Source organism: Vicia villosa, unplaced genomic scaffold (assembly GCF_029867415.1).
Source record: "Vicia villosa cultivar HV-30 ecotype Madison, WI unplaced genomic scaffold, Vvil1.0 ctg.001941F_1_1, whole genome shotgun sequence".
Classification (NCBI taxonomy): domain Eukaryota; kingdom Viridiplantae; phylum Streptophyta; class Magnoliopsida; order Fabales; family Fabaceae; genus Vicia; species Vicia villosa.
In genome coordinates this window covers 193,697-265,785 of record NW_026705784.1, presented here as the reverse complement: position 1 = coordinate 265,785, position 72,089 = coordinate 193,697, and the positions used below count along the sequence as shown (strand labels likewise).

Here is a 72,089-nt window from a genome sequence, read left to right as displayed (position 1 = left end):
TCAAACATCTTAAGATTTTGTTAGTAGCAACTGCATTGGAAACAGGTCTATCAAGAGAATTTAAACGATTTTTCAAGTGAACGAATCTCTTCTGCATGTTTTCGATGGATTCACCATCTTCCATGTGGAAGAGTTCAAATTCTTGAGTTAACGTATTGATTCTAGCTAGTTTGACATCATCTGTTCCCTCGTGGGCAACTTGCAATGTGTCCCACATAGCTTTAGCGGATCTACAATGGGAAACGCGATAGTATTCATCAACTCCTAGAGCTGAGATTAGAATGTTTCTCGCTTTCCAATCGTATGCATATCTCTTTTCATCTTCAGCATCCCAAGTATTTTCTGGTTTTGGAACAACTGCACCAGCTGCATTTGTCATGGTGATCCGAAAGGGACTATTGACAATAGCTGTCCAGATGTTCCTATCAATTGCATTGATATGGACACACATACAATCCTTCCAATAGCCGTAGTTTTCACCGTTGAAAACTGGAGCTCTATTGTGAGCCCCTTTAGGTCCGGAAGCCATCTTTCCAATAAGTGTTTCACGTAGCACGGAATAAACCAGAGCTCTTGATGCCACTTGTTAGACGCTGGCCTTAGGATCTAGAGGGGGGGTGAATAGATCTTTCACAGTTTTGCGGAATTAATTGAACTTTAAGCGGAAGTGATTCTGAATCGACTCGCGCCTATTCCGAACCACTATTGAAACGATTGTATATGTGTTAAAACCACTAACCAGCTTGAGATAAACGATAAGAGAATACTCTATAGAATCAATACGTCGCTCTATTGAAAATCAATTAACTTCTTATATGATGAACGACGTTTGCAATGCAGTAATAGTGAAAGAAGCAAAAACACAAACACTTGGTGATAATGATCAAATTGATGGTGATTCAATGTGTGATGGATTGTGATGTTTATATAAGTTCTTAATTCACAATCTTAACACTCGAATCGTTGATCAATTTGCTATTATAACCAAATATGAACAGAACGTAAATGAAAAGGTAAAAGCGACAAGAACACGATATTTGTTTAGGCAGTTCGTCGATCGTCCTCGCTACGACTACGTCTGCCCCCAATTCCAAACTGCAATTGGGAAATCTTTCATTAATGTTGAAAGCAGTTTATACAAAGAAGATAACAAAGCGATAAACCATAAACCAATTATGTCAATCCTTTGAATCTTCTTCCCCCTTAATCTTGAGTCAGATCAAGGTGATCCAAGAGCTTCACTTGATCCCTTTTCTGCAGTGTCTTGAATTGCCTTGAACCCTTGTTCTTCAATCTTCACACTCAGATGGATCCTCGATGAAACCTCTTGATAAAAACCCCCAAGAAACACCTATCTTGGAGGACAAAACCCTCGGATTTTATTCACCAAAAACCCCACAAATCTTCACCCACTAGGAATCTTCAATTCCGTTCCATGGACGTTATCGAACTCGATCACTAACCCTCAACGCAAGAATGATTATGTGTAATTGTGTTGGAGATGACGAAGAACGAAGATGAGAAGCCTTTGTGTATCTTTCAGTCTTTGGTGTTGTTTTGCAATAATTGAACCTTCGATAATATATATGAGAGCTTTTCAGTTGATGCAGAGAAAACCAGAAATTTTGACAGTTTTGATCAGATAGGTCGACCTAATTTAGGGCTGGGTCGACCTAACAGAGCTGCATATCCTTTGGATGTCAGTTTTGATCAGATAGGTCGACCTAATTTAGGGCTGGGTCGACCTAACAGAGCTGCATATTCTTTGGATGTCATTTGTTCCCAGTTAGGTCGACCTGTCAAAGAAGTAGGTCGACCAGAATCCACTTCAGATGCGTTTTGGGGATATTTTCTCAGATTAGGTCGACCTAGTTGTTGTGTAGGTCGACCTAGCAGAATGATATGTAAATTTCTTCATTTTAGGTCGACCTGTGTTGGGAGTAGGTCGACCTAACTGCTGATTTTCTGAGTTCCTCTTATTTTGCTTGTGTTGAGTCGACCTGTATGCATAGTAGGTCGACCTGCTCTGTTATGAGTGACCAAAGCTTGCTTTTCTTTGAGTTCTTCTGCTTGTACCTTGTTGCTTGTATGCTTGTTGAGTTTGCCATGAATCAAAAACATCTTTGTGAGTGTGATCTTGTATTCACAAAGGATGATGCGAGAAACCGGTAAAAGGGACCAGGAGACAATACCGAACGGATAGCAAATCCGTAATGAGCTAGCAAGCGTAAGCAGAGAAGTCCGGAATACTTCGCGTAAGCCATCATCAAGCAAAGCAAGTCAGAAAGTGTCGTCGTGAAAATAAATCACGAGCGACATGTGGTACACGTCGAGCATAACCACACGAGCAACCTGCAAGAGAAACAATCCAGACAATACAAGAGTATACATCTCAATGAATGAGAGATCAGGTGAATGGCATCGAAAATAGGTTCGTGTCCCACAAATAAAGTGGAACACGATGCAAATCAAGTCGTAAGACTAATCGTACTGGAAGCGAATTCGTGTCCCACAAATAAAGTGGAACACGAAGCAAGTTGAATCACAATTGAAGGATCTCTCGAAGTATCTCGCACATCCCAGCAAACAAATCAGTAGTAACAAGGAAGCACGCTATAGAAAATACCCGCAATTAAGTTCTAATTAAATCCTAAACAAAAATTTAACAAAATTAAATTGTTTTTTATGACATTTCTATCTAAAAGTAATAGAACAAAACTATGTACAAAACAATTATATTCTAACAAGCAAGAGATATTACATATTCTTATTCCTTTTTTATCAAGCAAAAATCTAATCAAACATAATATTTTTCATGGCATTTTCTATCTAAAAACTAACAAAAATAAGAGATCACATGTTTTTGTATTATCTTTTTATCAACCAAAAATTAACAAAACTCAATGATTCTATATTCTATTATCATGTCAAAATCTAACAAAAATGTCAATGGTTTATCATACTAAAAGAGATAGAAAATAAAATAGTAAAAAAAACTAATCTAAAATAGAAAAATTATGTGCACAGGGGGGTTTCAAGTTGAAAATATGGTGCAGGAAGCAAATTTGGGCGCAGGGTCACTGGAATTAGGCCCAACAGAGTTTTTGTTCAAAATGTTGTATTGCAAAAAAAATGAAGATGGGCTCACTTGGTTATTATGAGAAATGAGAACAATGAATCACGACCATTAAATTTTGATTTTATTGATTTTAATGGACATGATTGGTTTCTCTTTCTATATTGATTTAAAATAAATATTAAGGATCATAGAAAGAGAAACCAATCGTGTCCATTAAAATCAACAAAATTAAAATTTAATGGTCGTGATTCATTGTTCTCATTTCTCATAATAACCAAGTGTTCTCACTTGAGTCGTCCCCATATATATATATATATATATATATATATATATATATATATATATATATATATATATATATATATATATATATATATATATATATATAATGCCCTTTTAGTCTTTTTTTTTAATTTTTAATTCTATATAAAAAAATTCATTTTTTTTGTCCTTCATTTATATTTTCTAATTTTTTTTTGTCCCCTCATATTTTGTGTAGCCAACACCTCAAACTATGACGTGACCCTGAGAATGTGGGTCAATTAAAAAAATTTGAAAAATCACTTTTTTATTTTAAATTATTATATTAATAAATAATAAATTATTTTATATTATTGTTATTAAGATATTTATTTATGATATAATTCTCTGTGTGAAATTAAAAAAAAAAACAAACATAGTTTCCTTTGCTAAAACCTAATTTCAAAATTCATAAAATCATTGTCCTCTTTGTTCAGCAATTATTGTTCACCATCAAATTATCTTCATTCAACCAACGATGTTCATCATCGTTCTAGTTTGTTTGCCTAATCATTGTTTACAACCATCATTGTACTTCGTTCATATAATCATTTATTACGAAATTGACCATCGAATAAAGCACGAAGTTCATTTGCGATGAATAACCTTCCTGCATTATGGAAAAGCAATGAAGAAATAAAGTTTGAAGTTGCATGTCTCTGTCACATTAAGGGTTATGGTTTTGTTTTTTGTCTTTTAAGCTTTTGTGTTTTAGTTTTATGTCATTGAATCTCGTCATCAATTGTGTATTTCTGGATTGAATTTTAGATCTGTATTTTCAGCATGCATAAATCAAATGGTTTGATTATAGTGTAAGTAACATGCTTTAAGTCATTTATCAAGTTCTTGGATCAAGAATTATATTTGAGATGGGTTCAAGTCATAATATTGGTAGAAGCTCAAAATCTCTTTAAATTTGGAAAAAATTGAGATTCTAGGACTATGATTCGAATCACACATCCAATGACTCAAATCAAATGCGACAGAGACTTTCAGAAAATGTATAAGCTGTCATGACTCCAATCACAGCTTGTACTTGATTCGAATCTTAGACCCCTTAATTCGAATTACAACTTGCACTCGATTCGAATCATGCAAAACTACATTTTTATGGTTTGCCACCGTCTCATTTGATATGAATCACATGTTTCATGACTTGAATCATGTGACTCGAATCACACACATGGTTTTCTCATATATTTTAGATCTTGAATCAAATCACTTTTTCATTTGACTCAAATAATAATCATTTTCTCGAATCAAACATCTTTTTTCACTCATTTTTGGGCTAGATCTCCAACACCTATAAAAATCATTTTCTCTCAAAATCTTCACAATGTTAGAAAACATACACTTCCAATATTGATTGGAAAACTCACAAACCACTTGTTCTCTCATATTTTCAAAAGAGTTTTGAATCTTTCTTGAACACTTGCAAACGATTTCTTTCATATTCTACCTCATGCTTTCTCCATTGTTACATTGATGTGAATCTCATCTTTGGTGAGTGGTGTTATGAATAGTTTTGACAATTCCATTAGAAAAGAAGGAAGTTCTTATTCCTAGGTTCATCTTGGTAGTGTAGTGTGGAAGCCTACAGACAAGTGGGAGTTCTTCTCAATCTTCGGAAAGACCAACGCTAAAGATGTCAGTAGGATTGAGTAAAGATCGGTACAGAATAGAGACTTTGAAGTAGGTTGTTGGGGATGAAACATTCAAGGTGATTTTGCGTGAAAATTTTGCAAAGGGTTCAGTTCATAGAGTATGTACAAGTCAATGATCCAGATTGAAGATCTTTAAATTTTTCAGCATTAATTTGGATATTATGATTATACTAAACTCGTGTAATTTTGTCACAAATAATATTGAAAGACATAAATTTTCATTGGGAACCCATTGGAGAGTGGATTAAACTTAGCGAGGATGATAGTTGAAGCACTATAAATCCCGATATACACTCTCTCTCTCTCTCTCTCCCTCTCCTTTATAGTTTTTTTTGTAAACATTGCATGTTAGGTTGTTCTTTATTTTTTTTCTAGAATTGCATGCCATTAAGATTTATTTTGTTAGCAATTTAATTGTAAAAGCGTAGGTTTTGTTAGAATTGAAACTTTTATTTTGTCTTATTGAAGATTAAACTGAAAGTTGTGATTGTAGAAACCACGTAGTGTTGGTGCTGTAAAATCACACTTATCGTGTAATTTTGTCAATTATTCAATGCAACTCGTTAGTTTGTATGTTTGGTTAAATTTGTGTTTCAATCTTGATTATATTGTGAAATGTCTAAGTCATTACGTACCAATTCTAATTTATAAACATAATCGCTTTGTTCGCTAAAAGTTGTTTTCGCCGTACAAAATCATTGTTCATTTAATAACTCTGATAAAAGTTTTTCAAATTATTGTCAACGGAAGTTTTAATTGGGAGATCTATTCAACCCCCTCTAGAAATGCGCAAACTTAAGGGCTAATCAATTTTGAAGGTGCCTTGATTCTATGCAACGGCTAGATATCTTAACCTTCCTTTTTTTAGAACTTACAAACAATTATTTAAACCATTTAATCGGTTAGATAAAAGCTCTAATTGGTTAGATTGCCTTAAAATGCATAAAGTTGAACTTTCTTTTTGAGCCAACCTCAGACCTATAAATAGAGGTTCAGGTTCTCATTCTAAACCATCTAGAATCATATTTTTACACTTTTATCTCTCTGACTGTCTCTCTCTCTCTCTCTCTCTCTTTCTCTCTCTCTCTCTCTCTCTCTCTCTCTGTCAATTGTGTTTAACTTTCTCTAACTAATGTTTTAGCCTAAGTGCTTTTGTGAGTGAGGATACACTTGTCATTCTAAAAAGAGTAGAATTGTAAATTCACCAAGAGAATCTTTTGTATACACCTTGGTTGAATATTATTCATTTAGGGGTTTATTTAGGTTAGAAGTTAAAGCCGTAAAAAAAGCTTTGGTTTGAGATTATGTGACTCAGTTTTAGGTTAGGTTGGAGATCAACCCATAATAAAATCTACTAGGTTCTTCATTAGTCCGATATTAAAACCAAGATAGGTTGAAGCTCAACCCGGTATTAAAAGATTCATAGGTTCGAGATTAGCCTGTGTTAAAGTCTCCTAGGTTCTTGGCCATCCTGGTATTAAAACCAAGATAGGATGAAGCTCAGCCTAATATTAAAATTTTTACAGGTTTGAGATCAGCCCGGTGTTAAAATCTCACAGGTTATTGGTTTCCCATGTAAAACCAGGGATTTAAGCTCAAGGTGCGTGTTTGTAGAGAGAAGACTAACCACTTTAATCCACCAATAGGAAGGAAGATTGAACACTTATACTAGGTTTATTCTGAAAAAAGACCCAAACACCTATATTTACTATCTTGTATTATTTGGTTGGAGATCATCCATCATTTCCTTGTATAAGGGGGTAAGTATTCCTTACTAAAATCTCTCAACGTATATTGGAAACTCTCAAGATCAATTCTTGTGGATAAGACTAAGTCGTTTTTTAATGCTCATGTATAAATCATGGTCTTCTTCTTCTTCCCTTAACTCCTTTAGTTTCTACAATTTATTTTCTGCATTTTAATTTTTGCTGCTAAGTTTGTCACAAATATTATTAGAAGACCAACAAATTTTTAATGGGTAACCATTGGAAACTAGATTAGACGCAAAGCAAGGACGAACGTGCCGAACAAGTATAAATCTTAGCATACTCTCTCTCTCTCTCTCTCTCTCTCTCTCTCTCTTTTAATTTTCGTAGTTAATTGCATGATTAGGTTGAGCTTTATTGCTTTCTAGAAATTGCATGCGATTATGATTTCTCTTAGTAGAAATTTATTAGAAATGTGTAGGTTTTGTTAGAAATGGAAGGGGTGTAAGCGGATCAAAAAAATCCAATTAAACTGACAATCCAAACCAAACCAAATCGAAATTAAATCGATTACTATTGATTTGGTTCAAAAACCGAACAAAACCAATAAAAACTGATGTGGTTTGGTTTGATTCTCGGTTTTAGTTTTTAGGAACCGCCAATCCGATGAACCGAACCAATGGAAATAATGACGCTCTAAATATTTTATTCTACCCATCATTAAACTAAATTTTTTTATCGGTCCAACCATTATCCATCTTTGTTTACACTTCATTCCTTTAAGCAAAACACGCATCTAGAACCAAACTCTAAAGCATAGAAAGTAGAAACCATAAGTCACAAAAAATATGCTTTCAGAGAACTGCTGCTCTTGCTGCTCATAACTATTGTTCCTTTCACTACCGTCATTATGATATGTTGTGAAAAATGATGTCAAGAACAAAGTATAATACAAGGGAAGAATAAAGGACAAGGAAGAAGAGGAACACAAAATTGGTTATAACTGCTATTCTTTTACTTTCTCTTAAAACAAGATTACAAGTTTACAAGAATAACAAATAACCTCTCTCACCCTAAATTAGGATTTGCAGCTTAGCAATGATGAGAGACTAGTATGCTAATTATAATAAAACCTAACATACTAACTAATGGGCTTTTTCAGCAAGGCCCATTACACAAGCCTACTTAATAAACAAGCTAACTTAACAAATTAAAGTTTAAACACAAAAACCTAATTTAACATGCTAACAACCCTAGCATCTTCGACATCTGCATGCTAGACCCATCTTCGACTACAGCATGCACACTTCGACACCAGCATGTGAACAATCCTTCGACTTCATGCTTAACTCTGTCGAACTGTCGAACCAAGAAGCTACCCTTCGACAATACTAGAGTTCGATCCAATATCTCACAAATCTCCACCTTGGACCTAACTCTACAACGTCAAGGAACAAACTAGCTTTCTTCATGCAGCTTTATCAACTGCATACAGTGGAAAAACTTGCAACTCGGCAATGTCTTGGTGATCATATCAGCAACATTGTCTTCAGTCGAAACCTTCAGCACTTGGACTTCTCCACGCTCGATTACTCCTCTGACAAAATGCAGCCTCACATCAATGTGCTAAGTTCGCTCATGATAGGCTGAATTCTTCGACAGGTGTATTGCACTTTGACTATCACATTTAACAGTGATACCTCGACCTTGAAGTTTCAGCTCCTTCGCAAAACCTTCAAGACACAATGCTTCTTTCACAGCTTCAGTTAGGGAAATATACTCCGCTTCAGTGGTTGATAGAGCAACAACCTTCTGAAGTGTTGCTTTCCAACTAATTGCAGTGTCAAACATAGTGAAAACATATCCAGAAATAGATTTTCTGGAATCCATACAACCTGCATAATCAGAGTCGACATATCCTCCTATTACTGCTTTACTATCTTCACCCAAGGCTCCATCATAAATTAGGACTCTATTCAGAGACCCATTTATGTACCTTAAAATCCACTTCAATGCTTGCCAGTGAGCCTTTCCAGGGTTCGCCATGTACCTGCTTACAAGACTTACTGCATATGCTATGTCGGGTCTAGTACAAACCATAGCATACATCAAAGAACCAACTATATTAGCATATGGGATGCTATTCATATAGGCTCTTTCGACACCAGTACTGGGACACTGATCAATACTCAGCTTGAATTGAGGGTTTGTTGGAGTCACAACTAGCTTCGAATTAGACATACCAAAATTTTCAAGAATCTTCCGTAGATATGCCTCTTGAGATAGGCATAACTTCGACTTCTTTCTATCTCTTCAAATGTCAATTCCAAGAATCCTGGAAGCAGCTCCCAGATCCTTCATATCAAACTCCTTATTGAGTTCAGCCTTCACCCTCATCACATCTTCGACACTGTTGCTTGCTATGAGAATATCATCCACATAAAGCAACAAAATAATAAATGAATTACCAGGTCGAAATCTGAAGTAAACACAGTGGTCGAACTGACTTCTAATGAAACTTATGTGTGCCATGAACTTGTCGAATCTCCTATTCCACTGTCGAGGAGATTGTTTCAGCCCGTATAAAGATCTTTTTAGCTTGCACACATAATCTTCCTTCCCCTTTTCGACATACCCTTCAGTTTGCCTCATCAGAATCGTTTCATCTAGATCACCATACAAGAACGCAGTCTTCACATCCATCTGTTCCAGTTCAAGATCGAACTGTGCCACCATGGCAAGCCACATTCGAATGGACCTATGCTTCACAACAGGAGAAAACACATCATTGAAGTCGACACCTTCTTTCTGAGTGAAACCCCTTGCAACTAACCTTGCCTTGTATCTTTTCGACGTCACTCCTTCGATTCCTTCCTTAACTTTGAAAATCCATTTACAGCTGACTAACCTTGCCCCAGCACGTTTCTTGATCAGTTCCCAAGTGTGATTATCATGAAGAGATTTCATCTCATCATCCATGGCCTTCATCCATTCAGTCTTATTTTGACTCCTCATAACTTCCTTGTAATCTCTAGGTTCTTCGTCTAGAACCTCACTTGCAGAGATTAAGGCATAAGCTATAAGATCTGCATACCCAAGTCTCTGAGGTGCCTTGATGACTCTTCTCGACCTATCTCTCGACAATAGGTAGTCATCGACAGTTTCCTCATCCTCCTCAGCATCTTCTGCTTCTTCTACGACTTCATCAGGGATATGCAATTCAACATCAACATGCTCCACCTCAACAGGAATCTCTACCTGTTCCAGCTCTTCGTCAGATGTTTCTGTACTTCGACCAACATTATCAGTTTTCTTAAAAGCCATTTCAGCTTCATTGAAAACTATATCTCGACTAGTGATACACCTCCTGTGACCTGGCTCTAGGCACCATAGCCTATAAGCTTTGACTCCTTCAGGGTATCCCATGAACATGCATTTCAGAGCTCTAGGTTCGACCTTGTCTTGCCTAATGTGAGCATAGGGTACGCAGCCAAATACTCTCAGTTTGTCGAGATCTGGTGGATGTCCCGACCAAACTTCTTCAGGTGTCTTCATATCTAACGCTGTCGAAGGACATCTGTTTATTAGATATGTTGCTTTCGAAACAGCCTCAGCCCAGAACACCTTCTTTAACCTAGCACTAGTCAACATACATCTGACTCTCTCCAAAATAGTTCGATTAAACCTTTCAGCCAAACCATTTTGTTGTGGAGTACCTGCACTAGTTCTATGCCTTGCAATACCAGAGGCAACACAAAAACTGTCGAATGCCTCATTGCAAAATTCAAGGCCATTGTCGGTTCTCAACCTCTTGACCTTTCTGCCAGTCTGATTTTCAACCAGAGTCTTCCAACTTTTGAAATTCTCAAAAGTTTCATCCTTAGTCTTCTGGATGAATACCCATAATTTTATGGAATAATCATCTACTATGGATAGAAAATACCTTGCTCCTGAATGTGATGCACACCTTGCAGGCCCCCAAAGATCAGCATGGATATAATCAAGGGATCCATGTGTTCTTTGTTTGCATTTGTTGAACTTCACTCTGCAAGATTTTCCAAGTACACAGGGTTCACAAAACTTCAGCTTTTCGACTTTGTCTCCACCAAGCAGATTTTGTTTCCCTAATTCGACCAGACCCCTTTCACTGACATGGCCCAATCTCATGTGCCAGATTTCTGTCTTCGACAAAGGTTTTGTGGATACAACATTTGTCGAATCACTTACAACTTCAGCCTCAAGGGTATACAAGCCTTGTTTCTTCACGCCTCTCAAGACTTCCTTCGACCCCTTCATGACTCTTAGGATATTTTTCTCTCCTTGGAAAACATATCCTTTCTTGTCGAATTCACCAAGAGAAAGCAGATTTCTCTTCAAATCAGGAACATACCTGACTTCAGTCAACAACCTTATTGACTCATCATGGAGCTTGAATCTAACAGATCCAATACCTGTAATCTTGCAAGCCTTGTTGTTTCCCAGCAATACTGATCCACCATCTTGATCACATAATTCCTCGAACAAGTCTTTGTTTGGAGTCATGTGCCAAGTGCAACCTGAATCCATAATCCACTCTCTTCTCGAGTCACTGCTTGAAACCATAAGAACATCAGATGATTCAAAATCATCTTAAACAATGGCTGCATTGCCATTATCCTTACCTCCATGATCTTTCAGGCGTTCAGGGCACACCTTTCTTGTGTGACCCTCCTTCTTACAATGATAGCATCGAATGCCAGATGCTTCGCCATTGTAAGACTTCGACTGGCTTTTGCCCTTCTTGTCGAACTTACCATTCTTTCGCAAGAATTTTCCTTTAACGGCCAAACCTTCACCAACAGTCGAAGGTTTATGCTCCTTTCGTTCATTCAAGTCCTTAGAATACAAGGCTGGTTGAACTTCTTCAAACGTCAGGGACTCCCTTCCATACAAGAGAGTTTCTTTGAAGTGAGCATGTGATCGAGGCAAAGCGCACAATACTAACAGCGCTTGATCTTCATCATCGATCTTCACATCAATATTTTCAAGATCAAGAATCAGCTTGTTGAATATATCCAATTGCTCAGCTAACACTTTGTCTTCAACCATCTTGAATGAATACAAAGCTTGCTTCAGGTAGAGTCGATTTACCAGCGATTTGGTCATATACAAACTTTCAAGTTTCACCCATAACCCTGATGCCGTCGTCTCCTTTGATACCTGTCTGAGAACCTTATCACCAAGGCTCAACAAAATTGCGTTGTGTGCTTTCTCGATCATATTCGTCTTCTCTGCTGCCGTCAATTCTGCATTCATGGCTGCCTCTCCCTTCAACGCTTCCAAACAACCCTGCTGAACCAGTAGGGATTTCATCTTCAAGCGCCACAGACCGAAATCATTCACTCCAGTGAACTTTTCAATCTCATACTTTGTTGAAGGCATCTTCGCCACGCTCACCGCACCAATTTGTTGTGAAAAACGATGTCAAGAACAAAGTATAATACAAGGGAAGAATAAAGGACAAGGAAGAAGAGGAACACAAAATTGGTTATAACTGCTATTCTTTTACTTTCTCTTAAAACAAGATTACAAGTTTACAAGAATAACAAATAACCTCTCTCACCCTAAATTAGGATTTGCAGCTTAGCAATGATGAGAGACTAGTATGCTAATTATAATAAAACCTAACATACTAACTAATGGGCTTTTTCAGCAAGGCCCATTACACAAGCCAACTTAATAAACAAGCTAACTTAACAAATTAAGGTTTAAACACAAAAACCTAATTTAACATGCTAACAACCCTAGCATCTTCGACATCTGCATGCTATACCCATCTTCGACTACAGCATGCACACTTCGACACCAGCATGTGAACAATCCTTCGACTTCATGCTTAACTCTGTCGAACTGTCGAACCAAGAAGCTACCCTTCGACAATACTAGAGTTCGATCCAATATCTCACATGATATGTTATGGTCATCTTCTTCATGTTCAAGTTCTCTTTGTTAATTTTTATATATTTTTGTACCTTTTTTTTCTTCTTTTTCTTCATCAAAATTCATTCAAGTCTTGTTACAAAATAGTTTTGATGCGTGTTTGAGGTGTGAAACATGTTAATGAATGTGCGTTTTGTTATATTCTATATGTTAAGCTTTGAAATCATTTTCTAACTTTCTGATGCTAAGTGTTAACTTTTATATTTGATATTGAACTTATTTCATGATGCAATGGAAATCATGTCACTATTTCGTATGCAATAAGAGCAACTTGTAATTTGTTTGAACAAATATAGCATGAAATAAATAACATGAAATGTATTATTTTAAAAAATAATAGTATAAAATACACCAAAAAATACGATAATGGAGAATATAGTGATGAATATAATGTTTTAATAAATAATAGTATAAAATACATCAAAAAACACGATAATGGAGAATATACGGATGAATATAATGTTTTAAAAAATAAACATGGTAAACCGATCAACCAAACCAAACCAAACCGAATCAAACCGGTTAGTTTGGTTCGGTTTCATTTTTGAAAAATGTTGAAGACCGAACCAAACCAAACCAATGGAAATATCATTGGTTCGGACCTTTTTTAAACCAAAAACCGGTCCAAACCGATCCGATTACACCCCTAAAAAATGGTACTTCAATTTGGTCTTGTTATAGATAAAACTGAAAATTGTGGTTGTAGAATCCATTTAGTGTTATTTTCGTTAAATCACACTTTTTGTGCAATTTGACATTTTTTCAATACAATTACTAGTTTGGACATTTTGGTTGAATTTGTGTGTAAATCTTAATTGTGTTGTGAATTGCTTAAGTCATTACTTACCAATTCTAATCAATAAGCATAATCTCTTTTACGGTAAAACTTGTTCTCGCCATGCAGAATCATTTTTGTTTTAAAAACTCTGATACTAGCTTTTAAAAACCAAGATGGACACATTTAATGCCTTTTGGATCTAGATGATTTCTTTGAAAATCTAACACATGCGCATATGTAAGACATCCAAACACTCTGAGATGATGGATTGAGGGCTTCACATTACTCCAAGTTACTTTTAGAGTGATGTCCTTGACATGCGGATTTAGACTCATATACAACACATATGTATCCTATAGAATTTCTTCAGACCAAAATATTTCAAGTACATTTCTTGTTGCTAACATGATTTTTACCATATAAAGAAATGTTCTATTTTTTCTTTCCGACACTCTATTTTGTTGATGAGTATATAATCCAGTCAGTTGTCTATCGATTCCTTGCATGTTACAAAAAAATAGTAGTGAACTATCCACGTCTGTATGTTATAAGACATTAAAATAAACAACTTGCCTCTTTCTTAACTAATTAATGGCTTGTATCTTTTGAACACATCAACAACACTTGATTTTTATTGCAATGCATATGTCTAGGTTTTCCTACTATAGTCATATGTGAAAGTAATTAAATACATGTTACATCTGTTGGATGCTAGATTGATTGGTCCACAAATATTAGTGTTAGACGCTTGACTTACGTATCTAGAGGGGGGTGAATAGATACTTCAGAATTTATTCGGATATTATTAAAAAAATTGGCGAAAGCATTTAGGGATCGACTCGCGTCTATTCTGAACCGCTACGGGAAGGATCAGATATGTTTTTAAACCACAAACTGATTATGATATGAAGATGAAAACTATTAGAGAATCAACAAGTTATGCTACGATAAATCGTTTAAGTCGTTTAACTTGGATAAGCTTGTTTCTAATGACTTTGATTAATGAAAGAAGCAATATATCAAACACGTGGTGTATAATACTCAAATTGAGTTGTGGATCAATGTGTGGTGACTTGTGATGTGTTTGCAAAATTCTATCACACAAGTTTAACACTTTGATTCGTTAATCAATTTGCGATTATAACCAGAAATAAGCACAACGTAATAAAAAGATAAAAGTGATAAAGAACACGATATTTGTTCAGGCAGTTCGTCGATCGTCCTCGCTACGATTACATATGCCCCCAATTCCAAACGGGAATTGGGATGTCTTTCATTATGATTGAAAAGAGTTTATATAAAGAAGATAACAAAGCAATAACAATAAACCGAATATGTTGATTCTTTGTATCTTTTTCCCCTTGATCTTGAGCCAGATCAAGTATCTTCCAAGAGCTTGTCGTTGATTCCCTTTCTACAGTGTTTTGAATTGATGGAACCCTTGTTCTTCAACTTCTACACTCAGCTGAATTGTTGATGAAGCCTCTTGACAAAAACCCCCAAAATTCATCAATCTTGGAGGACAAAATCTGCAGATTTTATTCACCAATAACCCCACAAATCTTCACCCACTGGGAACCTTCAATTCCTTTCCATGGACGTTATCAATCTTGATCACAAACCCTCACCACAAGAATTGTTGTGTGTAATTGTGGTGGATTTGAGAAGAAGATAGAAGATGAGAAGACTTTGTGTATCTTTCAGTTGTTGGTGTTTTTTTGAATAATTAGTTGAAAATGATATATATAGGTGCTAGCAGAGTTGGATGAAGGCAAACACATTATTTGATATATTTTGGGTTGATAGGTCAACCTACTCCATTGCTTGGGTCGACCTAAATGGAACAGATTCAGCAGTTTGATATTTGGCTTCAGTTGAGTCGACCTGTTGGGACTCTGGGTCGACCTAAAAGCAGCTGAGTTTGGTTCTTGTGACTTTTCTTCATTTTAGGTTGACTTAGGCAGTTGGTTGAGTCGACCTAAAGTGAGCAGAAGTGAAACCTTTTTGCTCTCTTCAGTTTGCGTCGACCTAGGGGTAGAATGGGTCGACCTAACTGGACAAATTTCTTCCACAAGATGGATGATGCATTCTAGGTCGACCTAGGCTTATGTTGAGTCGACCTAAGATGTCCAAGAGTGCCAAAATCTTGCTTTTCCTTATAACATTCACTTGTAGCTTGATATTTGTTCAATGAAGATGTTTGCCATGAATCAAAAACTATTGATGAGTATATGCTTGCACTTACATACTCCCCCTTTTTGATGATGGCAAACATTGGTTGAATGATGTAATTTTATATAAGCTCCCCCGTACTTTAATGCGTAAGCTCCCCCGTACTCTCATACCTTCATACTCCCCCTCTGACAACATCAAAAGTGAAACAAGAAAGGTAATAGGAGAAAGCACACAGAGTAATAATAAACAAGATAACAAGAACATACTAAGATAACAGAATAATAATAATGGTCAAAGTTAAAATAGGTCACAATTACAAAACACTGAAAAAGTAGGTCGACGTAACTGTCAATAATTTTCTCCTTTTTGAAAACAGCTTCAGTAGGTCGACGTAAGGCCAGTTTGGGTCGACTCAAAATGGTCCAAATGCATGGATTACAACAAATGGTCATGAAATAGAATATGCATGCTTAATCTACCACATGTAATGTGATTATTGTGATTCTTAAACTTGACTCATTATGCTTCATGATGAACAATCTATATGTGAATGAGAAATATTGAGATGTGAATGAGAAATATTGAGAAGCACATAGGATGTCACTATAATCACGTTAATTGATTGCATATTACATAATGAATAATATTTTTGGAAGTGAACAACAAACATGTCACCGCTTTCTCGATTTTCATATATCTTGTCATCATGATATGAGAGATAGTATGTTCCTTTGATCCATGTAGCACGATCCTTGACCGGTTGTGTACTACATTCACACTAAAGAAGAATGTTAGCATAAACATAAATAATAGATAGACGAGAAAATAATTAGATAGTCATAACCACATTTAGCTCAAATTAGAGATATCCAATATCCCTAATTCTCTGCGAATGTTGAAGAAAGGCTCGGTTGCAAGAGGTTTAGTAAAGATGTCCGCTAATTGTTTCTTGCTCTCAACATGTTCAAACACAACTTCCCCATTTTCTACATGATCTCTTAAGAAGTGGTGCCTTATTTCTATATGCTTGGTTCGTGAATGTAGAACAGGATTTTTGCTTAAGTTGATGGCGCTTGTGTTGTCACACATGATAGGTATTCGTTCAAGCTTGATGCCAAAATCAATAAGTTGCTGTTTGAGCCACAATATCTGTGCACAGCAACTTCCGGCAGCTACATATTCTACTTCAGCTGTAGATAACGCGACTGATACTTGTTTCTTGCTGTGCCAACTTATCAATGAATTTGAGAATAAATGACATGTGCCACTGGTACTTTTTCGGTCAGATTTGCATCCAGCAAAGTCGGAGTCGGAGAATCCCACCAAGTAGCATTCATTTCCCTTAGGATACCATAGACCATATGTGGTAGTTCCACGGAGGTATCGTAGAATTCTTTTTACAGCCTTTAGATGTGATTCCTTTGGACACGATTGGTATCTTGCACACATGCATACGCTAAACATAATATCCGTTCATGAGGCCGTGAGATACAATAGAGAGCCTATCATGCCTCGGTATAATTTTACATCAACCTCTTTACCGTTTTCATCCTTGTCTAGGTTACCGTTTGTGGCCATAGGTGTGTCAATCTCCTTTGCTTCACTCATCCCAAATCTCTTTAGCAATTCTATGCAATATTTAGTTTGGCTAACGAAAGTTCCATAACTTAACTGCTTGATTTGTATACCAAGGAAGAAGTTCAATTCCCCCATGAGGCTCATCTCAAATTCACTCTTCCTCTTGATTGTAGCCTTGAGCTACCAACCTAGCTTTTTTTCTAGTAATAACTCCGTTTTCATCAAGTTTGTTACGAAAAACCCACCTAGTGCCAATTACTTGATGTTCTCCCGGATGAGGGACAAGGTCCCATACATCATTCCTTTTTAATTGGTTTAATTCTTCTTGCATGGCCATTAGCCAATGCTCATCAAGTAATGCGTCTTTTGCGTTTTTTGGCTCAACTTGTGAAACAAAAGCAAAATGATGACAAAAGTTACTTATCTTGGAGCGTGTTGTAACGCCCTTTGAGATGTCACCTAATATGTTGTCAATTGGATGATCTTTTACGTTTGTCCAGGCCTTTGGAAGTTCTTCGTTGCTTGAGATATTTTCTTTTTCAACGCTATCATGAGATTCATAGTTCTCTTCCTTAGCATCTTTATCTTTGATAATCTCACTTTCTTCTTCCTTTTCTTTGACAATATCTTCAGTAGATGGGCCTGCACTATCAAAACAAATACCTTTCTCGACACATTTTGAGTAAGATTCATCAAAGGACACATGAACTGACTCTTCAACAATAAGTAGTCTTTTGTTGTAAATCCTATATGCTTTACTAGATTGAGAGTAACCAAGAAATATGCCTTTGTCCGCTTTAGCATCAAATTTACCAAGGTTATCTTTACTGTTGTTTAACACAAAACATTTGCAACCGAATACGTGGAGGTGTGACACATTTGGTTTTCTACCCTTTAATAGTTCATATGGCGTTTTGTTTAGTATAGGACAAATTAGTATCCTATTCAAAACATAACATGTGGTGCTAATAGCATCCGCCCATAAATATTTAGGTAGATTTCCTTCATTGAGCATTGTTCTTGCCAACTCTTCTAGAACATGATTTAACGTTCGACCACACCATTTTGTTGTGGTGTTCTAGGAGCTGAAAAGTTATGTTCAATTCCATGTTTATCACAGTATTTTTCAAAATGATAATTTTCAAATTCTCCACCGTGATCACTACGGATTGCAACTATCTTAGTGTTTATTTTGTTTTGACATAACCTTGCAAATTGAGTAAATGCTGGAAATGTTTGATCCTTACTAGGTAGGAAGATTAACCAACAAAATCTAGAGTAATCATCGACAATGACAAAACCATAGATGTTTACACCTATGCTTTTGGTCCTTGAAGGGCCAAAGAGATCCATGTGAAGAAGTTAAAGGGGTCGTGATGTTAAAACCACATTTTTTGATTTAAAAGAAACTTTTGTTTGTTTCCCCTTTTGACATGCATCACATAGATGATCTTTTGAAAACTTTATTTTTGGTAAGCCGATTACTAAATCCTTTGTGACAACCTTATTTAGTAAGTCAAAGTTTATGTGAGCAAGGCGTCTATGCCAAATCCATGAGTCTTCTCCTAAAGCAATAAGACACTTGGCATTTGACTTAGACACTTCATCCGAGTTTAGCATATAAATGTTGTTTACTCTTGTGCCATTAAACATAATGTCTCTTTTCTTAATATGTTCAATTGTGCAACCAGAATTTGTGAAAGTTACTTTGAAATCTTTGTCGTACAATTGACTAATACTTAAGAGATTATGTTTAAGACCTTCTACTAGTAAAACATCAAATATGGTTGTGGTAGATGGGTTACCTACACTTCCTTTACCAAGTATAGCTCCTCGATTGTTGTCTCAATAAGTGACATACCCCTTTTTCTTTGCATGAAACTCAACAAAAAGTGATATGTCTCCCGTCATGTGTCTTGAACATCCGCTATCAAGGAACCATAACCTTTCGGCAATATCAAATCACTTTTCCTGCAAAATTAATTTAGAGTGGAAGGTCCCCAATTTTCATTGGGTCCTTGGTAGTGAGTACATAAATTGTTGCACTTAGGAAACCATTGAAATACTCCTTTAGGAACTAGAATTGTAACGCCCCAAATTTAATTAATTAGTTAATTAAATTATTGAAGGATTTAATTATTGGATTTAGAAGAAGTTTGAGAATGTATCGAAGTAGTTGAATTTGTCAGTGTGATTTTAAGAGGCACATTTGGATTATTAAGTTAAATTCAGATTTTAGTCAGTTAGTCGGAGAAATAATATTAAGAATAATATTATTATGGATTTTTTAATTAAGTTGGATTTTGAGGTTGTGTGTTAAATAGTAAATTAGAGGTGTGAAGTTTAAGCTCATTAGATATAATAATATTATTATTGTTATTATTGGATTAAGGGAATAAATAAAAAGAATGATGAATTAGGTTTTTGTGGCTGTACGTGAAAAGAGAAAACAAAACAAGGGTTTGGAAGCTCAGTGGTTGAAAAAGAGATACGAGAGTTAGGCCGCGAAGAGAAAAACGGAAGAATTACGCGAAGCAGGAAAGCTTGGATTTGACCGGAATTGTAGAGCGGACTCCAAATACTAGGTAAGGATGGGGTTCTTGCTATATAAACGGGGATATGATGGACCGTGTGTGGGGTTTAAGGAATTTTAATATCTCTTTATGTGCGATTAATTGTTTTGTGAAATTGCTAAATTTATGTCTTTGAGTTTGATACGTTTATAGATATTTAGTGTAGCGTTTGATCCATATATATGTATTGGTTTATTATTATATATATATAATTGGTGTAGCGTTTCATTATTAGTATGTGATCGGTACTGTAGCAGCCTATGTTTTCTTAGACATGACAATTGGATAGATAACAATTAATATATATGGCAATTTGGTAAAACACTGTAGCGTCACTTTTTATTATCAGGTATTCACTTTAGCAGCATAGGTCTTTGATAGCTATAAGAATTTGTTAGATCACAATTGATAGAGAACACAATGTAAAACGTACTGTAGCGGAACTATGCTTGAGACTAACAACCATGTTTATAATAATAATAATAATAATAATAATAATAATAATAATTTAATATTATTAGTGTAATATTTTTAGGAGTTTTGAGTTAGAGATGAATATTTGTATTATTTGATTAATTTAAATTATCTTCAATAGTGTTGTTAGAGTTGTCAACAGGGTTGTCAGAGTTGCTTTCAAATTGTTTAGAGTAAAATCTGATAAACTATAGATTAAAATTGAAAGTATTTGACCGTTTAGAGTCGTTTTATTATTACTTGAGTCAGACTATTAGCCAATTTGATGCATAAGAGTTACCCTTATATGTAATAAGAATTGTCAGTATGGTATGTTTGGGCACTTTAGAGTTGTATGAATTATTGTAGAGTTGTTTAGAGTCCCTTCGAAACTCTGTCGAATTATAATTATATATTATTATAATTTTTGTGAGTTAATAATATAGAAAGAATTAGTTAATGAAAATAACAGTAGCACTTTGTTGCCCATCAGTGTAGTGACGAATTTCGTAACAGAGGCATTATATAAGTAGCAGAGGAATATAATAATAGATGGAAAAATATATAGCAAGTTGAATAATATTAGGAGTGTTCGGGAATAATCCGATAACCGTTGTGCTTGCGGTGTTTTTGGTAATAATGCGACGTGACATATTTTTGTGAGTTTTGTGAAGTATGGCGATAATTGCGTGAATTATCTGTGATGAATTATTGTTGTTGATTTGTCGTGTGATATATTGCGATGTTGCGATGAGTTTTTATGAATTATTGCGAAGTGCAGGATTTAAGATGACGATTTTTTATCAATAACTATTGATATATTTTGGCGATGTAGGCGAATGCCTTTGTGACGATGTTTGGTGACGTGTTTGTGATATAGGCGTATGTCTCGCGACGTTGTTCTGTGATGTTTGTGGTTTGTTGCATTTCATTAGTGTCTCATGATTTGCATGTTTTAGCGACGGCCTGGATTGGCAAACAGCGACGAAGGCTTATGCCTGTTTTGATGCCTCTATTATCTGGCAATTAGCGATGGGGGCTGAAGCCCTGGGTACCACATGCATGTGCATTTGATAGAGTCGCATTTCATTTGTGTGATTATGATGTTATGTATTTTGATGTGTGAATTTATGTGACTTGTTGTGAACTTTGAATATGATCTTATGTGAGATATTGTGACTTGTGTTGTTGATTGAAACAGTGAAGTAAACTAGACGGTAACGATTATACCGCAAAGCGATAATTATTATAACTTGAACCTGAAAATACTGTTTATCATCACCCTGTTTATATTGTTTGATATCTCACCCATTTCTTTTGTTTCGCCGTTACCTTTATACTGGTAACGTGCAGGTGATAGCTTAATGGAGATTTAGACGCTGTGAGTTGAGTTGGTGGTCGCTCTGATACGTAGCACTCAGGGGGATAAACAATTGTTTTACTTATTGTTTCTTTTGCTGAATTTTATATGGTTTTGGTTTAAATTATAACTTAAAGTTACCGTGCAAAGATGCTACGATATTATTTGAATAATTATGAAGTTTGTTGATTCCGCTGCGAGTTAATTGTTTTAATTTGAAACAAAGTGATTTTTAGTAATGATTTATTTGTCGTTTTAAATTCTTGTTCTATGTATCTATATGAAGGCAAGTAAGCCGTAAATGTTTTTGAGATGACGAATATGTGAAACCTCAAATGAACTTATTTGAAATTTATACTCTGATTTTCTGTATAATTTATCGGGTAGATTTGGGGTGTTACAAGAATCCTCCTATATTTGCATTTTTCAATGGTGTGTCCCTTTTAGCAACAATAGTAACAAGTAATATGATGAGAATATGTTCATTTGCTAGTTGATATTTTTGGTACAAAAGTGTATTTGCTATATAAAGGAGTATATGATCTTTTGAACTTATTAGGATCAACCGCAAAAGTCACTTTTGGTTGTAGAGCCTTATCTAATTTGGCCTTAAGATCTCTTACTTCTTTTTGCCAAATGTGACATGTCTCACAACCAAACCATGATGGAGGATCTTCCTCAACTTTATTCTTTTGAATATCTAAAATAGATTGTTTTAAGGCTTCCATGTTTTTTTCGGTCTTCTCAACTTTTGATTCAAGATATGAAAAAAATTTCTTATTTGAGGCCAAAAGTTTGAAAGCCTCAATTGCATCTCTATGTAGTTCTTCAAAAGCTAATTTTAATTGAGCATGAGATACCTTATCTACAAGTTCAGGTTTGAGATGACTTACACGTTTCTTTTTCTTGTGTTGGTGAGCCATAAGACATAAGTTTTCAGATTATTCTTCATCACTTGATGAGTATTCACTTGAGGAATCACTTTCCCATGCTATATAAGCTCTTCTAGGTTTGTTGTGAGTTTTGCTTTGATTCTTGTCTTTCTCGTCCTTGAGATATGGGCAGTCCGGTTTGTAATGACCAACTTTGCCGCAATTGAAACAAGGACCTTTAGATTTTCCTTTATTGTTATCATCTTATTTGGACTTGTTGAATTGCTTCCTATAGTTAATCAAACTTTTGCCTGAGTGTTTTGCTCCATTTTTCCTTATGTATTTGTTGTATCTTCGTAGAAACAGTCCCATTTCCTCATCATCCGAGTCTTCCTCATCACTTGTATCACTATCCTCTTGCTCTTTCTTTGAGGCTTTGGAGCTTCTCTACATCTTTCTCCATGTTCTTATCCTTCTTTACCTTTTTCTCATGCATATCAAGGCATTTAAGATGTTGCTCATGTTCTTCAAGTTTACCAAAGAGAGTGGTGATGTCTAAGGTATTTAGATCATTTGCTTCTTTTATAGTTGTAACCTTGGGTTGCCATTCTCTATTCAAACATCTTAAGACTTTGTTGGTAGCATTTGCATTGGAAACAGGTCTATCAAGAGAATTTAAACGATTTATAAGATGTATGAATCTCTTTTGCATATTTTCAATGGATTCACCACTTTCCATATGAAAGAGTTCAAACTCTTGAGTTAACGTATTGATTCTAGCTAGTTTGACATCATCCGTGCCCTCATGTGCAACTTTCAATGTGTCCCACATAGCCTTAGCATTTTTACAATGGGAAACACGATAGTATTCATCAACTCCTAGAGCTGAGATCAGAATATTTCTCGCTTTTCAATCGTATCCATACTTCTTTTCATCATCAGCATTCCAACTAGTTTCTGGTTTAGGAATGACAACACCAGCCGCATTGGTCATAGTAATTTCAAAAGGATCATTAACGATGGCTATCCAAATGTTCCTATCAATGGAGTTGATATGAACACACATACAATCCTTCCAATAGCCATAGTTTTCACCGTTGAAAACTGAATCTCTATTGTGAGCCCCTTTAGGTCCGGAAGCCATTTGTCCGATAAGTGTTTCTCGAAGCAAGAAATAAACCAGAGCTCTTGATGCCACTTTTTAGACGCTTGGCTTACGTATCTAGAGGGTGGTGAATAAATACTTCAGAATTTATTCGGATTTTATTAAAAAATTTAGCGAAAGCGTTTAGGGATCGACTCACGTCTATTCTGAACCGCTACGGGAAGGATCAGATATGTTTTTAAACCACAAATTGATTATGATGCAAAGATGAAAACAATTAGAGAATCAACAAGTTATGCTACGATAAATCGTTTAAGTCGTTTAACTTGGATAAGCTTGTTTCCAATGACTTTGATTAATGAAAGAAGCAATATATCAAACACGTGGTGTATAATACTCAAATTGAGTTGTGGATCAATGTGTGGTGACTTGTGATGTGTTTGCAGAATTCTATCACACAAGTATAACACTTTGATTCGTTAATCAATTTGCGATTATAACCATAAATAAGAACAACGTAATCAAAAGATAAAAGCGATAAAGAACACGATATTTGTTCAGGCAGTTTGTCGATCGTCCTCGCTACGACTACATCTGCCCCCAATTCCAAATGGGAATTGGGATGTCTTTCATTATGATTGAAAAGAGTTTATACAAAGAAGATAACAAAGCAATAACGATAAACCGAATATGTTGATTCTTTGTATCTTCTTCCCCTTGATCTTGAGCCAGATCAAGTATCTTCCAAGAGCTTGTCGTTGATTCCCTTTCTGTAGTGTTGTGAATTGATCGAACCCTTGTTCTTCAACTTCTACACTCAGCTGAATCGTTGATGAAGCCTCTTGACAAAAACCCCCAAAATTCACCAATCTTGGAGGACAAAATCCGCAGATTTTATTCACCAATAACCCCACAAATCTTCACCCACTGGGAACCTTCAATTCTTTTCCATGGACGTTATCAATCTTGATCACAAACCCTCACCACAAGATTTGTTGTGTGTAATTGTGTTGGAGTTGAGAAGAAGATAAAAGATGAGAAGACTTTGTGTATCTTTCAGTTGTTGGTGTTTTTTGAATAATTAGATGAAAATGATATATATAGGTGCTAGCAGAGTTGGCTGAAGGCAAACACATTATTTGATAAATTTTGGGCTGATAGGTCGACCTACTCCATTGCTTGGGTCGACCTAAATGGAACAGATTCAGCAGTTTGATATTTGGCTTCAGTTGAGTCAACCTCTTGGGACCCTGGGTCGACCTAAAAGCAGCCGAGTTTGGTTCTTGTGACTTTTCTTCATTTTAGGTCGACCTAGGCAGTTGGTTGAGTCGACCTAAAGTGAGCAGAAGTGAAACCTTTTTGCTCTCTTCAGTTTGCGTCGACCTAGGGGTAGAATGGGTCGACCTAACTGGACAAATTTCTTCCACAAGATGGATGAAGCATTCTAGGTCGACCTAGGCTTGTGTTGAGTCGACCTAAGATGTCCAAGAGTGCCAAAATCTTGCTTTTCCTTATAACATTCACTTGTAGCTTGATATTTGTTCAATGAAGATGTTTGCCATGAATCAAAAACTATTGATGAGTATATGCTTGCACTTACAATTAGAGTGTACGAGTTCCATCTTGATATTGGCTCTTCATGAGGCATGTTTAGGGATGATGTCACTATATTGTTTTCCAATCGCATAGTATGAGCACATGTCATTTGATTCTTTTAGAGTAAGCAAGCCTTTCACCATTTATTTATTCGCAAGAGTGTTGAGGCCCTTGAAATTGAGATGAATATATCTTCAATGTCTAATGCAACTATTGTATTTGGTCATTTGTAAGCACACAGGCATCACCACAGGTGTAAATATGATAAACATTTTATTTTAGGACATTTGTGTGGACAAGATCAAACCTTTCTCCTCATGAAACACCTTGCAAGTGTTGTTGTGAAATACAATGATCAACTTCTTCTACAATAGGTGGCCCATGCTTAGAAAATTTGCTATGAGCCACACTTTCACTTGTTCTTATGTAAAAAAGATAAAAAAAAACTGACCATTCATTTATCATTTATAAATATAACAAAAAAAATAATGGAGTGGATAAATATAATAAAATATGTAAAACATATATTTATTATTGACAAAATATAGAGAGAGAAAAAAATAATTTTTTTCTCTTATATATATATAAATATATAAAAAGACTATTTTTCTCATTCATTCTATTTATCTCTTTTAATCTTAATCTCTCTTTTAGGAGATAAAGGGAGAGGAGAAGAATGAAGAGAGAAATGAAAGGAGAGGATTTAAGACAAAAAAAGAAACATCATATATGTTACCTATAAATATGGAAAATAGGTGATTTTGTTCACTTTTACAACGAAAATGGCTTCTGACAAAACACAAGATGAACGATCATGGCTTTTGGAGAATGGTAATCCAAAGGTCTTGAGCAAGGAATCAAGACACGGAAATGGCCGTAGTCGAAGAGCGCATAACATTTCTTCTGCTTCATTGCGAAAGAAATCTCAATTTACTCTCGTCTCCCACATTCCATGGCATTCGCTTAGGTTTGTTTTGGCTAACATCCAAGAGGTTATTCTTGGTACAAAGCTTTCCATTCTCTTCTTTGCCGTTCCTGGTGCGATGGTAGCTCATGATCTTGCCTTAGGAAGAGTTAGTCCGTTCATTCATTCTCTTAATTTGTAAACATTTTTTTGTATGATAATGAATGGAACACAGACACCGGAAATATAACGCCGATCTGACAGTTAACACTGATAATAATTTTAAAAATGAATAAATTAAATGTAATGAAAAGTATCTGTTTCTGACACAGGCACCGACACGAACACACTTCTTTTTAGAGGTGACGATGCTTAACGATGATGATTATAACTTGGTTTTTTGAATTTTTGTGAACAGTCATGGGTTTTCATATTGAGTTTACTTGGGCTTACTCCACTTGCTGAACGCGTGAGCTTTCTTACAGAGTAAGGAATCTAATGAATCATACAAAGTAAATATATTGTTTTCAATTCATTGTTTGTTTCTGAATTGATTGTTGATTCTTGTTTAAATTTCTATGTTTTGGTGGATGCTTCTTCAAATATTGCAGACAAATTGCTTTCTTCACCGGTCCTACAGGTATTATAAACTTTTGAGCTCAAACTCTAACACGGACACCTGGACACAAACACTCTGACATGACAACAATTATTTCAAAAACATTAGACACAAAAACCAAATTTAACATTTATGTATTCATCTATTATTTAAAAATTTAAGAATATTATAGTCTAAATTGATGTCTTTTAGTTATGCATTGATAACATTGTTGTCATACATGTTAACCTTTTTAGATATTTAAGAGATTTGTCCATAAAAATGTAGAAGGTGTGTTGAAGCAAAGAAAAAAACAATTTTTTTGAAACACTTGTCTGAATTGTTCCACACGTGTTGTGTGAGTATCTTACGGGTGTCGGACATTGATTCAAAGAGTGTGGAAACAAGAAAACAATCATTTTTTATGGGGATGTTTGTTTGACTTTTCCGACACTTGTAAGACTTTTTCGACACTTGTCATACATGCGTCATACAAGTATCGGACACCAACGCGTGTAAGACACCGCGATACACCTATTCTTAGAGGTGTCGGTGCTTCATAGATATAAAATTGTCCATTAGTATTAATTAATTAGTGTTCAATTTGGAATTTAATTGATTATGGTGTGTTTGTTGGAACTAGTTAAAGAGTTTATATATTGTCCAATGTTACACAGTTGGAGGGCTTCTTAATGCAACGTGTGGAAATGCTACTGAACTCATAATTGCAATATTTGCTCTTAGCACCAATAAAATTGCCGTTGTCAAGTATTCTCTTTTGGGTTCCATTCTTTCAAATCTTCTGCTCGTTCTTGGAACTTCTCTACTTTGTGGTGGCATTGCCAATCTTAGGTTGGAGCAAAAATATGACAGAGTAAGATCCTAAAATTCCATTTTGGGATTTCTTTGTTTTAATTCATGGTCTTTAACAAATTGTTTGAACACAAGTTCCTAGTGAGCTTTAGTTAATGATGAATCGCATGTGATAAACTGAATCTGATTTTTGGTTAGAACTAATGCTAATGTTAAGTGTTGAATTTTGCAGAGACAAGCAGATGTGAACTCACTTATGCTACTATTGGCATTGTTATGCATGTCGCTTCCAATGCTATTCACATACAGTGCTGCATTACCGGAACTCACAGTAGAGCCTACACTCTACTTGTCAAGAGCTGCTAGCATTGTCATGTTGGCTGCTTATTTTATTTACTTGATCTTTCAACTATGGACACATAGGCAATTATTTGAAGCTGAAGACGTATGTTTTCTTAACTGAACCATATATGAAAATGTTGAATTGTTGATTGTTGCAATTATAGTTTATTAAAAGGATTTATAACATGATACATTGTTGAGCAGGAAGGCGAAGGTGATAACAATGAAACAGAAGTGGCTGTGATTGGATTTTGGAGTGGATTTGCTTGGTTGGCGGGAATGACTGTGTTCATTGCTATATTGTCTGAATATGTGGTTGATACAATTGAGGTAACTCAACCAAATTATTAAGATATAAAGCTCAATTAATCACTTGTTGAATAAGTGTTTATCATATAAGCAGCTATGTATGTATAATATATGAAATGAATCTGTTCGGATTGACTTATTTAAATTTATAGCTACTAATTTAAGCACTCTTAAGACTGTTTGATAGAGCTTATAATAATCTCCATTAGCTCTTTTCAACTTATTTTCATAAACTCTTCAGAATAGCTTATAATAACAGCTTATAAATGTGTCATAAACTATTGTTAACAGGATGCATCAGATTCATGGGGTTTATCTGTGAGTTTCCTCAGCATAATCTTGCTTCCAATAGTTGGCAATGCAGCTGAACATGCAGGAGCAATCATTTTCGCTTTCAAGAACAAGCTGGTAAGAATTTATATTATAGTGTTATAATCAATTCCATACTTATTTTCCAAGGTATTTTATTCTAGTGAAGCTAAATTGATTTCATGACTGCAGGACATTTCCTTAGGTGTTGCTTTGGGCTCTGCTACTCAAATTTCCATGTTTGTGGTAAATAAACATACTCTCAACTTTTATATTGATCAAGAATGCGGTCGCAACTGCATCTGTAATACCGTTGCAGAGACCTTCAAATCTTTTACATTGCAGCTATAATTATTGTTGCGGGCCACATTTTAAAACTATTTTAATAGAATTTCATTTATTTTAATTATAACGAAACATATATAATATTAAAATTCAGGTTCCCCTCTGTGTTACTGTTGCTTGGGGAATGGGTGTGAATATGGACCTAAACTTCAACCTCCTTGAGACAGGTTCTCTAGCTGTGGCAATTATAGTCACAAGCTTCACTTTACAGGTATGTAAATTTCACATTCAATAGAAGAAAACACCAAATTTAGTTTTTTCATCAATCTCTTAATGAAATGTTATATAATATTGACCATAACATATATCATATTTGCAGGATGGTACTTCTCACTACATGAAAGGCGTTATTCTCCTACTCTGCTACTTTGTTATTGGTGCTTGCTTCTTTGTACAAAGATTTCCAAGTGGTAAGTAAAATATATATAATTATCAAAACTTAGACTATTCTTAATTATATAATTTCTAAATTGTAAATTCATATGTCTAAAGCTTTTTATCTCATTTTCTCCACAGGCCCAAGTAAAATTCAAAACGCCACTCTTAAATCAGTGATTGGTCCAGTTACATGCGCCAATTAGGTATGTTTATATTTTAATCACATATATCAGTGTCTGACACTGATATGTGCCAATATCTGACAAACTTTTGTTTCGAAATGTCAGTGTTACATATCTATGTTATATGTTATGTGATAATGCATCTATAATTATTTAATATTGTGCAAATTAATTATATGATCTAACTAGCTATGTGAATCTGGATTAATTTCAGGGTTTGACCTATTTTAGTTTGTTCCATTTATGAAGGATGGTAGCATATATCCAAACTCAAATTCAGATTCAGTATATTGGTTATTGGTTCATTTTAATCATTTTGTCACATCGAGATAGGAGGGAGGAAAAATGTTTGCAGTGGGAAATTTCATTGCAAGCTAAGTGAATAAGGCCTCTAAGTTTATAAGCCATATATTTTGTTTTTTATTTGTATAGAGTTGATCATCTAAAAAAATAAGAATAAAAATTTTTTCTGAACGTTGTTTGAGTGAGTGAAGCACTCAACAACTAAGATATTTATACATATTGTATAATTAATTACATGTTGTATAAGGAGAAATAAATACTAGTTCAATTACTTAAATTTATGAATTTAAACATACATGAATCTAAACTTTTTAATGGGAAAATATAAAAAAGAATTTAATTATTTCCAACACTCTTCCTTAAGCCGATGAATAAGTATTGTTTATTTTCAGCTTAGATATAATTCGTCCAATTTAAGCTTTCAGTCCTTTAGTGAGAATATCTACAAGTTGGCATTTTGAGAAGACATATGGTGCAAATCAGTCCACTAGTCAAGACAACAGGGTGGGGTGGGTTTAAGTATTACCATTCCCGCCCCACCCCAGCCCCACTCCCAACCTAATTATGGATAACAATTGACCACCCACTTCGCCACCAACAGAGAATGGGTTTTCCTGTTTCGCATCTGTCAACAAAAGTTATAATTTTTTTTAATAAAATATATTTTTATAGCAACAAAAATTAATAGTTAAACTAAATACTTGGTCATTTTTATTTAATTGGTATTTTTAAAAAATTAAATATTAATTATAATAAACTTTCTATATTAAGATTAAAAAGGATAAAAATGGGTAAACAATGTATTAAAAATAAGAGAAATCAAGTAAATTTAATATACGGTGGTGGGGGTAGGGCGGGTATATTAGCATACCCCCCAGTACTTAAAAATCAAGTTTTCCCTGCCTTTGCCTCCACACCCACTTAAATCGGTTTTTCTTTGTTATATATATTTGGGGCAGGCGCGACCGGGTTTAGATTTTTTTTGCCATGCCTATAGTCCACTACCAAGCTTTTCCTTAATAAAGTATTTATTAACTACAATATGCTTAGTTCAATCACGTTGAATTCGATTATGAACTATATTGATAGCTAACTTATTATCATAGTAGAGCTGCATAGGTCCTTCCCATTTGATTTTCAAATCTTCTAAAATAATTTTGAGCCAAAGTAATTCACAAATGTCGTGTCTCATGGCTCAAAATTCTGCTTCAGCAATAAAACGTGCTACTACAATGACTCAAGATTTTCCAAGAGTTTTTATTTCAAATTCCTTAGCCAAACAATGACTCAAGATTTGTTGCTCCTTTCAATCATCAACAGTCATGATAATGTCATCCACATATACTAACAAAGATGTTACTCCTCCTAGTCGCAAGTGTTTAATGAACAATGTATGATCCCCTTGACTTTGCATGTACTTCAAAGATGTCATGATTTTAGTGAATCTTCCAAATCATGCTCTAGGTGATTGTTTTAGGCCATATAACGTCTTTTTCAACATGCAAAATGTATTGTCTGGCATATTTTTTCATACCCCGGTGATACTTGCATATAAATATCCTCCTCGATTCTCCGCAACTACGATCGGGATGAGGCTGAAGCCACTTGATTTCAGAACTGACCCCGAACCGGACTAAACCGGTGGTGCTAAAAAAAATGGTGGTAAAATTGAAATTTATGAAAATTGTTAAAATACGGAGAGTATAAAAAATGGAAATTTCTTTCTCTACCTCCCTCTTTTCTTGGTCACCTTTGGTGAAAAACCCAAAATACCCTCACTTCGGAAATGCATTTCCGAAACGCTTTTTTTTTCAAAATTTGTCTTATTTCGGAAATGCACTTCCGAAAATACGAAAAAAAGGTGTTTTCGGAGATGCATTTCCGAAAACACCCCTTTTTTGGGTTTTCGGAGATGCATTTCCGAAAACACCTTTTTTTTTGGGAAGGGGTGTCTTCGGAGATGCATATCCGAAATATTCCAAGACCAATTTGGTCTTGGAATGTTTCGGATATACACTTCCGAAAGAATTCAATAATTATTAAAAAATTAAAATTAAGGTGAATCAATACTATTAATAGGTATAAAATCAAGGTGAATCAATAAAATGAAGGTGAATCAATAAAATAAAGGTGAATCAAAATTTCCTAAACAATTTTAAAGTTCAAAATTATTTTTAACTTATATAAATCAAAAATATTTTAATTCCATAAGTAAATTTTGCATTATATAGAATTAAATGTAAAATTTATTCATTAAATAAAATTAAGACAAAATCTTTTTTTAATTTTTTTAAACTAAATAAAAAATTATAACTCATTTTTAATTATGAATCAGAATAGAAATATATAAATATATAATATATAAATATATAATAATTAATATATAAATATATAAATATATAATAATTATTATAAATTAAAACACTAATTTTTTTAATTTTTATAATTATTATATAAATATATAAATATATTTATAATTAATATATAATAATTATTATATAAATACATAAATATATAATAATTTTTATAAATATATAATAATTATTATAATTATTATATAAATATATAAATTAAAACACTCATTTTTTTAATTTTTTTTGTAAATACATAATAATTATTATAAATATATAAATATATAAATAAAAAATTATAACTCATTTTCTTAGTGAAATTATTTTAGTCTTTTTAATTAAAATTATTTTAAATTTTAAAATATGAATCAGAATAGAAATATATAATAATTATTATTCCTAACTCATAAATTATATCAAAATATATAATTATTATTATTCATTACTCATAAATTATATCAAATTTATGATATATGAATTAATTAATATCCTAAAATTAATTTTTGGCATTTTTAGATTTTTTTTTTGTTTTTTCGGAGATGCATCTTTGAATTAATCAAAATCTTAATTTTTGGGATTTTTTCGGAAATGCACTTCCAAAGTCTGGAAAAATTTAGAAAAAAAAATATTTCGGAAATGCATTTCCGAAGCAGGGGTAAAGTGGGGTTTTCGCTGGGGGTTACCCCATAGGGAGGTGGGTAAAGAAAAAACCTAAAAAAAATTTTCATGTACTAAATTTTTTTTTTTTTAAGAATCAAATGAAACACATGACAATTTAAAAATAAAGAGAGACATTTAAATTAGATTGTAATCTCTATATGAATTAATTAAACTAAGTTAGCACGCCGACCTAAAAAACCTAAAAGGCAATAACGACAATAACAATATATATTAAAAAAATTACTAAACAAGTTTATTATTTGATCGATCCAAACCAATTAGAAGAAAAAGGCTATCCAAATCAATTACTAAAAAATATAATCAATCCAAAACCAATCAAAATTGGCCACATCTAGTATTTTAAAGTTGTAAATTCCACTTTTTTAAAAATAACTCTTTCTCTAATCTTGGTTTAGATCTTCTTTTGTATCCCCTCCTTTTTATTAATAAAGACCCTCACCACTTAAAGATACAAATTGTGTAAGTTTAATTCAACACTTAAAAATATGCTAATTAAATGAATAAGTCAAATTACCAAAAAAAGCAGGTAATCCTTATTCCAATTGTAGTCACTCCCCACCTAAATTTAAATCTAGGGGCTAGTGGATCTCATTTGTCACCCACTAAGTCCTACTCATTCTCCACACTTTATATTAAATGTAAACCAACTTTTTTGTTAGACAAGTAATATGCTAACTAACATAGTTTATCCGGTTTAGCCTTGAGTTTCCAATTAAAAACTAGTAGACTATTAACTTTTAACACTTTACTTGAATAACATACAACTAATGTAAATGTAAGTTTGTTGGTAAGGAAATGATAAAGATTTTGTTAAAAAAAAAATATAAAATAGATATTTTATATGCACAATTGCAAAATTTAATTTATTGAATCGGTGATCACATTTAACATTATTGTATGTTTAATAATAGTGTTCGCGATGCAATTTAAATCGGTTTTAAATATTCTCTATATGCAACCGCAAAATTATATATCTTAAAATTGAAATTCAATTTCATTTATCTTAATAGTCTAGCTTCTTCTATTAATTCGAATGTACATGCTAATTCAAATATAAATTAAATAGAAAATTTAAAATATTTTACTTTTGTCTTATGTTTGGTAGATGCATACATTATGATTGAGATAAAATATGATAAGAAGTTGATAAAAATAGAATATAATAGTGATATGGTAAACACTTATTTTATCACGTGTTTAGCGCACACTCTCGATACAATTTTATAGTAGGGGCTTTATCTTTAATTACTCCCATTAGTACTCTTTTCCTTCCAATAGTGAGAAAACGTTGATAGATTCATGCCTGTATCAATATATAATAATCATTAAATAACGAATAAAATATTTTTAACAACTAATTAAATAATTATATGAAAATATTACATGAAGTAGTGGCATATATTCGGTTATATGTTCCATCCTGGACTTTGTCATAACATTTAACTCCATATTCAAGTAAGTTACACATTAGTTCTCCACGAATAGTCATCAATTATATCCATATACCTAAAACTCTCTAAATACACCACATAAGTGTATGCGGCAATCTTGTTTGTCAAAATGGTCGAACCTGCCTATGCAGATGTCTCTCAATCTTGTTATCGACACCACTAGCGCCCCTTGCACATGCAATCTCTCAAACTCAATTTTAAGGAAGTTGAATCGTGCATGACCCCCCCCTGTGTTGGATAAAATAGAGTGTAGAATGGTCTAAAAGGGAGGGGTGAATAGACCTTTCCTCATAAAAACCAATTTCAAAGCCTTTGATCTCACTTAAGAAACCAAAAACTCCAACTTCATATGTAGCAACCTTCACTCAGCCCTACCAAATTTTTCCTTGGAGAAGAAAACCCTTCTTTTTTCCTTTTGCTAGATTTTCAATCTCAACCACATAGTCACAACTTGATTCTTGATATGAAATTCGAACTTCACAAAACATTAGCACATAATGACCCCATCTCACCAGATATCACACCTCGCCCCTCTGAGTTGAGAAGCACACGTACACAAGAATGTTGATTTGCTAGAGGTTAAAGATGAACGATTTCAATTGCAATTTCACACAACAATGCTCAAGAACTCACGAAATCAAAGCAATAATTTTTTTTTTCAAGTTTGATTTGATAAAGAGAGATTTTGTATGATTAACAAAACTTGACAATGGTTTTTCAAAAGTTGAGAATGAATGTTTTCTATGAAAACTTGTTTCAAAGTTGTTAAGTTAGAGAGAGTTTTTTTATTATATGTGTGTTGAAATTAATGCACTAAAATGAGTAAAATGACCCTTATGATTCGAGTCAAGAGCAAATATTATGATTCGAGTCAAATGAGAGAATGATTTGAATCAAGAATACAAAACCTAGATCATGCACCTTTGATTCGAGTTATGTGATTCAAATAAAATAAATCCATGATTCTAATCACACAACTAGAGATGGAGTCCAAATTTTGAAATCCAGTCATGATTTGAATAATTTTTCATGTGATTAGAATCAAGCTCACACCTAATTCTAATCACACTTCCAGAAGCAAATATTAATGTACACATTCATGTCATGATTTGAATCACACATAACTTTGATTTGAATCGCACTTCCAACATTGGGATTTTGAAAAAAGTGAAGTGTTCATAATTGAATCGAGAATTATACTGATTGGAATTATGCATTCATGAGTTTCTCAATTCAAGTTTTTAACTTATTGGCTCGAACCATTTTGCATCTATTTTAGACATAAGGTTTTGATTTATTCATGAAAAATATGATTTAGCAAAAACACTTAATACTAAGAGATAAACAATGATCTAATTGAGATGAAACTCAATTACTAAAACGATAAAGTAAATGATAACCAATAAGACAAGCAACAAAATCCTAAGCATCAAACCCTAAGAGAGCATGGCAACTTCTCCTTGGTTTTTTCAACATCCCCACAATGTTCTCAAGCTCAACCATCAGATCCATTGTTTCAACTTTAGTTAATGTGGTGTGGTCACGTGAACATTCATAGATGGGCAAGTCCATAAGACACGACATGTCATTTAGTGTTACTATCATTTTTCCAACCAAAAGATGAAAGTTACTCAAATCTTTGTGACACCTCTCTAAAAATGTTGTTAGTAGGTATAGTCACTTCTAGAGGCAAGTTCAGCTAGCCCATTGTCTCGACTGACATCCATGAACCAACATTCATCTAGATTAGTTAAATTAATATTCTTCTTGCCATTATAGATACATTTAAGTGGCACTTCGCAGAATTGGAAAAAAGTCGAAACAGTATAAAACAAAAATGAAAAATAAGTTGTAAGAAATGGGTTAATAGAATGACATACCTTACCTCTCCATCCCAGGTATTTCTACCTACATGATCTTCGTAAAATGTCAATATCTATGTATCAAACAAGCCTCTAAAATATACCTCAACCTGAGGTTGATGCTTTGCCTTAGTAAATCTAGCTCTATTTGCTCGCATCTAACGGCAAAACTTTAGTTTAGCAAAGGCAACATTTAAGTTTTTGTTCCCTTTAGCACAACTTCTCAGCATATTGTTCCAATCAATTACTGCAAATTGATAGAAACATAAATGAACCAGTAAATTAGACCACAAGAAATCTAAAAAATCAATATATCAACATGTTGTCAGCTAAAATTTAAATTAGAGACTCCAAATGCATATCATGATGCATATTCAAATTTTAGAATTCGAACAAATACATTACAGTGCATTCTCAAATTCTATAATTTGAACGATACTAGTAATTGAAGAATAAAATACATGCAATGAATTAAATAATCAAACAAATATATATTGTCCTGTTAAATAATTGAATACATGATAATTTAAACAAAATTAAATAAATACAAAAATTTCAAATTTGATGATTTAAGGATGAAAAGAGAAAATCTAAAGGATATGTTTCATGGATTAAACAATTTGTTCCAATTTTAGAATTCAAAAATTTAAAAAATATGTTTTGAATTTTAAAATCCAAAAGCTACATTCATAGAATCTAAAAGACATTTTTTGATTTTAAAAAATATTCTCAAAGCTTTCAGGGGTGAAAAATGAAAAAAAAAAAAAAAAAAGCTTATGAATTAATACCTATACATGTAACACATATAATTTGCACTACCCTCCTTAACATAAATATATATATATATATATATATATATATATATATATATATATATATATATATATATATATATATATATATATATATATATATATATATATATATATATATATATATGTCAATGTAAATTTTATATCATATAAAAAGTATGTTTATTTTTCACATTGGCAAAATTTTAAATATTTTACATAGATATATCTGCATTTGAGCAAAGAGTTATTCAAACGCACCCTCCTTTTTTTCTTCTTCAGCGCCTTATCTCCTCTCCAACCCATCTTCAAATGACAATTTCCATTTCCACCAAAGAGGAAACACCTCTAATCTCATGGCACAAACTCCCCCTCATCAAACACGACGTCGTTTCACCCAACTCCCACTCCCCTCTCCGCCAAAACCCCACACTCACCTTCTCCGCCGCCGCGTCCACCAAATTCGCCTCTGTCTCCGTCGCGGAAGCCAAACTGCATAACCATTTCGCGCCAACGCCTTCTCAGCTCCTCAAGCACCCCCTTGCCGCCTTGGCGTTTATTCCCCGAGATGCCGCTCTCTTCTCCGCCGGAGCCTTCGCTGGCGCCGCTGCTAAAACGTTCACTGCTCCGCTCGACCGTATCAAGCTCCTCATGCAGGTGCGCAATTTTTTTTTTAAACTGAATTGCGAAAACTATAGATGAAACGCGGCGTTTAACAATGTATTTGCAGACTCATGGTGTGCGGGTTGGGCAAGACAGTGCTAAGATAGCAATAGGTTTCTTTCAGGTCATCTTTGAGCCTTTTCGGTTTTTTCCGTCCTAGCTTTAATTGTTGACTGGCTTTGTGAACCTAAAATTATTTGATCACATGAACCTAAAATACAGGCCATAGCAGTTATAGGGAAGGAAGAAGGGATTAGAGGTTACTGGAAGGGAAATCTCCCTCAGGTCAGTAAAATTAGGAAAAGATGTATTGGTATTTCTGTATTCATGTTTTCTTATAAACATTGACTAGTCTTTTCATTTTAGGTCTTCATTTTTTAATGTTACAGGTGATTCGGGTTATACCGTATAGCGCTGTCCAGCTTTTTGCTTATGAAACTTATAAGGTCGCCTCTAGTTACCTTTTTAAAAGTTCTAACAGCAAATATTGCTTGTTCATGTTTGAAGTTGTATTTTTGGATTTATAGAAATTGTTCAAGGGACAGAATGGTGAGCTCTCTGTTGTGGCAAGACTTACAGCTGGTGCTTTTGCCGGCATGACAGCCACTTTTGTAAGTAAATAGTTAAAGGGGACTTGCTTTTATTGTGTAGGTATTTTAATAATTTTACATAATACAGTTAATACTAGCAATTTCTTTTATGTAAAATAATCATTTATGTCCTTTACATTTTGCTTTGCCGTATGATTTTCCTAATGTTTTTATGTCCTTGTAGATAACTTACCCATTAGATGTTCTGAGATTACGATTAGCTGTTGAGCCTGGTTATCGAACCATGTCAGAGGTATGATTGAACTGATTTAGCATTTAAGCAAAGATCTTTGTTTGTGAAGATGTACGTGATTCGAGGCTCAGAACCATTTTGTGGTTATTCTTTCCAGGTTGCCTTGTGCATGCTAAGGGATGAAGGATTTGCATCTTTCTACAAAGGCCTTGGGCCTTCTCTTATTGCCATAGCTCCTTATATTGCAGTGAATTTTTGTGTTTTTGACTTGTAAGTTCATTAACAAACTTGAATTTTTTTAGTAGTTGTGAGACAATGGACTTAGATATTGAAATTGAAAAATCCTAACCTTCTATGGGTGATATATAGATTAAAGAAGTCGTTGCCTGAGAAATATCAAAAGAGAACCGAAGCATCTATACTCACTGCTGTGCTTTCGGCATCTCTGGCCACACTTACATGCTATCCTTTGGACACTGTACGAAGACAAATGCAATTGAGGGATACACCTTATATGACAATATTAGATGCTTTTTCAGGTGAGGGTTGCTCCTGTTTACTCTTTAGCGCCAGAAATTTATGTCACCACATATTCATTTTGCGTGCTTTTATTTATTTGACATCAGAAATATATAAAACAAATGTTTGAAGAACCTAATTTGGGTGTTGTATTATCATTTATAAAGTCATGCTCTTATTCTTTGGCCCAAGGTATCGTGTTTATAACTGCAGTAGTTATGTTGCCTTATTGTGGTGCCTTGGATTTAGTATTCCCTAAAGTAGACATGTAGGATAACAAGAGATTCAGAATCTTCCAGTTCTTAACTCAATTCTTGGTGTGTATTCGTCTGATAGTTAGCTCAATATTTATAATTATAGTTGTAATATAATGATATATCATTGTACATTTAGATATACTGGGAGGGTACACTTGATGTTAATTAAGCTATTTGAATTCTGGTATTGTAAGGGAATTTTGTTCATAATAGTACTCATGTTGATGCAGGAATTGTGGCACGAGATGGAATTGCTGGTTTGTATAGGGGATTTGTGCCTAATGCTCTGAAAACCCTACCAAACAGCAGGTTCATATTTTCTCCTATTGTTTATGAAAATAAGATTATGATATATTGATTGTGCTACCTTTTAGCTACATTCTTATGCTCTCTTGGCCTTAGTTTCATTACTCACCCTTGTTTCTCTCCGCAGCATCAAGCTTACCTCATATGACATTGTCAAGCGCATAATTGCAGCTAGTGAGAAAGAATTTCAAAAAATCACTGAGGAAAATCGCAACAAACAAAACAACAACATCAACAATCAATGAAACAGAACTTTGAATTCATCTTATTTTAGCCATTTTGCTCCTGAATATATATATATATATATATATATATATATATATATATATATATATATATATATATATATATATATATATATATATATATATATATATATATATATATATATATATATATATTTCGAATCAATACTCTGTATAGAGCTATTTATTTATTTGTGGGGATGGAGTTAGCTTAATGACCAGCTGACAATCATCCAACTGCCAATGTTTCCGTAGGCGCTGGCCAAGAATTTTGTAGAATATATATTTTTGCTATGCATTCTGTAAGTCTTATTTTCTTTTGATGAATTTGTCATTAGCTGTAATTTTTCAGAGATGTTGTAGTTATCAAACTTGGTGAAAGATTATGAAAAATTGTATTCTATTAATAACCTTTCCCTTGCAAACCATTATTTATTTTACATTTTTACCTATAGTGGTATCAGAATGATTGTTATTTCACTCTCTCCGATCTACAGAAGCGTTTATTTACAGATGCAAATAAAGAAAAGGAAATAGCAGGCAAGAATTCTTGATCACCAAACATTAGAAGATGAACAAATTTGAGTACACTTTGTCAATAATTCTTGGCTTCATGCTTTTCTCATTATTATTTCTCGTATATATAAAGGTTACAAGGCTATATCGGTAATTACACTAAATAAATACATTTAAACTAATTCCTATTCACATCCCCCCTCAAATTGATGCTGCTTGTCAATGAGCATCAATTTGCTAACAAGAAACTGATGACGTGGACGCGGAACAGCCTTGGTAAGAATATCTGCAATCTGCAACTGAGTACTGACATGAGGAAGTGATATTATTCTGTCATCATAAGCGTCACGGATTGAGTGACAATCAACTTCAATATGTTTGGTGCGTTCATGAAAAACAGGATTCGCAACAATTTGGATGGCACTTGTATTGTCAGCATAAAGTGAAGTTGGCTCTATTTGAGGAAATCCAAGTTCAGCCAAAAGACCACGAAGCCAAATTATTTCAGAACAAGCAGCAGACATGGCACGATACTCAGATTCAGTAGAAGATTTAGAGACTCTCGCTTGTTTCTTACTTTTCCATGAGATCAATGAAGAGCCAAGAAACATGCACCAACCAGTGACAGATCGTCGAGTATCAGGGCACCCTGCCCAATCGGCATCACTATAAGCACTCAATTTAAGAGGAACGCCAGTAGGAAAGAATAAACCACGATGAGAGCTTCCCTTCAAGTAACGAATTATACGTCGAACTGCTGCCAGGTGTAGGTGGCGAGGAGAGTGCATGAATTGACTTACTTGTTGAACAGCAAATGATATGTCAGGGCGAGTAATAGTCAAGTAATTAAGGCTACCCACGAGTTGACGATACAATAAGGGATCATGCAACAGATCACCATCATCACGATGATATTTAACATTAACCTCAAGAGGAGTATCTACTGGATTAGCCGATTGCAGACCAGCCATAGAAATTAAATCTGTGGCATACTTGTGTTGATGGAGGAATATGCCCTTGGATGTAGAATGAACCTCAAGACCAAGAAAATAATGCAAATTACCAAGATCTTTCATATGAAACGCTGCTTGTAACTGCTGTTTAAGGCTTTGAATGGAAGCATGATCAGAACCAGTAATAATCATATCATCAACATACAGAAGAAGTAGGACAATTCCAGTAGATGTTCTATGAATAAATAGAGAAGAATCGTACTGACTCTGAGTAAAGGAAAACCCAAGTAGAGTGGAGCGAAATTTTTCATACCATGCTCTAGGCGCTTGTTTCAAACCGTATAAGGAGCGTTTGAGCTTGCACACACCCTTAGATGACGGAAATAAACCTTGAGGAGGAGTCATATAAATATCTTCCGCCAGGTCACCATGAAGAAAAGCATTTTTCACATCTAATTGATGAAGAGTCCACCCGTTAGAAGCAGCTATAGAGAGTACCGTACGGACAGATGTCATTTTGGCAACCGGTGCAAATGTCTCATCATAATCAATTCCATATTCCTGCTTGTTTCCTAAGGCAACCAAGCGAGCCTTGAAACGGTTAAGGGACCCATCAGAATTCAATTTCACAGAATACACCCATTTGCAGCCAATGGGTTTAACATCAGGAGGACAGGAGACAATATCCCATGTGAAATTCTCTTGAAGAGCTTGAAGTTCCTCATTCATTGCTTTTATCCAACGTACATCTTTAACAGCCTGTGAATAGCAAGTAGGAATAGATATGCTAGAGAGTGTGGTAGTCAGAGAAGTATGTGAGGAATCATACCTGTCTGGTGAATATCTATCTGGTGCTCGAGATATTCGACCAGAACGTCGTGGTTCAACCATTACCGGATCAGGTGGCGGTTCAGCGTCGGGAAGGGGTGTGGGAACCTGCTGTTTGTGTTTTCTGACATATACATGACCTGGTTTATAGCGTTCTATAGATTGATGCATAATAGAAAACTTAGGAAGAGTAACAATATCATTCATGACAGGAGAAACACATGGAAACATAAACTGATTATCAAAAAATGTCACATTCCTAGAAATACGAAAACGATTGTTAGTGACATCATAACACACAAATCCCTTATGAGAGTGACTATACCCCATAAACACACATTGAACAGACTGCGCTCCAAGCTTATGCCTTTCAAATGGAGGTAAGTGAACAAAACAAACACATCCAAAGGTATGTAAATCATTATAATTAGGCTGAATTTTAAAAAGACGAAAAAAAGGAGAATCGAGATCAATAACCGTAGAAGGAAGACGATTGATCAAGAAGACAGCTGTGGAAAGAGCCTCCACCCAAAATCGGGGTGGTACAGAAGCTTGAAGAAGTAAAGTGCGGGTCACATCAAGCAAATGACGATTCTTGCGTTCTGCCATCCCATTTTGTTGGGGGGTATTGGGACAAGATCGTTGAGACAAAATACCTTTTTGTTGAAGAAATTCTTGAAACTCACGAGACATGTACTCACCACCAGAATCAGAGCGAAAAATTTTAACACTTTCATGAAATTGAGTTTCAACATATGTCAGAAATTTCTTAAACATAGAAAACACTTCAGATTTAGACCGAAGAAAATATATCCAAGTAAAACGACTATAATCATCAATAAATGTGACAAAATATTTATAGCGAGCATGAGAAACTACAGGAGACATACCCCATACATCACTATGAATCAGTTCAAAACAAGAGGAAGCCCGATAAGCACCAGATGGAAAAGGAAGTGTTTTACTTTTAGCTAATTTGCAAACAGAACATGAAAGAGAGGCATTAGAAACAACACTTTTATTTCCCAATAAACCATTTTTAAATAAATGAGATAAAACAGCAGAGTTAGGATGACCCAATTTTCTATGCCAATCCTCATAAGAATTCAAGACATTTTTACAAACAAGAGATAAATGACTAGAAATAAACTGAAGTGGAAACAGTCTTCCCACTTTAGGCCCCTTCGCAACCACCTTCCCCGACACCTGTTCCTGCACAAGGCAACCATCACGAGAAAAATTTACATTACAATTATTATCAACCAATTGACCAACAGATAATAAATTGGAAGTAAGTCCAGGTGCTACAAACACATCCCGAAAATCAGAGTTGAGGTCACCAACATTCGTGATAGAGAGAGCATTACCATCCGCAATTTGAATTTTCTGATTACCATGGTAAGAATGTAAATTGTGCAAGTATTCAGAAGAGGCGGTCATGTGATTGGATGCACCAGAATCAAGAAACCACGGGCGGGAAACATTCGAAGACTTACCCTGAATTCCCAAGGTTGATAGAGCGGAAAGTACCATCTGTTGGATTATTTCAGGTTGGAGAGCACCACCATTAGATGGATTGGTGATGGAAGGACCAACTGCAGAGCTTGTACTAGCAGAAAATGCTTGCACCGAACGTTGTGTTGATCGTGGAGGACGGGTGGGACAATCAGAGATAATATGGCCCCGCTTCTTGCAATAATTACAAAACTTCTTACTGCAACTCTGAGCAAAATGTCCAAATTGTTTGCAAGAGAAACATTGGACATGTCGAATATCACGACCTTTACCTCTACTATGAGGAGCATATGCAAACATAGCAGACTCAGAAATGACAACATCACGAGACATGGATCCTTGAGTAGCAAGACGCTGTTCCTCTCTGAGAAGTTCACCGACACATGTATCTAAAGAAGGAACGGGATTCCTATTCAACAAGGCACCTCTGACAACCTCAAATTCTGCACGAAGCTTCATGAGAAATTGATCTCGCCTACTAGTATTGTAGACCTCTTGGACATCCGCGAGAGAACTTTTGGGAACATCAACATGTATAATTGCAGAGTGTTCTGTCCACAAATTCAAAAAACCAGAATAATATTCTTGAACAGACAGATTGCCTTGTTTGTAATTGGCAATGTCTAGCTCCAACTGAAAACGTTTGGCCGCATTGTCTAGGTTATAGATACGCTTCAAGTAGTTCCACATTTCTTGGGCAGTGGAAAAAGATCGCAAATTATTAATCATGTGAGGATCAATAGTACCGAGAATCCAAGTGATAATCTGAGCATCTTCTATTTCCCATGCATCTAAGTCAGTTGTCTCTAACGGTGCCAAAGAGACATCGTCCAAGTGACTCCATAATCCTTTCCCTTTGACATACATCCGAAACTGAAATTCCCAAACAAGATAATTCTTTCCGGTAAAACGAACACAAATATGATCTATCTCTTCTTCGGAAGCCATAATATCAGAGATGACTTAAGAACAATTTTGTTAACGTAACAATTTTGTTAACGTGAAACAAGAAACACCAACGGAACACTGAAGAAAATACTTGCCAACACCAAATCAACACCCAAATTCAGGATACTCGCCGACACCAAGTCAAAACCCTAATTCAGAATAATTGCCGACACAGAGTCAAAACCCTAATTCAGAATAATTGCCGACACAGAGTCAAAACCCTAATTCAGAATATTTGCCGACACCGATACGATAACACGATCAAAGCAAACACGATTTGTAAGCACCCGAGATTAGAATCGCAATCTTGGAAGAGATTACCGAGAACCGAGATGATTTCAAGTACCGAGAAACGAGATCTACCGAGACGATTTCAAGAGCGACCCAGTGGGGTGTCGCTGAATAAAGCCAAGATTAACTTAAAACTCACAGGTTTGATCGAAAACCTACTGATACCATGTCAATAATTCTTGGCTTCATGCTTTTCTCATTATTATTTCTCGTATATATAAAGGTTACAAGGCTATATCGGTAATTACACTAAATAAATACATTTAAACTAATTCCTATTCACACACTTCTACTTTTATTTCTTGGTCGTCATAGCAAACTTCACATTAAGACAATGCTGCGTAAGTACTATTTAGAAACACTATTACATGTTTATATTTAGATATACTTCTATTGTAGAATTCAGATATCATAAAACTGGAGAGTGATCTCTCTGTTTGCAAAAAATAGCATCTTCTCTCAGAGGTGCAGAAGACATCTGAGTGACTTCCCGGCAATCAAAAGATCAAAGGCTTTGTTTATCTCCTCAAATGGAAGCTCATGAGTGATGAAATTATCCAGCTTTATCACCTAACAAGTTAATGAAAGACATAACAACCAGGTATTAGACCATGCATGGCAAGTTTTGCAAAGTTGAGTAATAATAGAAGAGTATTATTAATTCCACACTAAAACTATTTGAAGAAATTGCAAGTAGTGATGATCATTACTCCTTGCATGCATTCTGTGGCAAGATTAGGCAACTGGCTTTTGCCTTTGAAACCTCCAAACACCGATCCTTCAATTCTGCGACCGTCAAAGAGCTCCATTGGATGGATGGGAAGCAACTTTGGTGATGCATGAATTCCCAATAGTACAGTCAATCCCCAACCCTGCATTACAAAAATTGACATGAAATTTAATAGTGCACAATTTTAAACTAGAAAACTGTTTCTGTCATCAGTTTCAAAATGGATCCTTGCTTTCAAATATACCTCATGAACAGACAAGAAAGCGTCTCTTAGAACATTCAAGTTTCCTGTACATTCAAAACTGTAGTCTGCTCCTCCTCCAGTAATTTCTCTGATTCTCTGCACATGAATCATTCTTCCGGTGAAAACGAATGTGTGGATTATATTTCCTATGTGAAAGGAGAGGAGAGAAAACACCAACCTCATATATCGGCCTGTCTTCATCGGTTGGATTTAAGAAGTCTGTGATTCCCATATCTCGGGCTTTGAGCACAGAAAAAATAGACAAATTACAAAGTCATTACATCGTTGGAGGAGAAAGTTCGAGTAAAATTGTCATATAAAGTAAGTTACCTGTGATGAACTTGTCTGAGTTGATATCCACACCTATTATTTTGGAAGCACCTCTGGCTCGTGCCCCTTCTGCAACCTGGCCAATGTGCAATATAAATGAAAACACCATATGATTATGATAACATATTAAAGATATTATAATTTAAACTTAGTATAGAGAAAATGAGAAAACTTACGGCTAGACCAACTGCACCTAAACCAAAGACTGCTACAGATGAACCAGCATGAACATTGGCAGTATTCCAAGCAGCTCCAATTCCTACGTTTATTTCAGTTTCAGCAATTCACAATCATAACTATGTAAATTATTTTTGACAATAATTAAAATAATCATTTTTCCCTATAAAATATGTAACACTAATACTAGTAATCTTTTTTAAAAAAAATTTAAAACTCATATAACCAACAAGTTTTACCAAAAATAAAACTCACGTGTTATTATTTATTAAGTTTGTTGAAGGAAACCTACATAGTTGATGTACAAATGTATTTCACAATTTTTTACACTAATTATCCTTTTGTAAAATCTTTAATTTATTTTTCTTTCTTTTATATATTAGCATGATTCTTCTTGGAGCTTCTCAAAAATAAATAAATGTATATACAGTTAGAATTTGAATGTGGTGTAAACTCTATTAGGTTAAACAGATGGGAGATTATGAATTTTAATTAAGGTAAAAGTAAAAGTGAGATTTTAAAAATTTGTTTGCTCGGTTTCACAAAGCAAAGAGCGAAAGTTTGATGACGAGATATTAAAGCACATCTAAGTCGAAATAGGAAGAAAAAAAAAGTATATTATAATACTAAATTTTAATCTTACAATTTTTCCTACAAAATGGTTTAAAATAGCTACATAATGTCAACATTTTTTATAAATAATAGTTATAAATTAATTATAAACAACGTTTTTTAAAAAATTAATCCTAAATAATAGTAATATTGTCAAATAAATAGATTGCAAGCTATTAGAAATCTATGGTGACAAACGGGCATGTCCGTCCCATTTATATCTGCCCCGTAAATGCTCGAGAAAAATAGAGCAGAGCGGATATAAATAAAGGTGCAGGCGTAAAACCTTATCGTATTAGAAAAATGTCTGCGAGCTTTGCATCTTTTAGATTTAAAAATATAAATTCTCCGTAAATGTTCATGCCCGCAAAAGTTCGAAAAGAACAGAACAAATATGTTATAGCTTGCGAACTTAAAATTTTAATCTGTCTCGCAGAATAGTGCAGACAAAACGAACATGTCAACATACCGAATCCGTTTTACCGCCCATAATCAAATGTGAAACCAAACGGTTCCTATAGCAAAGTATAGTCTCACCAAAAAAAACATGAAAATAGTCTCACATTTAACAACTATTTTAGGATGACCAAAGCTAAGGAGCAACTATTTTACGATGATAGAGATAGTTTCACTTTACTTAAAGAATGGATGTTAAGGATTTATATATAACACTCAATGGATGCTAAGGATTTATATAAAGACTCATATATCTCAATTTAATAATACGCAAAAGGGACAATACTTCGTACTCATAACAAGGCGCAAATCAGACAATATTTTGTATTCGTATTCATAATAATGCGGATTTGACATTGATCAGAACATATAGTTGTCCATAATCAAAATTAAGGGACGCAATGAGAATTTCAAAATTTTATAGATGACAGAATCAGAGGCGGACCTACATTGTGGCAAGGTGTGGCTATAGCCACACTAGTTTTCAATATTTTTTTATATTATATACATACACTTAGTTAATTAAATTAAAGAAACCTGCATACAAAGCTTAATACTAACTTAGTGAAACAATTTACTTTATTATTGAATATATATTTTTTGTATTGTATAATTTATATTATTTTATTTAGAATAAAAAAATTTACAATCTAAAAGACTAGAACTCTTGACCTCCTTTTTAAAAACTAACCAATATATTCAATAACTATATTATGTAATTGATAATTTATTATAATATATATTAATAATATTTAAAAAATATATAATACATAAGTTTGTGAGTTCTTGTCAAAATCAATTTCAAATAGATTTAAAATATAAGTATAGTAGTATAAATTAAAAAAAATTATAATAAAGACATCATAAATTACAACTCTTATGCACTATGTTGTTAAAATAAGTTTTTGTTTTTTTATTAAGTGTAAATAACAACTTATAATAATTGACATAAATTCAAAAATATTTTATTAATTAAATTAATAAACCATGTAGACGACCATCATAATCTTTAAAAAATTCTTCAAAATAAAACTGTTAGGAAACTAAAGTTCTCAAATAAAACTTAGACACCTCTAAAATTTCAAACAATTTTAAATTTAAAAAATATAACTATATATATATATATATATATATATATATATATATATATATATATATATATATATATATATATATATATATATATATATATATATATATATATATATATTGAATTGAGTAAAATATAACTTATAATTAATGTATTAATATATTTCAAATCTCTGAAAAAAATTATATATGATTATAAATTTTTGACTAATTATAATATTTGCTGCTCACTCTAATATTTTTTACAAGACCCGTCATTAGTAAATGTAATTCATTAAACTATATTATTTTTTATTTGAATATAATATAATTTATATTTTCTTTTATGTTTAGCCACTACCAATATATATTGTCGGATTCGCCCCTGGACAGAATATTTTAGTCCGTCACTGCGATTACTATGTATTATCCAATTTAAATCAATTTAAATATGAGAATTGTTCCTTTACAAGCTATTGTTGATTTCGGTATTGAATACTTTGAAGTGTATCGATGGTATATAATAAATTGCCATTTGCCTTTTATTCTAAACAATGTAGACTATCTTGTTCAGCTAATATAAGCTTTGACTAAAAATATTGCACTATATAATAATTGTAAATCAATAATAATAGATATCATTGTCGTTCGTCTCTTAAAATAATATACGCTGACTGACACGCTGAAAAAATACATTCAAATACAAACATTGACCATCAAATAGAATATTCAAATAAACACAAATAGACTTTTCATACGAAGGAAAAAAATAAAAATAAAAACAATGTTACGTGAAGTTGCAGGCTGCAAACAAAATGACAAAATTTCATTTTTCTCATTCTTTTATTTCCCCTATTATCTGGACATTCTAGATGTTATAATTTTCTTTTGTAAAGACCAAAGATCCTGCTCCACCAAATTTTCAGAAACTGACATGTTGCTATTGCTAATACACATGACTGGTATAAATATTTTCAAGTTGTAAAATTCAAGTCTTTAAATCAGCTATCACATGCCATTGAAAATTAATTTTTTTTTTCTCTCTTATTAGTATGTTTGAAATTTTCTTTTGCTTCTAGAAGAAATAATATAAAAATGTAAATTGAACACATTGAAAAAAAGGAATAATAAATATTTAAAACTACAATAGAAAATAATATAAATAATTTATTAAGATTACTTAAGAATGAATTTTAAATAAATGAATTAATGATGTATTGAAATATTAAAAAAAGATATAATTAATTATATATTTAGAAAAAATATAAATAAAAAAGTCTGTCTTGAATAAATAAAAAATATAATTAATTATATATTTATAATAAATTTAATAAACTATTTGTAAGATAATTTTTTTTATTTAGTTCTTAACATATCCCCTAAGACACATGTTTGCATTATAAAAAAAAATTGGATGCAAATTTCATTTAAAAAAAATCTTATTTTGGGAGAGGCTTTTTTATTTGAAATGAAAGATAGCAATATCTAACAACTCGAAAGTGAATTAATATTTAAAGACAATTTTATGTTAAATAGATGGAAACATGAGACTTTATTTTTGAAGATCAGTGATAAAATTAAATTTGTCTCGTTAATTTAGATTATTTAGTAGTAAAAACTTTCAATTGTATTTAATGTGAGTTAAAATCTGCAATATCTCATTTACTTATTTTTTAAGAAAATGGTTATCAAACAATTAAACAAAAAAAAAAATTTAAAAATTGTGATGATTAATTATTTGAAAAAAAAAAAAAATCCAGAATCTTCAAAATAGAAATCTGAATCCGTGAGCAATAGATAAGGAAAGGTGTGTGGGACACAACATTAAATTTTTGAAAATTGAAAATCAACTCCCATCCCCTGCAAGCAAGTTAAGAGGCCCACGCATTAAAAACTATGTTAGTCAAAAACTCATAATAATGTTAAAATAATACTCTTATGATCCTATCCTTTTATTTTATTTTTGACAATTTCTTATACATTTGAATATTTGACCATATCCTTTAGTTTAATTTAATTTTTGACAAATTCTTTTATTTATATATATATATATATATATATATACAGGGGCGGAGGCAGCGTACTACCAGGGGGTTCATATGCACCCCCTCAAATTTTGGGATATACACTAAATATTGTAGACTTTATCTATCTTGCACCCCTGAAATATATATCTTGCACCACCTCTCTCCACTTACAATTGTAAAAACAGATGCATTTTAAATAGTATTCAATGCATCACAAATTTAAGGACACATATTCCAATACTACTAATAATACTAGACAGTATCTAATCTAATAACTAAATGAAATGAAAAGTTAAATTCCATAACATATACTATCATAATTCTATTATTTAAAATAATTTACACTATTATTATATTAGTTGAGTCAAAGAGAATGCTAGATTTAAATAACATGGCAAATCAATTTTTTTATTTCTGTGCATCTCAAATGGACTTACATCAAAATCAAAGAAACTATCGGAAACAAAAATAATAATAATAATAACATCTCAAATACACTTGCCTCATAACATATATAAATTATTTAATAATTTGGTTTAATTAATGAGAAATATCTATTTTTATTTTTAATAAATGTAAATTACAACTAAATATTTATTAAATATTACTATAGTATTATTTTTATATAAATTAAGTATCCTCAAATTAAATTTAACATGCATATATCTTAAATTATAAAATATTCATTTAAATTTCATCAAAAAATGCGCATATATATATATATATATATATATATATATATATATATATTATATTCCAGCAAAATAATAAATAAAGATCTTGCACCCCCTGATCCAAGGTCCTGGCTCCGCCACTGTATATATATATATATATATATATATATATATATATATATATATATATATATATATATATATATATATATATATATATATATATATATATATATATATATATATATATATATATATATATATATTTCATTCTCATATAAAAATGTCATTCTCATATGATACGTCTTTTATATATATATATATATATATATATATATATATATATATATATATATATATATATATATAGAGAGAGAGAGAGAGAGAGGAGAGATCAAATTACACCCGAAGAGTTACACCACGAGTTACACTCGTTCAGTAACTACATCTCGAATTAATATTTTTTAAATTCAACCGTTGGATTGAAACATAATATCATATAGATCATACCTATAAAGTTTGAGCTTAATCTATAATGATTTACTATATCATTGAATCACATCAAAATTAACGTTATATGAAAGCTCATTTTAACGTTAATCTTTGGATATTCCAACGGTTGAATTTAAAAAATATTAATTCGAGATGTAGTTTTTGAACGAGTGTAACTCGTGGTGTAACTCTTCGGGTGTAATTTGATCCCTCCTCATATATATATATATATATATATATATATATATATATATATATATAGGGGACGACTCAAGTGAGAACATTTGGTTATTATGAGAAATGAGAACAATGAATCACGACCATTAAATTTGATTTTAATGGACTGGATTGGTTTCTCTTTCTAAGATCCAGTCCATTAAATATTAAGGATCTTAGAAAGAGAAACCAATCCAGTCCATTAAAATCAAATTTAATGGTCGTGATTCATTGTTCTCATTTCTCATAATAACCAAGTGTTCTCCCTTGAGTCGTCCCCTATATATATATATATATATATATATATATATATATATATATATATATATATATATATATATATATATATATATATATATATATATATATATATATATATATATATATATATATATATATATATATGATGATATCCATTTTTATATAATAATCAATATGCTTTACTATATGCATTAAATAACTCACACATATTAAGAAAACTAGGTAAATAAATTTTAGTCAAATAATATAGTAAAACTAAAAGGATGTTTTTTTTAATAAATTATAAATAGTGGTATTTTATTAATAAACTTTATAAAATAAATTGAAAGAAGAAATATAGTAAAAACTAAATTAACTAGGTACATCTTTTCTATAAAAGGTATTATGACATGACATTCTTTGAAGACGTTTCTGAAAAATATATATAAAGAATTATAAATATATATAAAAATGAGTACAACAATTTGCACTCAAATCTTAAATAGCAACAAGGGCATTAATAATAGAAAATGACCTCAAATAAATAACAACAGACATTTATATAAGTAGTGGCAAAGTCCAGATAGACCAAGGTCCACTTTTCTATTCCCTATCTATTCTCTATTTAATATTTATGTATGCCACAGTTAAACATAAAATTATAACTAACTTTTGTTAATGAAATATATGTAAATAATTTATTAATAGGTTTTTGTAATTTATCTCTTTCTTATATCTAATCTACCTCTTTTATAAAAATATGAATGAAATTAAATATATATATATTTAGAATTTGTGATAACAATTTACATAACTTAGATTTTTATATATCCAAAACATTAATAATAAATCATTTCCATTTTTTCTTAAATGGAAAACATTTTGACCTTCATTTCTGTATGTGTGTATGGCATGTTAAAACGGTTCTCTCTTTTAGGCATAACATGTGGAGGTTGTGTTTGTTACCTTAATATTTTCTATTAATTTTTTTTATCAACTGAAATTTTTTATTTATTTATTTATTTAGTCAACCAGTTTCGATCCATATAATTAATCGACTAATCTGATTTTGTGGTTCAGAGGAACGACTCCATATCTTTTAAATGTTAACAAATAAGATGTCGCAGAATTGAATCTGCGCCATACATCAAATGTTCATGCACAACTAAGCTGATTTAACCGAAAATATGAAAAAAGATGGCCTAATGACTTACCTGTTGAAACTCCACAACTAAGCAAGGTGAGATTCTTGAGACTCAGTCTATATTCCGGATTGATCTTAACAACACAAGCTGAATCCACCACAGTATACTCCGTGAAAGTTGAAGTGTTCATAAAATGGAAAATAGCTTTACCATCTTTCGTACTAAACCTACTTGTTCCATCACACATTTCCTTCTTCATTGGATTCACCCCAAATCTCTCACACATGTTGGTTTTCTCACACGTGCAGTACACACACTCACCACATTCTCCATTGAATATCACCACTACATGGTCCTTTTCTTTCATGTCACTCACTCCTTCCCCTACACTCTCCACAATCCTACAAAAAAAAATTTGTCCATCTCATAATTTTGAGTATTTCATTAACAATTTTTTTTATTATGGTAGAAATTTGCATTTGCATACCCGGAGGCTTCATGGCCGAAAATTCGAGGGAAAGCGCGTTGTGGTTCGGACTTTAGTAGACAAAAACACAAGAATGTATAAGCTATCAAAAGAAGAAGCTGATATACATAGATACACGTAAAAATATATAAATATATGTGTTTACCTCGCCTTGCCAACCGCTGAGATCGGTGTGGCAAATGGAGGTATAGAGAATTTTGATTCGAACTTCCATTTTTTGAGGAGGATGTACATGAATTTCTTCTACTACTAAGGGTTCTCCTGGACCATATGCCACAGCAGCTAATACAAACATAACATCAAAATTAATTAATATTTATTCATTCATTAAGATTATTCAGTAAGTTCAAGAATATGTGAAAGTTGTGAGTTAGTTACCTTTGCAAGTAATGGTTTTTCCTTTGGTTTCATTTGAGTGGTTTGATCCATTTGCAGCATCTGTAGATGTTGGTGCCATCTTCTGATTTTGAGGAACCAAGTTGAATATATGGTGCAGAACTGAAACTACAAAGACACTTGAATGAATTGGGATATAAGAGAATTCATGTATTATATAAGTTTAAAAGAGAGAGAGAGAGAAAACATAAGATATGGTAACTTAAGGAAATAAAAGTCAATAATGTAAGAGGATATACTTTGTAAACTTACCCTAGATAAATTATAGAACTAGACAAATGAAATATTATGTGGGGTTACGTGTGAATTACGGCACTTTACATTTAGAGAAAATATAGTTTTATACTCTATAGTATATAAAATAATATACTTTTTTTTATGACACAAATAATTGACTTTTGAATGAGTATTTGTATATAAAAAATGAGTCAAAAGAAACAAGAGCTGGTGTATGTAAAATGTATTTATCTAATAATTTATAGATATCTCTAACTATACTCTATAGTCTGGCCATGGGGGTCACTGTCAGCATATGGACCCTTTGGTTATTGTGACAATTAATGGGCGGCTTATTTTAAAATGGAAATATGTACATTTGCTTTGTAAGTATTTCTTTCATCATTAATTACTCCCTCTTCTCTATACCCTACTAGTATTGTATCAAAAGAGAAGGTTTCTTTAAGGTGGAGGATAGAGAAGAAAGTAGACTTACCTTAATAGGAAGCACAGATGGGGAGTTGTGTTGAAGAATAGTACAACATTATTATAGGGTCCATTTAATATAGATATAGATAGGTGATTTAAAAGTTTGTAAATAAGGTGGGGTTTTAATTGAGATACATAATTCGGTTATTCATAGGCCCGGATGGTAAACTCACATGTCCATTCTATAAAAAATAGAAAGAAAAAAAAGGAAATGGGGCAATGCGGATTGATCGAAGATGTAAGTTTAAAATTTTGATTCATCTGGTTAAAAAATAGGGTTGGATGAAGTGGACTCGTAGACAATGCATGTTTTAAATTTAAAAATTATAAAATTATATTAATTTTTGCGTTCACAATAAAAGTGTAACGGAGTCGAAAAAGACATATTAAAGAATACAGATCTAAAACTTTGGTGCGTCCTACAAAAAATGCAAGTAAAAAGAAATGTCCGGCCGATCTAATCATTTTTAACCAAATTTAAATTATTTGAATACAATATGAGAGATTTCACTAAGGGAGGCTGCTGCTTGCTGTCCTTCAATTTATCTTTTAATTTGATTAAAATGCATTTGTATCCCAAAGCTTAAATTGAAAATCGATTCTTTCAATTCAATTTTAAATTTCATTAATTATTGGTTGTTCTTAAATCTAATCAAACTCTACCAATTAATGATTGGATCTTGGACATTATTATCACAAAAATTTAGTGTTTTTTTTTTTTTTTTAAATTTGTGTGCAAAATACATGTTAAAGATTAATGTTAGAGTAGTTGTATCCAGATAAGTTTATATAAAATAAAGTGAAAATTTATTTTAACCCTCACAAAAATTAATTCTCTGCAAAAAAGATTATCCTCTTTATTCATTTATAAAATTTAATCGGGTCATATTAGTCCAAAAAATTTAACCAAATCATAACTCAAGTCCTTTAAATTAAATTATAATCACTTAAATGTAAATATGAAAAGTAATATAAGAGGAGGGTATATTAATTAGATTAATCGGTATTAGTGAATTTTTTTTATAATGAATGTTACTAATATTGTTCTTATTTTTTCGTAACTGTTATGAATGGCACCGAAAATAAATCTAGAAAAATAAAAATCACTAATATATATCTTGGTTCTCTTTTCCAAACAAAAGTACTATATTATCCATACATCATGTGAGAGATTTCACTATGTTAGATTCCTTACAATTGATCCACTTATATATATATATATATATATATATATATATATATATATATATATATATATATAGGGTATATATATATATATATATATATATAGGGTATATATATATATATATATATATATATATATATATATATATATATATATATATATATATATATATATATATATATATATATATATATATATAGGGTATATATATATATATAGGGTATATCTTATGAGAATGACATATTTATATGAGAATGTGATAATTGGATTTTAAAATAAATGGTAGAGATTATGAGTGAATCTTTTTTTTCCCTCTCATACATCATTTATTTCAAAATGTAGGAGAGAGAAAAAAAGATTCACCCATAATCTCCACCATTTATTTTAAAATCCAATGGTTCAAATTCATTCTCACATTCTCATATAAATATGGCATTCTCATATGAGGGCCGGTCCTTTGAATTTGGGTGCCTTGGGCGAATCAAAAGAGTGGTGCTCCTATAATCTTTTTAACAATAAATAAATAAGGATAAAACAAATAATTGGATAAAAAACACATTTTTATTTGACATTATGCAAAAAAAAATACAAGTATGAATCTTTGAATCAATGTTTATACTACATCAAAACATAAACCACTATAAAGAGACTTATTCTTCTTCTTCTTCTTGATCCGATCTTTTTTCCTATAAAAAAATTGACCAAACTTTTAAAATTCTTTAAATATCATCCTCTAGCATTTTTTTGTTGCAAAATCATTAATAATTTATTTATAATCAAGGTTCTTCAAAAATTATTTTCAATTGAAATCAACGCAAGACTATTTAAATCTATCTTGTGGCATAATATATCTCAAATAAGATTTTAATAATTTTAATTTAGAAAAACTTCTTTCATCAGATGTAACACTGATAGAAATAGTCAATAATATTCTATAAGTTATGCATGCAATAGAAAAACAATTAAAAGTCTTTAAAGAATTCAATATCATATAGCTTGATTTTGATTCGACTGTTAAAACTTCTATAATAACTTTCAATTCTTCACAAAAAAAAATTCACCATCAAGATCAAGAGAATCGTCATGTTTTAAACAAGTTTCAAGATGTTTATAACATGCTTTCAAGTCCCTATCAGATAATGATCTAAGCCTTTCAATACTAAACAAGAATCCAAAAATATTTTCATATGTGCTATACTGTTAAAATCTTCTATCAAGTGATTCAATTGTTTAATCTACAATATATAATAAATAGTGATTTCGGAAAGACTCTTCAACAGACTCAAGATTCAGTTGTGTGGGTTTATATGGATTTTCATTAGTGTTGTTTTCTACGAATTTGACGTTTTTGAATAAACACACATTCAATCTCCATTTCATTCTCAATCTTTTCAGCACTAGCTTTAGCATTTTCAAATCCAAATTCTCTTTTAATATATATAGATGTTAAAAAATATTTTGTTGGTGCCCCTAAAATTATGAGGCCCTGAATTCTCGCCCCGCGAGCCCGTGCTCAGGGCCACCCCTAAGAACAAGAGTTATATTTACCTACTTAGTTTTACCTAAGGTATCTAATCGTCCACAACATCCTTAGCCAGCCATATTTATGGATTCAGATGATGATAATCATCAAAATAATTTGATTAAACATGAAGAACTTGTGGAATATCCAAAAAATTTGGATAAACTTAATAAATGGACAATTCCATCAGTACCTTCAAATCAAATTTATAAATTTGGCAAAATAGATATATTATCTCGTTTTGCTGTAAAAAGTTTAGAACAAACTATTCAAATTTCTGAAAGTACTCAGACAATCAAACTTTTAACAAAAAAGGATTTACTTCCTTTTAAAAATTATAATTATATCCATGTTGGTTTAATACAAGTTGCTGTTAAACCTTTGACCTTGCTAGGATTAAATACTAGCATCCTAGGATATATTAGGGACGGTAGATGTAAAGATTTTAAACAATCTTTAGCTGCTTTAATTGAAACAAGTCTGTGTCATGGACCAGTCTATTTTGATGTCTCTCCCAACATAAGCTTATCCATGTCTGATAAAAATCTATTAGACGCTCTCCAATTAACTATTCATACTAATGGTTACAATTTCAAACCTGGTAGTGAAATTATGGTTATATGTTATAGGGTTTATTACAAAGTCCTTACCACATTAAACCCTAAAGCTAAACAAATATCGTTTCCTGGAACTACTACTTTAGTTCAAACAAATTTGCTTACCTCTAATGTTGCAACTAATAGGTTGCTTAAATGGGATGAAATTAATTTTCCAGAAACCTGGAACCTCCCTCAGGCCATTGAACCGGAACCTATCCTTAATAAGGATGTTGATCAAATAATCCAATCAAGTGATGGAGATCTAGAGATAAATTTTAACTCTAAAAGAATGATTAGAATACCTAGATCCATGTCTGGAAGACATTCTGTGAATTCTATAAATGAATTTTATTCTGCTCCCAGTCAATTAGCTAGACCTTCAACTTCTCAATTAAGAGAAGAAATAGAAGTTGTTGAAAATATAAGACTCAGTGAAAACAAAATTCCTCATGGTATATATCAAAAACCAAATCCTCCTAGAGTAGAATCACCTACTCCCTCAGATATGGACTTCCCGTTATAATGTTAGATTATTCTCCAGGTAGTAATCTAAGAAACCTTGTCAATGACGAGTTTCAGCATACTAGATACACCCAATTTAGAGAATGGTTTTTTAAAACTTTTTCGGCTCCTATGTTAGCAAATTTTAAAGAAGAGTACTATACTCAAATGTCTATAAACCAAGATTTCATTCCCTTTGTCAAATGGTTTATTAGTTACTATATAACCAAACAAAAAGAAGAATTGGTTTTTATGAAAAAAGACGAACTTTTAGTTCTTCAAAAACCTTGGGAAAGTATCCAAGGAGAAAAAATGGAATCTCCTTTTCCCCCAGAACAAACAATAAGTTTGGGTTCTCATACTGAAGCTACACCTTATCTTACCCTTCAATTACAAAGGGTTGAACAAAATCAGATTACTCTAAAAGAGTTAAATTCCATAATTAGATCCAACAATTATACTAATGCCTACCTTGTTTGTCTTGGAGAACAATTTATTTCTCTAGAAAAAGAGCTTTTATCTATTAAAGACCTTTTAAATAAACAAATAGCATGTCAAAAAATTATTATTGACCTTATTAATAAACCTAATACTCCAGAACAAGCTTCTACATCTACAATATTAGATGTCCCTATAATTCAACCTCCTATTCCAATAGAAGGATTTAAAATGGAAACAAATGGTAATGAGTTTGTTCGCATTCTTGAGAAAAAGCTTAAAGATTTACATTTAACGGTTATGACTAACCAAGACTCTTCCAATGAAGAAGACATCAATGATTTAGCAAATATGTTTGCAGATTTAGACATTAATAATCAAGATACTAATGAGATAAACCCTGTTTATAGCTCTAAACCCTTAGAAAAATACTATTATAAACGTCCCTCTCCTCAAGACGTACTTTTTGAGGAACCTGAACCCTACCAGAATTCATATTCTGGAAAAGCCATTTATGAATGGAATATTGATGGTTTAAATGACAAGCAAATAGTTGATACAATACATAGAATAATTATGTATTCAACTGTTTGTAAACAGCACGGAAATTCTGACAGCGAAATTGCCTCTTTCATATCAACTGGATTTGTTGGTCAATTAAGAGGCTGGTGGGATAATTATATTACTGAAAGTCAGAAAAAAGATATTCTTAACCATAAGAAATTAGTTAAGTCTGAAAATTCTGGAACCGGAGCAAGTAGTATTGCCACCACAAGTGAAGAAGATGCGGTTTATACACTGTGTCTCTCTATCCTTCAACATTTTGTTGGAAACAATGTCCCTATTGGAGAGAAACTTCAAACTTTACTTCAAAATCTAAGATGTCCTTCTCTTACACATTTTAGATGGTATAAAGATACCTTTTTGTCTAGATTTTACCAATTAAAAACTCCAAATTCCATTCACTGGAAAGCCAAATTTATTGATGGATTACCCCATTTCTTCTCTGAAAAGGTGAGAAATTCTTTAAGAAGTAAAAATGATGGGATAAATATTAATTACCATGATCTTACTTATGGTCAAATTATTAGCACTTGTGTTAATGAAGGATTAACCTTATGTAACGATATTAAGCTTAGAAATCAGCTTAAGAAACAGAAACTTTCTGAAAAACACCAAATGGGTGAATTTTGTGATCAATTTGCCTTTGATCTTGGAAAATCTTCAGAAAGTAAGAAAAGGAAACAAAATATTCAGAAATAAATCTCATCAAAATAAGGATAGTTATAAAAATTCTTATAGAAAGAATAAGAGAAGGAGTCACTTTAATAAAAGTAGACCAAAAGATAAGCCTCTTAATCATAAAGGCAAAAGAAAAGCTAAGATGCTTGATGTATCTTGCCACAAATGTGGTAAAGCTGGTCATTATGCAAACCAATGTTGGACAAAAAAGGCTCTCAATGAAATTGAGGATGAGCAATTACGTTTTCAACTTGAGAAAGTTTGCTTAATTAAGTCTGAATCAGAGACTAATTCTTCTAATGAAGATATTAACATGATTTATGAATCATCATCAGATTATTCCTCTGATGATTCTGACAATAATAACTGTCAATGTAATCAAATTGATTACTGGAAGTCTATTGTGGACATGAATGGTCTTAATGTTCTTACTACAGAACAAGATGAAGCCATAAAAGCTATTGAATCTATCTCTGACCATAAGCTTAAAAGAAAAATGCTTGAAGTCTTAATTCAAGAAAATTCTAAAAAAGAATCTCCTATCATTATTGAAGCCCCTTACCAATTAAGTGAGGTTTTATCCAGATTCCACCAATCAAATGTTCGTGAAATTCCTGTTTCCCTCTCTGATTTACATAGAGAAATTAATCTTTTAAAATCTGAAATTACTCAGATAAAAAATGATAATCAAAGATTATCTCAAAGGGTTTCCTTACTTGAAACAGGTAACCTTAAAGTTGAAGAAATATCTTCTACTAGCTGTCCTACTACTAATGATAGGTTTCTTACTCTTATTGATAGAGTAATTTCTCAAAAATGGTTTGTTAAAATAACTTTAGTTATTAATAGAACATTTATTTTAGAAAATGAAGTTGCCTTTATTGATAGTGGCGCTGACCTTAATTGTCTTCAGGAAGGAATTGTTCCTACCAAATATTATACCAAAACCACTCAAACCCTTGCCCAAGCTAGTGGTGACAAATTAACGGTTAATTATAAATTACCAAATACATATGTCTGTAATCAAGATATTTGCTTACCTACCCATTTTATCCTAGTAAAAAATATGACTCATAGAGTTATTCTGGGAACTCCGTTTTTAAATAGTATTATGCCTTTAATTAATGTGGACACTAAAGGCATCACTACCATGATTAATGGTAAGACGGTCACTTTTGAATTTATTACTGACCCTCATATTAAAATGCTTAATGAAGTTAAAAGTATTCTTTTAAATAAAGAAAAACAATTAAGTTTTCTTAGAGAAGAAATTAGTTTATTAAATATTAATGAACAACTTAATAAAAATGAGATTAAAGAACAAATCAAATTGATTGAGCAACAGTTTAAAAATGAAGTGTGTAATGATTTACCAAATGCTTTTTGGGATAGAAAGAAACATGTTATTTCTTTACCTTATCTTGATGACTTTAACGAAAGTCAGATTCCCACCAAAGCTAGGCCAGCTCAAATGAACCATGAGTATTTGGAGCTATGCAAAAAGGAGATAGAATCTCTTTTAGAGAAAAAATTAATAAGAAAATCCAAATCTCCTTGGAGTTGTACAGCTTTTTATGTTAACAATGCTGCTGAAAAAGAACGTGGGGTCCCTAGACTTGTTATTAATTACAAGCCTCTTAATAAGGTGTTAAGATGGATTAGGTATCCTATTCCTAATAAAAAAGACCTTTTAGATAGATTAAACAATGCTTTAATCTTCTCTAAGTTTGATATGAAATCTGGTTATTGGCAAATTCAGATTAATGAATCTGATAAGTATAAAACTGCCTTTACCGTACCCTTTGGACATTATGAATGGAATGTCCTTCCTTTTGGCCTTAAAAATGCCCCTTCGGAATTTCAAAATATTATGAATGATATTTTTAATCCTTATACAGAATTTATAATTGTTTATATTGATGATGTTTTAGTTTTTTCTAAAACTATAGATCAACATATTAAACATTTGAAAATATTTAAAGGATTAATTAAACATAATGGATTAGTTATATCTGCTCCTAAAATGAAAATTTTTCAAACTAAAGTTAGATTTTTGGGTCATGAAATTGACCAAGGAACAATAGTTCCTATACAAAGAAGTATTGAATTTGCTTCAAAATTCCCCAATATTATTACAGATAAGAAACAATTACAAAGATTCCTTGGTAGTCTTAATTATATAGCAGATTATTATGAAAATCTTGCTAAAGATACTGCCATATTACATGCTAGGCTTAGAAAAAATCCTGGCCCGTGGACTAATGAACATTCTCAGGCAGTCCAAAGAATCAAAAATAAGGTCAAATGTTTGCCTTGTTTATCTCTTGCTAATCCTAAGTATTTCAAAATTGTTGAAACTGACGCTTCAGACTTAGGCTATGGAGGAATCCTTAAACAGGTTATACCTGATACATCAAAAGAAGTATTAGTTAGATTTACTTCTGGAAAATGGAATCCTACTCAATCTAAATATTCTACTATTAAGAAAGAAATGCTTTCTATTATAAAATGTATTTCAAAATTTCAAGATGATCTTCTTAATAAGAAATTCTTATTAAAAATTGATTGCAGCTCAGCTAAATCAATTATTGAAAAAGATGTTAAAAATCTTGTTGCTAAGCAAATTTTTGCTAGCTGGCAATCTCAATTATCTATGTTTGAGTTTGATATTCAACACATTAAAGGTGAAAATAATTCACTTGCTGACTACCTAACTCGTGAATTTTTGCAGGGAAAAAATGATGACCCCATATAGGGGAAGAGGCCGCGGCTATGGCCATGGTGGAAGAGGGAGTAACAATATGTTACCCCAACCTGAATCAAACATTCCTCTAATAGGGGATTGGACTACAGTTTACAAAGGAAGAAAAATGCAGCAATTACCTGCATCCTCCTCAAAAAAGGAAGATATTGCTTCCTCATCTAATAAAAATACTTCCTACAAGGAAATTGCGGTTAATAACCCACCTCAAGAACAACTGGATTATTTTGAAAATCCAGTAACTGAAAAAATCATGTATGTTGATGAGGAAGATATTAAGATAAATCCAAATGATGGATGGTCTATCAAAACAAGATACCTCGAATCACGAGGATATCCAGGTCTTCATGGAAAATCTAGGCCTCACCTAGAAATTCTTTTGACTGTTACCGAATCGGTAACAATAACTCATCACTACCAAAACAATAACCCCGAAAGTTTTATAAACTTCAGTAAATGCCATATTAATAAAATCTTGTTACCAAGAGAATGGGGTCTCAACCCAAATGGTGAAAAAGCAATAAGAATTGCTGAAGGAAAGTATATTTACTTTAATTATTGGGACTATGTCCAAGCTTTTACTCAAGCTTTTTATTACCAAAATCCTAAGAATAAGCATTCATGGTTCTTCTCTATTAATCCAGAATTGATTAATAGACCAGTACCAAATTGGTTTTATGAATGGTGGACAAAATTTGGACCGTCTTTGGAAATATTACCCAAAGAAATACTTGACTTGTACAACCCCTGGTGTGATAATAGTCCACTTATCATAAATATTTTATCTGAAAATTTAATCACAGGTCAATGTCCATTTTTATTCTTTGCTAAATTTCAGATTCCTTGGATATGGAGATGGTCTGTCACCATGTCACAAGATAAATTCAATATTCCCATTTTAGAAAGAAATTTCTTTTATAAATGGTGGAACAAGATGAGTTCCGAAGAGATCCAAAATAAAATTATTATGATTCAAGCAGCCATAACTGAAGATCAAAATAAAAAAGCCAAAGAGCAAAATTCCCAACAAATGTCCATGGGAAATTTGAAGAATTTCTTCCAAAAAAAATATCCAAATGAAAGAGAAGAAGAAATTATGGTTAGAACGCTGGATTATATGAAGAATCAATTCTTCTCCACTTTTCCAACAAAAACATCAAGAGATGAAAATTCATCTATGAAGACTAGCTCTTCTATGGGATCCATGGATTCCAATAATTTTGATTGTTTGGCAGGAGAAACCCAAGCAGAGGACCCTACTGCTGAAGATTTTTGGGATGCCATGATTCAATCCATGGCCCAAAAGGCAAAGGATAAAGCCAAAAGATAGTAGAATCTCAAGACAAATAGAAATGGACAAGAAAGCATCTTTTCTTGTCGGCCATTTCAAAAACCAAGTCAAGATGAGAATCTTATCTTATGGGAAAAAACAATGCTAAAGACAAAAGCAAAGATAGGAAGGAATCTTATCTCGGTAGAAGGCCCATGCAAGCATCTTTTGGAATAGTAACAGAAAATTTCCTGCTTTTGTAAGATAGTTTGTTTTTTGTGAATTATTATTGTGACGATGGGGCCCAATGTGTACCCGGCATTAATAATTCTTCTATGTTTTGTAACCGGCTATCGTAGGTAGCTTTTACCGGCTTGAATAGTAAGCCTTTGTATCCCTATATAAAGGGAATTTCGTTTCGTTTGTAAGCACGCAATTTTCAATAATATAACAAAGTTTTTATATAACTCTGTCTTTTATCTACCCACTTCCTTAAAATTCATAAAATTCCGATCCTGCTTCCGCTGAATTACACACACACATATATATATATATATATATATATATATATATATATATATATATATATATATATATATATATATATATATATATATATATATATATATATATATATATATATATATATATATATATATATATATATATATATATATATATATGGTTTTGCTACAATAGACCCACTTGTTTTTATGAAGGTCTATTTTAGCAACATGCACCTTAGGGTGCATTTAAGTATTTTTTTAGTTAAAACTTACTAAAACACACCTTCATAAAATTAAGTGGGTGTATTATAGGAAACCCCTGTGGGGTTTGCTATAATACACCCACTTATTTTTATGAAGGTCTATTTTAGCAACATGCACCTTAAGGTGCATTTAACCATTTTGTAGTTAAAATTTGCTAAAATAGACCTTCATAAAAACAAGTGGGTCTATTGTAGCAAAACCCATATATATATATATATATATATATATATATATATATATATATATATATATATATATATATATATATATATATATATATATATATATATAGGAGGGTTATATTTACTCCAAGAGTAAGTGTTCAACACTTACTACAAATCTTAACCATTGATTATCATTAATCCAACGACTTTAGTTAAAGTTTTATATAGAAAAATATTTCCAAAAATAATTAGATTAAATGATCAATTAAAATCGTTAGATTAATGAAAATCAATGGTTAAGATTCGAAGTAAGTGTTCAACAATTACTCGTGGAGTATATATATATATATATATATATATATATATATATATATATATATATATATATATATATATATATATATATATATATATATATATAAAGAATGACATATGTATATGAGAATGTGAGAATGAATCTGAATCATTGAATTTTAAAATAAATGGTGGAGATTATGGGTGAATCTTTTTTTTCTCTCTCATACATTTTGAAATAAATGGATGTAGGAGAGAGAAAAAAATCACCCATAATCTCCACCATTTATTTTAAAATCTAATAGTTTAAATTCATTCTCACATTCTCATATAAATATGGCATTCTCATATGATATGCCCTATATATATATATATATATATATATATATATATATATATATATATATATATATATATATATATATATATATATAGGGAGCGTATCCGGTGAGAACTAATAGATTTATGAGAAATGAGAACTATTAATATCAATCGTTAGATTTTATTAACGTTTAAGATTTAAAGATTCTATATTAAGAGCATCTTATTGAATTGTTTTCTATTAAACTTAATTTATAAACATTCTATAAAAAAAATTCTTACTGAAAATAATTTTATTGCAATAATTACATCGTTATTTAAATATTATAAATTTTTTTATCATAAACATATTTAATATTTAGTTAGGATATGAATATAAAATATTTGTTATAAAAATATTTTAAATTTAGTTAGGATATGAGTATAAAATGTAATTTAAATCTATTTAAATTTTTTAATTAAAATAAAAATGATCTAAACTATAAATATTTTTGAAGACTACAAAAAATCCAGAAAAATATTACTAAGTCTAAAATATTCAGAATCATAAAATATTAAAGAATGTGATACGCTCCCATATTTTTAATATTTTTAATCAAATGAATATATAGATGTAAATCAATATTGTGTTTTTAATTAAATGAACATTCCAAATTATTTATAATATATTTATTTTATACATTCAAATAGATATAATTCTATTCACTGTTTATTTTTGAATAATCTATATACATAGTCTTTAATTTAGCTTTAGACTTAGTGTAATTTTATTCATTACATACTTATAAATATATTAATCTATAATTTATTTTGATGAAAAAAAGTATAACGTTCTAATATATTGATCTATAATTTTCAAGTATAAATAATTCTACTATAAATAAAAGCAACTTTTTAATTTTGAATGTTTTACTATTGTAACCATTTTAAATAAAAATATATTATTAATTTATTATTTTTATTTTTATTTGAATTAAAATATTAAAAAATTTAAATGATTACATATATTTTAATTTTGTTGATTTATTTATTTTCAAGTTAATAAATGTTTTATTTTTTATCTTCAACTATTGTGACCGTTTACCATAAGAAAAAAACTATTGATTTATTACATATATATTAATTTGATAAGAATTTAAAATCATCACCTATATTTTAATTGAGTTGATTTATTTATTAGAAAATTAAAAAAATTACTTTTACATATTTTTAAGTTACCAGCATTTTAAATAAATTTTACTATTCTAATAATTATATGTTATGTATGGTGTTTATTTGATATTGGAAAAAAATAAAAATTTATTATTTATTTAATTTTTTAAATAGAAAAAAAATATTAGTCTTTATTTATACCAAATATTAACATAAGAAAAATATTAGTCTTTATTAATACCAAATATTAATATAATAAATAAAAAAAATAATTATAATTAGATTCTCTATTTATGGAATTTTTAAATATTAAGTCTAATGAAAAAAATTCTGTAAGATGCTCTTTATATGGAATAAAGAAATCTGAAGTGTTAATTAAATCAGAAGGTTAATATCATTAGTTCTCGTTTCTCACAATAGATATCAGTTCTCACCGGATACGCTCCCTATATATATATATATATATATATATATATATACTCCAGGAATAACTTACTCCACATCTTGACCATTATTTCTTTCCAATCTAATGGTTAAAAATAATAAGTAATTAAATATGGAGAGAGAAAACTATTACTTATTATTTTTAACCATTAGATTGAGAAGAATCAATGGTCTAGATTTGGAGTAAATTATAATAACTTACTCTTGGAGTAAATATATCCCTCCTTATATATATATATATATATATATATATATATATATATATATATATATATATATATATATATATATATATATATATATATATATATATAATATATATATATATATATATATATATATATATATATATATATATATATATATAAGTAAAAAAATCTCAATTAAATCCCTTACAAGTTTTAACCGAGTCATGTTAGTCCCTCTACTAATATTTTTTTAAAACCGATTTTTTTCTTACTTTTGAACCGTGATTGGACAGCCAGTGAAGTACCATTTCAGTCCCTTACAAAAAAGAAGAGTCCAAATTAGTCTCTAAGAAAAAAAAGTCTCTATTTAATCCCTTACAAAATTTAACTAAGTCATGTTAATCCCTCTTTAAATATTTTTTTTAAACGATTTTTTCCTATTTTTAAACCATGACTGGACTCATATTTTACGACTATTGATTTGAAATTATTTTTGAAGGGATTGTAGAAAAATCATCGCGATACCATGATGTTCTTTTTTGTTGTGTTTATTATCAGGCCTATGGGTGGGTGACTACAGTTTTTCTTGTTATGTATTCTTGTGTATTACGTGTTGTTATTGTTTCAGTGGTTAACAATCTTTTAGGAAGATTTAGTTCTACTGCTGGTGTGAGTTAGGCTAATTTCTTACTTATGTAAATAATATTTGTGGCGAAAATAGTACACATGATATATGTTGGAAGAAATTTGGTTTATACCATATTCCTTAATTTTTGATGTTAACAAAGTATTTGATGAAGGTATACTAGATAACCTAACTTCTGATGGAAACTCAGACTCTGAAGACCATGTGCAAACGAATTTAACTTCTTACCCGTACTCAATTTCTAAAAGCAAGTCTATCTTGTCAAGTTCAATCACAGTTTAAAAATAAGAAAAAAATCGTTTCAACAAAATATTAAAAGATGGACGGATATGGCTTAGTTAAATTTTGTAAGGGATTAAATAAAGACTTTTTATTAGGGACTAATTTGGACTCTCTTTTTGGTGAGGGACTAAAATGGGACTTCATTGGCGGTTCAGTCACGGTTCAAAAGTAAGAAAAAAATCGGTTTGAAAAAAAAATATTAGTAGAGGGACTAATATGGCTCGGTTAAATTTTGTAAGAGATTTAATAGAGATTTTTTTATTCTCAGAGACTAATCCGACCTCTGCAGTTTTTGTGAGAGACTAAAATGGACCTTCAATATATATATATATATATATATATATATATATATATATATATATATGGCTCGGTTAAATTTTGTAAGAGATTTAATAGAGATTTTTTTATTCTCAGAGACTAATCCGACCTCTGCAGTTTTTGTGAGAGACTAAAATTGACCTTCAATATATATATATATATATATATATATATATATATATATATATATATATGAGAGATCAAATTACACCAACAAGTTACACTAATTGTTATACTCTTTTATAATCATTGATGGTACTTTAATCTAACGGTTATTAAATGACCTCTTTTGGACTCATAATTCACGTGATTCTTTTTTTTTTTTTTGGAAATGATAATACTTTATTCATACCAAAAACAATCAGTATAAGGCGATCATATCGATCCAGCCACCAATAAACAAATAATCTAAGGCATCATTAAACTAGCAACCTGGTGCCTAAGATTGTGACTCATCCAGCATCTATACATAACAATATCCACTATTTTTGGCCCTATGTTACTATTCTCTATGATGTTCCCAAAACTATACTGGGTCCTATAAATCCATAACTCATAAACTGTCTCAGTGAAAGCACACTTTAGAGTAGCCAAATTGTTTCCTTTTCCTTTGCTTCTCTCCAACATCCACTTTAGTTCGTCTTCCCACATCATAGGAGTATGTTTAACCTGCAGCCAATGTACATAGCTCCATATCTCACGCGTTTTTTGGCACTCGAACAGCAGGTGATTCAAAGTTTCTACAGCCTCACAAAAACAACATTTGTATGTGTTCAACATGCCAAACCGGTGGAGTCTTTCTTTAGTGGCCAATCTGTTATGGCAAGCTACCCACAAGATAAACCTCGCTTTCGGTCTTGCCATATTTTTGAAAAACAGGCTTTTCCATTGAACATCCACATTAGATTCATGCAACTTATGGTATACTTCTCTTGCTTTAAACTTCTCCTGTTGTGTCATTCTGTCCCACTCGTAGATGCGATCCACATTTTGTCTCTGGTTCAGAATTGCCCTAAGGATCCATGAACAAGATGCTCGTATAGGAACAGTCATAACAGTCATCTTCTTTACATAATAGCAGTGGATCCACTTGATCCACAAGCTATCCGATTTCCCACATAAATTCCAGAGCATCTTAAGCAGATTCACTTTCCTCCACACCTTTAAGTCAATCACGTTTAATCCTCCCTTGTTTTTGGGGCTGCAAGTTTGATCCCAGGAAATCGGAGATTTTCGGGTAATCTTATCACCTCCTAACCAGAGAAATGACCGCCACACAGCTTCCGCATCATGGAGAATTTTCTTTGGCAACGGCACACTCTGCATCCAATAGTTAGTGATCGCAAACAATACACTCTTAACTAATTGGAGTCTCCCTGCAAAGCTTAACAAGTGATTGGTCCAATGCTTTACTTTCCCCGTCATTTTCTCCACCAAAGCCAGAATTAATTCTAGTCTGTCTGTTTTTTCCTTTTAGGTAAGCATGGAAAAACCTATTGTTGCCATCACCCACTCTAATCCAGTTAATCTTGGCTCTCTGAGCAAGCATCTGTTAATTCACGTGATTCTTTCTAAAGATAGTTTCCTCTATTTTTGGTAATAAATAAAAAAATGATTTTCTAAAAATTACATAAATCAAAAAGTAAAAAAGTTTAAATACTTCTAAAAAAAATTATTGATTATTAATAAAAAATATTTTTTTCTTATTTTTAAAATAATCTCATTTTTGTATTTTCTTTATATTAACTTTTATTATATTCAACTAAAGCAAATAATATATAATGATTCTAAATATTTCTATGAAAATCATAATTCTTAATAAAATAGTTTTTTTAAATTTAAACCAAATTTCTTTTTTATTTAATTTCTTTAATGTTTTTAAAACGATTATGTAATTTAATTAAAAATTTATAAATTTTATAGTGTGCTAAGTGAATAAAATTTTGTTTTACTTAGAAAATATTAATAAACATTAAAATTTACTTTTTCTTTTAATTTTATCCACTTAAAACAATATTATTTAATTTATTTTAAATAAAACAATATTTATCCACTTAAAATACACCATAAAACTTATAAGTTTTTAAATAAAATTTAAATATTGTATTGAAAAACATAAAATGAAAAAAAAAAATAAAATAGTGAATAATGTGTATATAATTATTATGTTGTAAATTGGAAAAGAAATATTAAGGGAACATTTTATTGAAATTAATTTATATCATTTATTTATTTATTTCATTCAAAACTAAAACATTATATACTCTTTACTCTTTGTTTAGTTTAATTTTCTTCATACATGTTTTGAATATTATTGCATATTATATTTAAAAAGTATTAGTTGAATATATATAATAGAACTTGATTCGAAGAGTAACGTGAATAAAATTTTGTTTTGTTTAGAAAATATTATTATGTATTAAAATTCAGTTTTTTATATTATTTTCTTATCCATTTAAAACAACATTTTTTAGATTTTATTATACAAAACAGTATTTATCCATTTAAAATACACAATGAAATTTATAAGTTTTAAAATAAATTACAAAATTGTATTGAAAATATTAAAGAAAAAAATATAATAGTGAATAAAATGTACATAATAATTATGTTATAGTCGAAAAAATTATCACTTACTATAGCAAATGTACATAATAAAATGTACAAAATCGTATTAAAAACATTAAAGAAATAAAATAAAAAAGAAATTCACTTAAAATTTTTAAAAGAATCTATTTTTATTAAGAATTATGATGTTTTAAGAAATATTTAGAATCATAATTTATTATTTGCTTTAGTTGAATATAATAAAGGTTAATATAAAAAAAATTACAAAAAGTGAGATTATTTTAAAAATAAGAAGAAATTATTTTTTATTAATAATCAATAACTTTTTTATAAGTATTTAAGAAATCTAATTTTTTTGATTTATTAAATATTTAGAAAATTATTTTTTATTTATTACTAAAAATAGAAGAAACTATCTTTAGAAAGAATCATGTGAATTATGAGCCCAAAAGAGATTCTTTAATAACCGTTAGATTACAATATCATCAATGGTTATAAAAAAGTGTAACAATTAGTGTAACTTGTTGGTGTATTTGATCTCTCCTTATATATATATATATATATATATATATATATATATATATATATATATATATATATATATATATATATATATATATATATATATATATATAAGGAATGTGATTTTATGTACAAACTAAACCTACTAACTAATAAGATTGTTTTGGTTAGGATATTTATTTCAGAAATCAATGGTTTTTTTTTTTTTTGATTATACTCTCTTTCTATCCGCTTAGCTTCT

General features: G+C 31.7%; 3 protein-coding genes across 3 annotated transcripts; 2 read left to right on the top strand and 1 right to left on the bottom strand.

The window, feature by feature from the left end:
- Positions 1-25,977: 25,977 nt before the first annotated feature.
- On the top strand, positions 25,978-29,872 carry LOC131637194 (vacuolar cation/proton exchanger 3-like). Its single transcript, XM_058907781.1, has 12 exons — positions 25,978-26,291; positions 26,541-26,608; positions 26,734-26,762; positions 27,398-27,594; positions 27,766-27,978; positions 28,080-28,205; positions 28,476-28,592; positions 28,686-28,739; positions 28,933-29,049; positions 29,158-29,248; positions 29,355-29,419; positions 29,613-29,872. The coding sequence occupies exons 1-11, from the start codon at positions 26,001-26,003 to the stop codon at positions 29,417-29,419; spliced, it is 1,368 nt and encodes a 455-aa protein (XP_058763764.1). The 5' UTR covers positions 25,978-26,000; the 3' UTR covers positions 29,613-29,872.
- A 7,169-nt stretch (positions 29,873-37,041) lies between these two features.
- On the top strand, positions 37,042-39,689 carry LOC131637196 (thylakoid ADP,ATP carrier protein, chloroplastic-like). The gene is made up of 10 exons (XM_058907783.1): positions 37,042-37,494; positions 37,568-37,624; positions 37,723-37,785; positions 37,890-37,946; positions 38,028-38,111; positions 38,275-38,343; positions 38,441-38,553; positions 38,653-38,822; positions 39,290-39,368; positions 39,493-39,689. Exons 1-10 carry the CDS (start codon positions 37,150-37,152, stop codon positions 39,608-39,610), a joined length of 1,155 nt encoding a protein of 384 aa, XP_058763766.1. The 5' UTR covers positions 37,042-37,149; the 3' UTR covers positions 39,611-39,689.
- A 5,237-nt stretch (positions 39,690-44,926) lies between these two features.
- Positions 44,927-54,151, bottom strand: LOC131637195 (alcohol dehydrogenase-like 4). Its single transcript, XM_058907782.1, has 10 exons — positions 53,938-54,151; positions 53,705-53,841; positions 53,560-53,609; positions 53,142-53,473; positions 46,142-46,224; positions 45,966-46,041; positions 45,814-45,875; positions 45,636-45,731; positions 45,372-45,533; positions 44,927-45,231 (listed from the first exon to the last, which is right to left on the bottom strand). The coding sequence occupies exons 1-10, from the start codon at positions 54,014-54,016 to the stop codon at positions 45,121-45,123; spliced, it is 1,188 nt and encodes a 395-aa protein (XP_058763765.1). The 5' UTR covers positions 54,017-54,151; the 3' UTR covers positions 44,927-45,120.
- Between the last annotated feature and the right edge of the window lie 17,938 nt (positions 54,152-72,089).

Coding starts and splice junctions, on each gene's coding strand:
- LOC131637194 (XM_058907781.1), top strand. CDS start 26,001: ATGGCTTCTGACAAAACACAAGATGAACGATCATGGCTTTTGGAGAAT. Junction 26,763..27,397: donor TTTCTTCACCGGTCCTACAG/GTATTATAAACT, acceptor AATGTTACACAG/TTGGAGGGCTTCTTAATGCA. Junction 29,249..29,354: donor TGTACAAAGATTTCCAAGTG/GTAAGTAAAATA, acceptor TTTTCTCCACAG/GCCCAAGTAAAATTCAAAAC.
- LOC131637196 (XM_058907783.1), top strand. CDS start 37,150: ATGACAATTTCCATTTCCACCAAAGAGGAAACACCTCTAATCTCATGG. Junction 38,823..39,289: donor AATATTAGATGCTTTTTCAG/GTGAGGGTTGCT, acceptor ATGTTGATGCAG/GAATTGTGGCACGAGATGGA. Junction 39,369..39,492: donor AAAACCCTACCAAACAGCAG/GTTCATATTTTC, acceptor TTCTCTCCGCAG/CATCAAGCTTACCTCATATG.
- LOC131637195 (XM_058907782.1), bottom strand. CDS start 54,016: ATGGCACCAACATCTACAGATGCTGCAAATGGATCAAACCACTCAAAT. Junction 46,225..53,141: donor TAGTTGTGGAGTTTCAACAG/GTAAGTCATTAG, acceptor AAATAAACGTAG/GAATTGGAGCTGCTTGGAAT. Junction 45,534..45,635: donor CTTTCTTGTCTGTTCATGAG/GTATATTTGAAA, acceptor TTTGTAATGCAG/GGTTGGGGATTGACTGTACT.